The sequence below is a fragment of the Poecile atricapillus genome, chromosome 10 (genome assembly GCF_030490865.1).
Source record: "Poecile atricapillus isolate bPoeAtr1 chromosome 10, bPoeAtr1.hap1, whole genome shotgun sequence".
NCBI classification, from domain to species: Eukaryota; Metazoa; Chordata; class Aves; order Passeriformes; family Paridae; genus Poecile; species Poecile atricapillus.
Genome location: NC_081258.1, coordinates 1292636 through 1364724, shown reverse-complemented (window position 1 = coordinate 1364724; position 72089 = coordinate 1292636).

Genomic DNA, 72089 nt, shown 5'->3' with positions numbered 1-72089 from the left:
GCTTCAGTTCAGACTTTAATTAGTTCTACGATTAAGGGTAGAGATCAAAGATGTTTTCAGTTTTGTTTTTGCCGCCGTTTTCTGTGTTGTTTGGTTGTTTTTTGGTTTGATTTTTTGTTCGTTGGTTGTTTTTTTCCAAAGTTTCTGTGTCTTCCACTGGAGTTTCTTTGCTCCCTCAACTGGCTTTAGATGAGCCAGAGGCTGGCACAGAATTCCATGTGTTGGAGTCTGAGACACAGAGTGTGTGCCCTTGTCTCTGATGCCTGGCTCTGAGATCCAGGAGAACACTGAATTTCACATAACATGAAATTTATGGGCATGTTTTCATTGTCTTACATGAAAACAACTGTTAAAGTTAGAAAAGCCAAAAGTGTGAGTGTGTAGATCAGAAAGTTTTCTTAAGTCACTGGGTGAAAAAGTTAGTTTAGAGTATAAACTAGTTTAGAGAGCAGAAGACAAGATGGAGGATTTAGAGTGTTGTTTCTTTTCCTTCTTTCTTCTTCACGTTCTTCTTCTAGAGGTTTTTGGGTAATAGTGAGTGATTGGATAGAAAATGCTGCAGTGCAGCACACAGGTGATGGGTCATTGGGTCATTAAGAAAAATACCATACATCTCTATTGTTAATTGGATAAGAATAAGTATAAAGATAAAAAGGCTGCACAGTTCGGGGCTGTTTTGTGCCATCAGAGCCAAAATGTGCCAGGTTGTAATGAATTAAACTTGTGCAGAAAGTCTGGAGAGACCTGCCAAGCTTTGTGATAACATCCAAATAAACACAAGAAACAAGATCCTAACGAGCTTCTGAGTTTTCTTCCTGACCCAGAGAACTGAGATGAACAGAACTCCCCGTGAAGGAGCATTCCAAAGGAGCCCAGCTCAGAGGAGACTGGGAAATCCACGTGTGAGAAGAAATACAGCAGGATCAAGAGAGAAAAAACAGAAGGAAAAGTTACAGCATGCAGTCACATAGGAGCAGAGCTCTGTTTTGGAGCTGGAGCTGGCTGAGGCTGCTCCTCACAGCCAGGGATTCCCAGGGATTCCCAGGGATTCCTCATCCAGCAGAGCCCTGGAGCACAGACTGCAGGGGCTTGGCTTTGGCAGGGGCTGCCTGCCTGTGCTCGGCAATAGTTCACTGTGCACCCAAACCCTGAAAGAGCCTTGTCTGTTGTAGCCCTGAAGGCTGAAATTCCCTTCAATTAATGAAAATCAGTCCTTTTGAGGGCACATCAGTGAGGGAGAGCAAGTTTATGTTTTGGGTTTTAGGAAAAAAAACGGAAAGACAAAATATTGTGGCACTGCTAAATGGGCGCTCTGAAAATATTGACATTGTTTTCATTTTCTCTTTGGCAACACAAGTTGATGCCATTGTAGAAAAAAAGGTTGTGTCAGAGGAGTTCTTCACTCATGGAATTCATAAACTGTTCATGGGTTAAAGTGTTGTTGTACTGGTTTTCACTTTTGAATGCTTTTCTTTCTGCTTTAAAATATAGAAAGCTTCAAAGACCATGAGCTTTTTTTTTTCTTTGAGGAAATAAAATAAAGGAAAAAAGCTCCCTGGCAGACACTGTTAATGATGCTAAATGTCTTTGCAAATGTAATCCTCATCTTAGTTTTGTTCTCATTTAATTGAATTAGGAAGGCATAACAAACTAAAAAGGTTACTTTCATGGCCTTAATTTTGCATAATAGCTGAGGTGGGATATGTGTTTCTCTTGTAATATTTTTCTGTGCATGTTAGTTGTACTTTACAAAGGACAATTCTTCTGCTTAGGAATTGCAATTCATATTCATGGGCTTGCTTTGTGTCCTAATTTCAATCAGTGTTAATTAAAATATATTTTCCTCATGCTTCTTTTCTTAATCTTAAGCTACTAATACTCATACAGGCTGTTAAACAATGGAAAGTCCTTTTGAAAAATGTGTTTTGCAGCCCTAGAATGTTTCTGAAAATTGAGATGAAGTTGTTGTTTGTCTTTGCTGCACACCTGGTGAATGGGCAGAGATGCTCAGGGTACCTGAGCTGTGTCAGGCCGAGCTCAGGATTAGAGACAAACAAATATCCTCCTGTCTGAGGCTCATGGCAAGTAGACCAGTTGGAAAGAATATGGCTTAATTAAGGCATAACTTTTACAGTTTAATTCACACAGAACTATCTGGCAGAAGTTCATACAACACAGATCATAATTCCTAAGTAATTTTCATGAAGCAGAGGACCAGTGTTATCCTCACAGTCTGTTCCTGGGACTACTGTGCTTTTGACTTGTGTGAATTTTCAGTCTTGGATCATATGAAATTTCAGTCCTGTTCTATTAATTAATAGAATATCCACATTATTTTCCTCCTTAAAGGGAAATCCTTTCTCAAAACCCTTTTCCCCTGTAGTTGCACAGGGAACAGTGCAGAATGTGTAGCAAAAAGTGTACATATTTGACCCTGCATCTGGACTCTTGCCCTATAGACCAAATCCCAGGAATTAAGTGGGGAACTACTATTTCCAGAACCAATCAATAGCAGAAGAAAAATAATCTTCACTCTGGTGGTTCATGTAACCCAGCAAAGCAGGATAGGATCTCATAGTGTGAGAGGTGACGCTGCTGCTGGAGGGGTGGGTGTAGGGAGTCAGCAATGTGTCATCTTCTGCTGGCTCACAGTACCAGGGCGACTTGAAATTCCTTTGCCAAGCTGTGTATGGGACACTTAAGAAATGTCATTGAGCCTTCTGCCACAAGGCTAAAAATTCTTTTATTAATTCCCTTTCCCCCTTTCTGAGTTAGCTGTTACATTTCTAAGTCTTGGCTGGCTTGGAGCTGTGCTGGGGGTGTGCTGGAGGGCACACCTGGAACTTCACATGCTGGAAGGGAACTGCTCCTGATCCTACACACTGTTTTACCTCACCCTGGGGAAAAAATTCAACATCCTTCTTTTCCAATCAAATTCTGAGGGCTGTCTGGTTAATCCTAAAATTTCAAGGAATAATTACAAATGCGGATCAAATACATTCATAGGAGACTCATCCTTGATCCTAGCAAAACAGAATTCCAAGTCACATTTGAATAGAAATTTGACTATTGAGCACCTTTGTTTACTTTTACATAAAACCACACATACACACAGATATTTAAGAGCAGGAAGGTCTTGGTGATTAATATGTGCTTGCAGGGATTTATACTGGGTAGATTAAATTTGTGTAAAAGGTTCCTTTTTTCACTTTAATATTGATCATTGAATGACAGTTGTGCTGACAGCCAAAAGTCATGGTTTGCTTATATCAATCTAGATAATTTTTAAATTTGTTGCTTTTGTCCCTCTTATTTTTAAACCACATGCATCATACATATACACAGTGATGGTAATGAAACCTTCCTAAAGAATAAAATATTCAAACATGGCCATTGGCATTGCTTTTTACTTTCGTGTTCCCTCAGCCTTTATTTCTTTCACTCTCTCACTGTCTTTACTGTGCAACAGCCTTTTGTGAGAACACTTTGGGTTCTGTACACATTATCACAATCTGAATTCCAAAAGAAAATTTACAGCTCTGCTCTGTGTGTGGGGAAGGAGGAGGAGGAAATTGTTCAGGGTGCTGCTGCTAACGTGAGCTGCAGTTTTGGGGATGTTGGCATCACTGGAGAGTTCTTAGGCTGAACACAGGAAAGCAAAACTGTTCCAAATGAATGGCCCAAGTGGATGCAGAGATGAAACCCTTTTATGTCAGCCTGAGCAAAACTGACTTTCAAAGCAAAGCTGTGTAACAGGGCTTGGGAAAGGTGCAGATCAATTTCCATCACTTTCTGTATATATCAAAACCAGAGAAAAAAATGAGGAATTCAATTTATAGATTTTTGTTTTATTGTAATGGATGATTTTTTCTCTCAATGTAAAATTTTTATCACCTCCCCATATATATATATATATATAATTTTTTTTTTTTTTTTTTGCTTAACTTTGCTGACACTGCCAATCATTGTAGAATTAGGGGTATTCTGAGATTTTCTTAGACAATGACACTAAAATCCCCATGCCTGAATGGAGTTCAGAAACACGATTCATGAACTCTGTAGAGAAGTCTTGGTTTATTTTGTGTCTTTTGGGTATTTTTTTCTTGTTACTGGAACATTTTATTAACTTCTCTAAGGGAATAATTTATTGCTAGTAGTTGTGTGGCCGTTTAGAAATGTGCAGGGAAACAGGAGCACTTTTGGAAAAGACCTACAAATGTTACAAGGGGAATAAAGAACTGGTCTTATTTGAGCAGATAAAAAGGTCTTGACTTATTTAGGTAGCAAAATAAATGTTGAGAGGGGAAATGGCTGCTCTTTCTCAGGCACAGAGCAACATGTGCCTGAAAATCCACAGACAACAAACTTTGGAGAAAGATTACTTTAAATTAAAAATAATAATTCTATGAGATAAGCCAGGTATAAATGAAGCACAAATGCAGTTAGACTGGAAATCAGAATGTGCTTCCATTGATATTAGAAAAATGAAGTTCTGGAATAGCTTTCTATGTTATTTTAAAAGCAGCAATCCAACTTAGTATTCCCCCTGTATTTATACTTCACTTCATTAGAAATTAATATTTTAGCTATTCAGAAATTTTATTACTCATAAATTCTGTGCTTTTCCTGCTCTTGCAGCCAACACAATTCAAATGGCTCCAAACCAAAGAAAGAATCCCGACATTTTAGTTCCTCATCATGGGAGCTTCGTGACAACACCCAGATAGGAATGTAAATTTTAGAAACTGAGGGAAGGGGTTTATGCTTTATTTAACATTAAATAATGAGATATACTTTACTGATTGAATACTCAGATCCAAGCATTAGTTTTCTAATCCAAACTAAAATTTTAAGGGTTTTTTTTAAAACTTTATATTTTTTGCAAGTTTCTCACACTTTTACCAGATTCTCTTATGGTTAGCAATTTTGAAACCAAGACAATGAAGGAAGTTTTTGTGGATATGTGGGTATATTTTTTTGATCTGTTTTCCATATTTTTTTTGCAGAAAGTTGGATTCTAATGTTTATCCTTTACTGAATCTTCTTTCAATAAATGATGAGTTGCTTTATTAGATTGGGGTGATGATGATTTTTCAATATCCTTTGTTGGAAAGCTAGCTGTCAGCACAGCACCTTTGCCATTGGATAAGGAGTTTTAAAATGTTTGTCACTGGTATTTGTTGAGCTTTCAGGTTAAGGTAGTTGAAAATACCTTGGTATTTTGGGAGTTGTGTTTCTCACAAGAAGGGGATTTCAGTGGGATTTGGCTGTGTGACTGCTGGTCCCTCTTTCCCAAAGATGAAATACGTGAGTTAAAGTTGCTAAGAATATTTCTTTGTCCAGTTCCCTGAACCCAGTGATGTTTTTCTGGTTAATCTCTGGTTAAGATGAGAGAATGATCTGATGAGCCTGGACTCTCTGAATGGAACTCATTGCCACTTTAAACTCTTGGCAGCTTGGTAACCACATTAAAAACCTGGATTGGGAGGGTCATAGCTCAGGGAATCAGACTAAAAGGGACTGTCATTGCACTGCCTTTGTCCCATCTGCGTTCAATTCCACTGCTGAAGCACCAAGGAGGAAAAAGTCACAACGACTTTTGTCAGATAAGAGCAGTGAGAAGACAAAAACATTCCTCATTTGAGCTGAAATAGCAGGGAAGGCTTGCAAGTCTCTTGTTTATACTATTAAAAAAAATAAAAAGTTGTGAGAAAATAGTGTTTGTTTTGCTTCTGAAAGCCCCAGGAGCCATTTTCCCAGAGATTTATTCTCCTGAATTATTGTTGTTGTCACCCTTTTTGCAGCTGCACTGAAATGCAGTGACATGCTGTCCTGGGTGTGGATGTCTCTTATCTATCAAGAGACAAGAAATTTGGTTGTAAGTCCCAGCATCTCATATCAGAGCACAGCTCTGATCTAACAATCAGAGTGGGAAGATGAGCAGTGAAAGTTAATAGAAAATAAAACTGCATTTCATCAATTCTCCCTTAATTCCACCCATTCCTGCTGATAAGACCTTACAGCTGTAACTGTCAGGGGGTGGCACACATGGCAGTGCAGCCCCCAGCTGAGCAGCACAGTCACAGGGACAAGCAGGACAAGGTGCCACTGCCACCTCTGGAAGTGGATTTAGTGCTGCTGTTGCCAGTAGATGCAGAGATAAAACGTTGGTGAGAGTGAAATAAATTCCAATGTTCACAAGTACTGGAAAGCACAGGCTCTTGAATCCCTGGGACATTCCAGCTGTCCCCAAATCTGCTGGATAATAGGCTTGGGTGCAGCAGGAGAATTTCATAAGGCAGGTAAATGCTGAGCTGAGAACAGAAGATGTTCTGCTCAATCTCCTCCTCAAAAACAAGGAAAAACTGGCCAAAGACATCAAGGGCACAGCAATCCTTCCCTGCAGGAGCCACAGGATTGAAGCTTTAAATCCTGTCAGACAAACTCAGAAAAAGATCACGAGCTTGGATTTTAGGATAGCGAATTTTGGCTTTTTCAGGGATCTTCTTGGCAGGCTGTGCTGGAGAGCCAGAGGGACACAGGACAGCTGCTTGGTGTTCAGAGAGCCTCCTCTGAGCACAGACACACAGAACTGCAGGGCTTAGAGGGACAAGCAAGCATGGAAGGAAACCAGCAGCTAAGTGAGGAGCTCAGCCTCAAGGAGGAGGCACAGGGAAAGTGGAAGCACTGATGAGTTACCCTGGAGTAACACACAGACATTGCCTTGGAATAAAGGGAGAGAATGTGGAAATTCAAAGCTCAGCTGGAGCTGAAAGAAAAGAGGGCTGCGAAGGCAACCATGACTTTTCACAGAAGTGCAGTGACAGCAAAGAGGAAGGATGAAAAATGTGGATTAGTTGCTGTAGCTGGACTTTCAACTGCTCCAGAGCTGGACCAGGTGATCCCTACACGATTTGGGGTGAGGGTTTAGCCAGCACCTCCTGCTGGGGAGTCCTTGTGGAAGGAGAACAGCACTGTGACAGAAAGGGGCATCACTGGATGCTTTTCACTTTTTCACAGAAATCTGAAGCCAGCTCTTGCAGCAAGCCCAGCAAATGAGGGGATGTAGGTCTAAATATGTGTGGTGTGTATAGAAAAAGTGATTTATCCAGGTTAAATCTCTTGGTGTAGAGATCCTGTTCTCAAGGTCACGCACCAGAAAAGGGGAGTTCAGTGCTTTTTGAGCCAGAAAAAGGAGGTTTGTCCTAAAATGTGACAGCTGCAATCCAGCAGCACAAAGGGACAGCTTCTGGATTTTCCCCAGAGCTCTTCACCTTCAGCAGCCCAAAGGAAGTCTCATTGAACAACTATCTGCATGGTGCCACTAGATTAACCTTTTAAATTGTTATTTATGCCATAAAATAATACATTAAGGTCTTCATTTTAGCTCTTTCTTTCCCCTGCCTTTTACTGTAATTTGCACCTGTGCAAACTAGGATGATTTCTTTTTATAGTTACAAAAATCTCAGCTCCTCTACCAAAGATCACAGAAGTCAAAAGAAATCTTTAATGAGCTCCAGTGGAGTAGGCCCTAAATGACTGTCTGATGTACAGAGCAGACAATTTTATTTGGCTTTGTAAAATTAATTTATTCATTTCAGATGACTGTCTTTGCAGTTTCTTAGGATTTCCTTGTTGTTGATTTTTGGGTCTTGTCAATATTTTGTCCTGGTTGAACCTTTCTAAAAAATGGCTCCATACCACTGGCTTTCCCTGGAAAGCATTGTTATTTTTCTTTGACTCAGAAAAAAAGCAGTGTGTCTGTAGCAAATACCAGCATGGCTTTCTTTCTCATCTGTCAGTTCTGTCTCATTACTCCTGGGATAATGTATTAGTCAGGAGCAAGTTGTCTCCCTGTTCTGCTATTCAACATTTATAAAATCAGAACATTAAATGACTGTGGTGTTATCCCAAAGCCTTGTTTGCTTTGGATTTCTCAGTTTCACAGGCTTTTGTGTTTGTTGTGCACTTATTTACACAAGCCAGCATAGAGTCAATTCTAGATTTTTGATGGCTGCTCATGTTTGGGAATTTCATTTGGCCAGACCTGGAATTGCAGTAGATGCCTGCACACTTAAGTTCTATGTTATTATATTTTATAAGTAATTACCAGTGAAACAAAATAAAGTCACACATCATTTTGGACATGAAGGGAAAATAATACCAAGATTCCCTGCTAGACAAAATAATTGGTCTCAGCTAAATTAAATGAGCATTTCTGTGTGCTGTTGGCATCTGTAAAACAACAGGGTCAGGCATCTTGTCTGTGAAAACAAACCCTTTTCAATGGACTTTGGAGATGGCAACATCTGTCAGGTGATTCTGTTGAAGGCAGATTATTTTCCCGAGAATTGAAACATGGTAATTACCAAGGTATTTTTTAATTTTATTTTTAAATGATGCTGTTGGGAATTTCTGAAGGCGTTTATCCATTTAAAGTGGGGGGTTCATAATTGCAATTAGATGTGCAGCAGTGGGAATTCTGCACAGGTCTCTCACTGTGGGGCTGTTGCACTTCATCTCTCCTGAAAAGAAAATGCTTTGAAGACACTCTTAGAACTTCTGCCCCAGTGTCTCACTAAATATTTTCCTGGAAATATCCCAGTAAAAACAGACAAAATGAAGTTTTCCACTTGCCCAAAGAGTTCCAGAATGTACTATTGGTACCTCCTGTTATACTTCTGTTCCCTTGCTGGGGATGGAAGGTATCTGTGCCATCTATGTGATTCCCCTGAAGATCTTGTAAATTTGTAGTCCCTTAAATCAGAGACAATTGTCCTGTCTGTTTGAACAACCCTCAAACCAGTCATAAATGGAAGCAGAAGTTGATATTATTTCTGTTTATTTATTTTATTTGGGGGCTTTTTTGGTAGAACACAGAAAGAAACAGTTCTACACAATGATCTAAAATAATGTTGGTACGAAATTCTAAAGTCTACTTCTGAAAAATGTGTAACTGCTTAATGATAAAGTCTCATCTGCTCTGCTGAAAAAGCATAATATTTGTACTAGCTGCCATTAAAACTAATATTGCATAAAAGACCTTTGAAAGTATTATCCACCTAGAATGTTTATTATAATTTGTCTTCCTAATCTATTTACCAGTTGCCCAATCCTTCAAGATTTTTCAACTCTTGTGCTCCTGATGGACCCTAATTCTTGGCTGATTGTGTATGAATCCCTACTGATCAGACCTGTCTGCCTTTCCAGATGTTTCCAAAACCTAATTGTGAATCTGGGCCTTCATTTTGTTCTGAGAGAATTTGTTTGCTGTCTCTGATTCTCGGTTGCCTTGCACAGTTCTTTATGCCCCAGTGGGATTTAAAGTACATAGGGTAGAAATCAAACATTTCTAAAGCATAATATAGTGTGTTCTTTTTGTGTGAGAGCTGATGGAAGGAGCCTCTTTCAGACTCATGGATACAGATATTTCTATGGAGAGATTTTTGCTGGAGTGCCATATTCTGGAACAAAACTATTGGGGGGAACCTGCTGGAGCAGCCCTGCAGGGAAGGACCTGGGTGTGCTGGGGGACACGGAGCTGTCCCTGAGCCAGCAGTGTCCTGGGTGTGCTGGGGACACGGAGCTGTCCCTGAGCCAGCAGTGTCCTGGGTGTGCTGGGGACACGGAGCTGTCCCTGAGCCAGCAGTGTCCTGGGTGTGCTGGGGACACGGAGCTGTCCCTGAGCCAGCAGTGTCCTGGGGCCAAGGGGCCATGGGGAAGAGCCTTGCCAGCAGGTCAGGGAGGGATCCTGGCCCTGTGCCCAGCCCTGGAGGCACCTCTGGAGTGCTGTGTCCAGCTCTGGATCCTCAGCACAGCAGGGACAGGAGCTCCTGGAGCTGAGGAAGGGCCTGGAGCATCTCGGTGCCCAGGGGAGGCTGAGGGAGCTGGGGCTGCTCAGCCTGGAGAGGAGCCCCAGCTGAGAGGGGCCCTCAGCCCTGGCTGTCCCTGGCTGTCCCTGGCTGTCCCTGTGTCTGTCCCTGTGTCTGTCCCTGTGTCTGTCCCTGTGTCTGTCCCTGGCTGTCCCTGTGTCTGTCCCTGGCTGTCCCTGGCTGTCCCTGGCTGTCCCTGGCTGTCTCTGTGTCTGTCCCTGGCTGTCCCTGTCTGTCCCTGTGTCTGTCCCTGGCTGTCCCTGGCTGTCCCTGGCTGTCCCTGGCTGTCTCTGTGTCTGTCCCTGTGTCTGTCCCTGTGTCTGTCCCTGGCTGTCCCTGTGTCTGTCCCTGTGTCTGTCCCTGGCTGTCCCTGGCTGTCCCTGTGTCTGTCCCTGTGTCTGTCCCTGTGTCTGTCCCTGGCTGTCCCTGTGTCTGTCCCTGTGTCTGTCCCTGTGTCTGTCCCTGGCTGTCCCTGTGTCTGTCCCTGTGTCTGTCCGTGCCTGTCCCTGGCTGTCCCTGTGTCTGTCCCTGTGTCTGTCCCTGTCTGTCCCTGTGTCTGTCCCTGTGTCTGTCCCTGTGTCTGTCCCTGCCTGTCCCTGTGTCTGTCCCTGGCTGTCCCTGGCTGTCCCTGTGTCTGTCCCTGTGTCTGTCCCTGTGTCTGTCCCTGGCTGTCCCTGTGTCTGTCCCTGTCTGTCCCTGGGTGCAGGAGGGGCAGAGCAGGCCCAGGCTCTGCTGCAGGCCCAGCAATGGCAGCAGAGCCACGGGCAGGGGCTGAGCCCAAGCCCTGCCCTGCACAGGAGGCAGAACTTGTGTCCTGGGCAGTGCCCAGCCCCGAGCAGATTGTGCAGAGAGGCTGTGCAGTCTCCTCCCTGGGGATATTGCAGAGCCACATGGACACACTGCTGTGCCCTGGGCTCTGCTTTGGCCCTGCTGGAGCAGGGAGGTGGCACCAGAGGAGCCCCTGTGGGCCCCTCCAGCCTCACCCAGCCTGGGCTCTGCTGTGGGGACAGGAGCAGGACAGGAGCCCTGTGACAATGAAAACTCCCACCAATAACAAAACAAATTAAGATTCCAGAAGCTGTCTAAACTATGTCCCAATTCTCTTCATCAAATTTCTCTCTGTAGGCATGGATGACTAAACATTGTGCACAGAATTACATTAGGAACGAAGTTGAAGACTGTAAGTGATTCAGGGTGATTCTGCTGAATCATAATGAAATCATAGATGTTCTGTTGATAAAATCTATAACTATTTAGGCTTCATAAATCATTAGATCGTAATAATGATTTAGATGTTTAGCAAAATTATGTTTAAATTTGAATGCAGTTGGGATTTTTGCTATAGATGCCTTACTTTCCCAGCAAATTTAAGAAGAATATTTAAGAAGTCTGCTTGTGAAAGTGATGAATTTGTCTTGAAAACGTGGAAATGTCTATTTTAGGAGTTATTTTCTTCATACAAGTGATGGTTTTTAATGTGCTCCTTTTTTTGTTTCCCTTGAAGCACATCGTACCTCATATTTGTCCAGCTTAAAAAGGCAGCTCAGCACTATATATATCTATATATATATATATATAAATTTTTCCCCTTTTGAAGCTGCCTAAAGAGAAAGCCTGAAGCAGTAATCAAATGAAAAGATGCATGAATTTTAATCCACTACCAAAGTACACCTTCAAACTTCAAGTGATAATTTATTTTTACTCAGAGGTCCAGCCAAGCATATCAAATGATGCAAGGAAATGGGAAGATAAAGCTTCTGGAAGCTCTTCTCTGGAAATGTGGGCTCATTTCTTTCTTGTGGAGTTATTTCTGGGCCAGTAATGTGGCAAGTAATATGGCTTACAAATAATGGTGAGAAGACTGGCATAAACAAAGGTCTTTTTATGAGATGCAGGAGGAGAAATTGTATTTCATTTATGGTACTACAATGCCTCAGACTGTCTAAACACTGGGATATATATCCAGGCTGTCAGTGTGTCTCCAAAGCCTGAATAAAGTCATGTCCTTAGCAAAACAGGAAGGCCTCTGAGTACCTGACAACATCTTCTTAGTTCAAATTTAGGCTTAGGAGTACAGGCTAAAAATCAGTGTTCAAAGATATTTTAAAGTGAAGGTAACATGTTTCTTTGTGTTTGGTTTTTTTTGGACTGTTTTGTTTGCCTTTCATGTACGTGGAATACTCAAACAGGACATAGAGTTAGCCCAAATTGAGATGTGTATAAAATAATGTGAGGAGTTTGAAAACTCAATAAAAAAAGCTGTGTTTAGTCTTTTTCTGACACCAGGCTGAGGTATTTTCAGATATCCATGGCCAAGGACCCTTCCCAACAAATGAGCAGCCCCTGCCAGTGGCTGCTGTGTTTTGTTGAGGAGGAAAATAGCCCACGGTGCCACATTCCTGCACCCAGCAAATCCAGCTGTGTAAATCCAGCAGGGATTAAAGCACTGCAATCTGCTCACTGCTCTTCAGCCCATGACAGAAGGAATCTCACAATGGAAGATCATCATCTCAGCAATGCCTTGTGAGGTTTGGGAGAACCCAGATCCTCTCTCTGCTGGATTCTGAGGAGTTTCTCTTGGTATAGAAGCTGTGTCCTGTTCTGATTTGCTTTCACAAACACAGAACACTCTTGGGTTTCCATCTTAAGTGCTTTGATACTTATTTTTAAGACCAGTTTTTGTAATTCTTAGAGATGGATTGGATTTTTGGTGGTTAAAATGGGAAGAACCTGATGATTACCAGTATTATTGAGAAACTCTTGTAGAATATAGATCTTCACATGAAATTAGGAGTGCTGGATTTTGACATGGTTTGCCAACCCCAAAACTGTGAGCTGTGAACTTACCAAATAAGTTTGCCATGAAGTTTCTTAAAGGTGCTATAAATAATATTTAAGTGTTATTGACAAATTATAAAGGCTGTAATGAATTTTAATTTTGTAAAAATGGTGGAAATCCAAATGCCTCCTTGGGCATTTTTGCTGGTTGATCCAATCCAGAAGCATGCAGAGCATATCTAAGGTGTAAATGAGGCAAGATGCCTTTGACTTGTTTGATGTGAGAAGATATGATTTTATTTGTATTAGTTGTATTTTAAAAATTTCAAGTTCCTTTAAAACATCTCTAAATAGGGGTTTTTACATTACTGCATTGTTACTAAACCCAGAATTTAGTTTTTCCACTTGAGTCTATTTACACAGTACAATGAATATGTTGAAATTAAGACTCTAAAGATTGATGGATATCTGTGTCAAATTATATGTATTTTTACTAGTTCACTGTAATGCAATAATTAAAATTTTATTGGGTCCATGGGGTTAAGTTACAGTACTAAAACCCGAGAGAATGCACAAGTCCAAAATCAGAACCTGTTTACAATAAACTTCCACTGCTTTTGTTTCTGTTTTGCATCAGGATGGCTGCACATCTCAGAAGAGATTTGCCAGCTACAAATAGGAAAAATATTGTATTTATTTATTCATCAACTGTGAAAAATAAAAGCAGCAGCGCTACAGTTGAAACCTGGGGCTGCACAGGCACTTGTATGAGAACAAAAATCTTTCCTAGAAATCCCTGGATTTTAGTTTCCTTTGATACTAAGAAGAAACATAAATGTTGACAAAGATAAAACAATGTATTATTTAAGTAATCAGAGGGGACAGAGAAACTACAAAACTAGAAAGTTCTACATGAAAAATTAAATAATTCTTCCAATATTTGGGTTAGTCTTTAGTAGATGAAACCTTGGAAGACTTGGGTTGCACATGGATCTTTCTGTGGAAAGCTGAAGTGTTTATTTGTTTGTTTGAATGTTTGATTTTATTTATTTATTTGAATGTGCTTATTTGTGGTGAGGACAGTGTTAGCAATGATAAATATAAACAAAAACAGCAATCAATTCAAAGAAAAGATGGGTTTGCCAGTAGAGCTCTATCTCTTATAGCTTTTTTTCCTTCTGTGGACTTTCATCCTCAGCAGCTCCATGTATTGGAAAGGCTGTGGATGTTGTTTGTGGACTTCAGCAAGGCCTTTGACACCATCTCCCACAGCATTCCCTGGAAAAGCTGCATCCCATGGCTTGGACAGGAGCACTCTTTGCTGGGATCAGAACTGGCTGGGTGGCCAGGCTCAGAGAGTGGTGGTGAACGCTGCTGCATCCAGCTGGGGACCAGTGACCAGTGATGTCCCTCAGGGGTTTGTGATGGGGCCTGTTCTGTTCAATATCTTTATTGATGACATGGATGAGGGGATTGAGTCTTTCATCAATAAATCTGCAGGTGACACTAATCTGGGAGCATGTGTCAGTATATTGGAAGGGAGGAGGGCTCTGCAGAGGGACCTGGAACAGTTGGATGGGTGGGCAGAGTCCAATGGGATGAAGTTTAACAGGTCCAAGTGCCAGGTCCTGCACATTGGCCACAACCACCCCTGCAGCACCACAGGCTGGGGACGGTGTGGCTGGACAGTGCCCAGGCACAAAGGGACCTGGGGGTGCTGGTGACAGCAGCTGAACATGAGCCAGCAGTGCCCTGGTGGCCAAGAAGGCCAATGGCCCCTGGCCTGGATCAGGAATGGTGTGGCCAGCAGGAGCAGGGAGCTCATTCTTCCCCTGTGCTCAGCACTGGTGAGGCCACACCTCAAGGGCTGTGTCCAGTTCTGGTTCCTCAGTTTGGGAAGGACATTGAGACACTTGAACACATCCAGAGGAGACAACGAGGCTGGTGAGGGGCTGGGAACACAAACCCTGTGAGGAAGAGCTGAGGGAGCTGGGGTTGTTCATCCTGGAGAGGAGGAGGCTCAGAGGTGACCTCATCTCTCTCCAATCCCCTGAGAGGTGGCTGCAGCCAGGTGGGGTTGGTCCCTTTCTCCAGGCAGCACTGACAGAACGAGAGGACACAGTCTCAGGCTGTGCCAAGGGAAATACAGGCTGGATGTCTGGAAAAAGATTTTACTGAAAGACTGATAAAGTCCCTGGTCTGCCCAGGGTGGTGGAGTCACCATCCCTGGATGTGTTTAAAAAAAGACTGGATGTGGCACTGGATGTGCCATGGCTTAGTTGAGGTGTTAGGGCTGGGTTGGACTCGATCATCTTGAAGGTCTCTTCCACCCCTGTGATTCTGTGATTTTGTGATTCTGTGATTGTCACAGTTTTCTCATCTGTGACAAGGTAATAAGATTTTGAGGGTCCCCCTGCAACATTTCTCACTGACCATGTAATGATAGAGCCAAATTTTGGGGGTTCATAGCTCCTCACCCTCCACGATTCCTCCTGGGAGCTGGAAGACAGGTCCTAAGTTTTAAAGTGGCTTTTGGCCAGGGAAGAATATTTAGTTTACTGGTGCGGGGGTATGAGATCTTAAATGTTGCCTGGGTGTAAAAATGTAAAGGTTTTATGCTGCTCTATAGTCTGCTTTCAAAAGCAATCTGGTGGAGATGGTTGTTAAAACATTTTTATTAATATTCAGTGCCATGAGGTACACACAGAGTGTGTTCCCTGCCAAATCATTACGTTTGGTCTTTTTGCTTAGGGCTGGGTGCAATAACCTTCTCTAGCTGAGTACTTGTTAAATTCTCTGGTCAGTATTTTGCCAGGTGAGGAATCCACAACTCTTAGCATTGGAATCTTCAGTGAAATATAAACTTTGCTGTTGGAGCTTCATCGGTGATGAAGATTTTTAATTAGATTTAACTAAGTTTGTAGGTGGCATCTTGCATTTTGAGGGCTTTTTAGTTTGAGGAGAAGGGTTAGAAGTGCAGTAAAACTAATCAGTTTAACATCTTGTGCCAGAAACCTCTTTTAACTGAAAGCAGAAAGTATTTAAGTTGGTTTTGGTCCAGAATGAATCATGGTCTCTACAGGAAATCACAGCAGATGAATTTTATTACAGAGTTTCCATGAGTGCCACTTGAGTTATATGTATTAACAGGTATTTGTCTGTAATAATTGAGATTACTGACACAAAACACAAGGCCTGGACAATTAGGGGTTCCCAAACTTTTCAATTAATTCATTATCACTTTCTACTTTCAAAGATCCAAATAAGCAAATATATTTGCTAATACTGGAGATTTTGGGAGTGTGTGGAATTCTGACATGATTTTTCATCCTTTCACAATTTTGTGCATTTTATGGGAACATGAAGCCAATATTTCTGTAATTTATAGACAATATGAATAGAATTACTATTTCTGAAAATGTTGCTGATTTTATGCTAAAGTGTTTGGGTTTTGTTGGGGGAAGGCCCATTTTTGAAACCATTTAAGATGCTGAGCAATATTCTGAATAAAAAAGTCCCTACTAAATCCTGTATAAATATGGAAAGAAAGCAGAGGTCTAGTTACCCATTTTATTTACTGATCAGAGATTCCAAGTATTTTAGAATCTCTACAGAGTTAGAACATATTAGGCTTTATTTAGACATGTCCCTTTGAAGCAAATTAAGTCCATACTTTATAGTTCTGGTATTGGGATTTTTTCTGACCTTTTTCCACATATAGAAATTCTTAATGTCATTTCTGCCTTGCTGAGCATCTCTGTGTATTTATTGTTATCAGCCCTACCCTGGCCATTAACAGTCAGGGTAAAAGAAAATCTGTGCTCATTTATGGAGCTACAAACACACACCAAGATGCATCTTTCTTAAAATACCTATTTTAAGGCACCTTGTCCATGGAAGCTGTTCAGCTAAGGAAAAAAATAAATGAGAGAATGCTGTATTCTGAAAAATATTCTCTCTGTTTTTTTTCTTATGGAGGTACAAGAACTAATGCCATGTGACAGTAAAACTTGGGGTTTGAAACCCTTTGGCCCTCTGCCTGCTTTTGATTTTTAACTGAGGTGAGAATAGGAATGAGCAGGGGACAGACTCATGTGAAAAATATTTATAGCATGAAATTTATGTTGGTGAACCTTGATACAACTTTAAAAATTTTTATTCTAATGAAAGCAGGATTTCTTTGCCTTCCCCCACTGCTGCATCTCCTAAACAGGGAGGTGAAAGAAAACTGTTAAGTAATCATTCATAGCCTGAGTGTGTAATGTCTAGAACAGGGACACTCCACTGCCGTGCTTAGAGCAGATTGGAAAATCGCTGCTCAAAGGGAATGAAGGAGTTTGGGGTGAAATTCTGTTTAAAAAGCAAGCTCTGCCCTGCCCTGCTCCCCTCAGGAGGGGAGGCACCTCAGGGTCAGCACAGCCTTTGGCTGTAGCATCATTTGTAAAGATACATGAGGTAGGGTTAGGAGGAAGGCTATGGGTTTTATTGCAAGGCATTTAAATGTCTTAAATTTCAGTTCCTTCCTGAGAAGGAAAGCTCAGGAGTTGTGCAGAGCTCGCTGGTTTCTCTGAAAGGGCCCTGCAATCCAGGGTTGTCCACAGCTGTAAATCCACGGTGTCCAAGGTGGGCTGTGCATCCCGGGAAATGGGATGTGTGGCTTGTTAGGAACCACCCTGTGGTCTTCAGGCTTAAAAATCCAGGAGAGGGCTTTCGTGTCTGAATTGCAGCCTCATGCCACCGTGTGTTTAGAGAACTCTCCTCCCATGCCCGAGGGGTGAGTGATGATCAACACCAACCTTTGGCAAGGCTGCTTCCGACCCACGCTGAGGTTTTTCTCTTGAGTCACAAACAGAAGCCAGCATTATGTGCTACTACAGCTATGAAACCTTTAACAACACTTGAATCCCAAAAACCCACCCCCTCAATATCACTATTGTCTGGCAAACAGTGAGACAATGCCCTCCATAGCTGTAAGTAAGTTCTCAGAAGTTCATCCTGTTCCTGTCTCAATTAACCACCTTTTTCCTCAATTTAGGTGTGGCCACCTGTGTTTTTTTCTTTTTTACTTTTTCAAACTAAGTATCTTAAACCTGTGGGTCTCTCCATGACATTCATGTGTTTAATACTGAGAAGTGATGGGCTGTAAAAATTCTGGCATAATTTTGGGCTCCTTGATATGTCTTTTGATATGTGATCAGCTGTGTCTGATGCTCAGGAGAGAAAGCTGTGCTTTAGGGACAGGTTCAAAAGTGAGAATATGGAACAGGAGACTTTCCACTTAAATGGAAGATTGACTCCTCATTTCTGTTATTTAATGGTGGCTTAAATCCTAAAACATTGGGTTTTACTCCTTTCCCAATTTAATTTTTCCCTTCTTGTTAGCTAGACAGATAGATAATAAAAACCTAGGACATAGAAAGGACTAAAAGTGACCACTGGCTTTGTGGAGACCCTGCAGCTATGAATAGATGCCTCATTCAAAGCAGTCCCACTGCTGTGAATTGTACATCCTACCAGGAGCAAAACAATCTGATGAAATACCAGCAGCAATAATGGAAGAGTTATTATGGGCTCTGGGGCTGTAATCCTCTGGAAAGTTTCATCACTTTGCAATGAAGCAGAGGTTTGGAGTGTGATTTTCTTTTCTAGTTGGGTTGGTTGGCTAAAAGGGTGAAAGAAATCCTGGCTGCCTACCTGTGATCTGTGTCAGGGAGAGGTAGGGGAAGTGCTGAGTGCTCCAAAGGGGCTGGAGCTGGGGTGGGTGTGGAATTCTGACACCCATGGATGGGCAGCAGCAGGAAAAAGTCAGGAAAACCCTCCCCATCCCCATATGCTGGAGTTCTAAAACACAGAGTTTGTATTTGCAAACAGCTTTGGCCTTATATAGTATTTCCTAAGGGCTGTGTGAGGGTCTCAAAAAAGATGGACCCAAGATAAAGAGAAGGAGACAAATAGCTAAAATTAGAAACCTTTTGGTCTCAGAATACTAAGCATAGAGTTGGAGCCTATCAGTGGCACTGATGTCAAGGGAAGGACTATAAAACATGGTAAAATAACTTAGATTTAACAGTTTTAGCTAAATTTGTTTTAAATAAATCAATCATTTAAACATCAATTTTATTGAAACTGTTTTAGATAATATATGGTTGTAAATAGCTGAAATTCTTGGGCTTATGGCTATTGACATATAACAGGAAAGGCTGACTGTGTCAGCTTTGGTCTGACCCATTTGCAAGTGGCTTGTGTTATGCAAAAGCTTGTGGATCAGTCAGAAATGTGATACAAAAAGGATATTTCCATCAGTAAAACAGCAGAATATTCAACATCAAAACCTGAGAACTACTCACACAGAGTCCAGTGCATTCTGCCTAGAGCTGGTCTTGTTGGAAGCTGAGATGAATATTCTGCACTCTGCCCTTATCCTGAGTTATTAATAAAAAAGAATCAATACTTTCATTATTATTACTGGTACTTGGCAAATACAGTCTGGCAAACTTCTGAGTCCTTTTTTAAGCTTTTTGTTTTTTTTAAGCTCTGTTGCATCACCAATAAATTATTTAGCTTCTGGATGGGCAGGGGATTTTAAGAGGCATCTCAGCATCTTCTGTTGATGTTCTTTGTTGATTCCCATGGCAGCCCATTTCCTCTAAAGCAGCTAATACTCCTACTTATGAGATGTTTAATTATGAATTCCCCTGCCTTATAAAACACCCAGAATGTTCTGCTTAGTCCTCAGCACTAGGGAGTACTATTTTTTTTTCTGGTTCTAATTCTCTTATAACATGAGCTGCTCCAAATCTCAGGATCTGCCTGTGCATCAAACTCCACCCAGACATGCAGGAGCTGTGGGTTTGGTGTTCAGATGAAACAAATCACATTTTCTTTTGTTCTCCTGTAGTATTTTTCTCCCATTAAAATGTTCAACCCTCAGGCTGGTCTGAAGCCATAGTAGAATTCCTGTGATTTCAGGGGAGATTTCTGCATGTAGACTCACAGAGGATATTTTAAAGAATCTGTATCTGTAGTGTTGTCTCAATAAAATGTTGCTCGAAGAACCAGAGTTTGAAAAGCTCAGGTTTCCCCCTTGTATGGCTGATTTGTAGGATTGATCCTTTTGATCAGACAGGAGGAGGAGAAAACTCCTAATACTTCTAATACTGTGGGTCTGGGTGTTTGTGATGGAGCCTGGGAATATCAGTTAAGGTTTTAATTTGTTCATGACTCCAGTTATGTGGTGCAAGGCTGAGTGAGGATCACTGGAGAAATGCTGGTAAATTTACAGTTTGGGGTTTTTTTGTGCTACAAAATCAAGAGTTCCATAGATATACATGTGATTTGGGAAGTTCTGTACTTCTCCTTTCCCAACCAGGTACACAAAGCATTATATTATATTATATCATATTATATTATATTATATTATATTATATTATATTATATTATATTATATTATATTATATTATATTATATTATATTATATTATATTATATTATATTATATTATATTATATTATATTATATTATATTATATTATATTATATTATATTATATCATATCATTTCATATCATTTCATATCATATCATATCATATCATATCATATTCATGATTATAAAAATGTCTCAGCAAAACTAATAAAAATATCAAAGAAAAGACCAAAGCAATGAGAGTTTAAAATATACACAATACTGAAGATAGATCTTATAGGTTCAATTCTAGAGAAGATTTTTAGCAGAATAAAGACTGCCTATTCCACTAAGGCTTGTAGATGCAGTTTTTGGGTTTCTGTCCTGGCATTTGCCATTCTTCATGGCTGAAAATCTGCTGAAACTTTAAACCAGTGCTTCTCATTCCTTACCAAGCCATGGGGGAACCTTTTCTCTTCAATATTGGTTAAATCCAGGACTTCCATTTATAGAGAAGCAGAGAATCCTTACTACAGGAAGGGTATGAAGAATTTGGTATGAAATGATGCAATTAGGCAGTTGTGGAAATGAGGATGTTGGAGCATAAGAGAACAGGGGTTTGCAAGGCAGTGCCTTCTACTATTTCTAATAGGATTTCTTAGGATTTATGGACCAGTAAAAAATGAAAACTGACTGTAAGGATGCTTCTGTATTAAAAGCTGAACAATTCTGCAGATCCTGCTCTTGGAAATATTGCTGGTCTGGAACTGGAAGTGTCTCACATGCTTCCCACAGCAGAACACTAAGCAGCTCCCAAAAAGAGAATGTAGTAGATTTTTTCACTTTCACAGACAAGGATGAGATGAATGCAAGGAGATGATTTTTGAAGTTGAAGGTGAATCCTTGCTAAACCACAATTATGCTGCTAAGTTTACTAAGGGTGCAGTGATAACATTTAGGTTGTCCCTGAGATGAGGCTTGGGCTGGGTTTGCCCAAATTCAGGTTCTTTGGTGCAAGGAGCTGAGTGTCTCAGCCAATGGCAAAAGGAGAGTGGAAATGCTCAGGCTGGATATGAAGTGGAAGTATGAAATGATGTGGAAATAGCATGTTTGCAATTAAGAAAAAGAGATTTTTTTTGTTGTGTTTTTAAGAAGAGAGACACAAGAAGGGTGGAACACCAGTGAGGGACAAAGAAGCAGTGAGAGCAGAGCATGAGGGAAGAAAGAAGCAACACAGCAGAGCAGGACAGTGTGGAAGGGCAGGGAAGATAAAGGATTATCTAACAGGATAATATTTAATAATCTTCCTCCTGTTTGGGGCTTCATACCCTGGAACAAAGGCCCTGCTCTGTGTGGATGTGATGTCCCGTCACATGGGACATGGAATCATCACTTAAACTCTGATCAAAGCACCTTTTGTTTTAGTAATAAATGCATATTTAATGTTCTTGTTTTAGTCCTGAATTAATCACACAAACATGCTGAAGTGGAGATTTCCCTGTCTGTGATGGGGATGTGTCCCTTTCCCTGAGTCCCAGCTAAAGAGGAGAGCAGGGCTGTGCCCACAGCCCAGTCCCAGTTTCTTGGACAAATCACCTCTGGGCTCAGCACAGGATTCTGCAAAGCAGAACTTTCTCCTGGGTTAAATCAACACTGCTTTCATTCTTTTCAAGCTTTCCAGGGTTATTGCTTATGTAAGAAGGTTTAGACATTGTATTACTGCTCCAAAATGGCTGCAAATTTCCTTAAAAATTGTAGCAGTTCTGAACAGCATGTCAGCCTGAGAACCTGCACCAAGGAGAAACCAGCAGCAGCTGAGTTTCTTACTTAGACTGGGCTGTAACTCTAAGAAACATATTTTTCAATTATTTTTTAAAAAATGCTTTATAAAGAAATGAATAGTACTTTAAAGGTATAAACTGAAATATAACATAATACAATAAAAGTAGTCCAGCTACGAAAATGACTGGTTTGGTATAAATGGGTGCATCTTTGAAATCTGAAAGGCCAAAATTCATTGTGACATTAAAATATTTTAAATTTCATATTAGCTAGTGAGACACTGACCTGGCCTTGGCTGGCTTTAAAAAGTGCAACATAAGAAATTGATGGAAGAAGGAAAGGAATAGGAAAATTAAATTTCAGGAACTGCCACTGTAGAAAGGAGTTTAAACAATTTGTAGATAAAAGTGTGTCCCTCTCTCCCATGGTTCAGAACCATGTGACTAAAAGTACATTGTAATTGTCTGCTAAAACCCTGCTGCTGGAGACCACTGGAATTTCCAAATTTTCAGGCAATTCAGATGATGCCACCACCCCAAATTTCTCAGGGTTTTGTGCCTTACCATTTTTTTAAAATCAAATTAATCCAGGACACCTGCAAATAATACTTAGTCCTGATTATGAATGTATAGTCTCCTATGCTATAACTATTTTAAAACTATAACTAGGATGCAAGTTTCATTTTTTATCATTGGGAATGGCAGAATGCTTTTCCCTGGAAGAAAAATCTGCAGTGCCTATGGTGGCAGGTATCAATTGCCTCTGTATTTCAAACTAATGAAATAAATTACATTTGGTTTATGATAAATAACCTTGTATTGCATTAAACCTTCCAATATTATACTGTTATTAATCTAAATACCATCAAAGCTATATACTACACAGAATCTCCATAGGAACTTGATTTATGCTAAGCTGCATTGTGAAAAGAAAAAAAAAGAAAAACAAACACAAAACCATGTTAAACCACATGAGAAATCCTGTTAAAAATTAAAAAAAAGAAAGAAAACAAACTCCAAACACCATTTAGGAGAGGTTGGTGTTGTCCAGGTTTCATGTGTGGCTGAAAAGAGCCATTGAGAGCAAACGTGATTGGATTGAATTGGTCAAATCCCACTGGATTTTGGGGTGTGGGGAACTGGGCTGGTGCCAAGGCCTGGCTGTGGGGGAGCAGCAGAACTGGAACATGAGTAATTCCCCCTTCTCCTCCTTGCTCATGTTAGGCAAAACATTCCCCATTATAATTTATGAGTAATAATGTTAATTGCCAGCTCTGTGTAATTGGTGTGCTTCAAATATGGGCTGTTAATTGTCATTTGTATCAGAGCCTTGACTTTTCTGAACAGCCATAGAATGGGAGTTTTAATTACCAAGTTCCTTGCTGCCATAAATGTCCACAAGTGATTTAGGAAACACAGGATGCCAGAACAGGTTTTGACAGGGGTTTTTTTTTTGCCTTGCAAACCCTTCAGCTTGCTGGGGAAAATAACTCTAGTAAAACCAAAGCAGCACCATCAAAACATGACAAACAGAGTCACAGCTCTGCTGCAGCTCCTGTAAAAGGGAGTTCTTTATTTGGCCAAAACTTGCTGTAAGGATGGGGTAGTGATGGGAAAATGAATTAGGAAATACATGTTTCTTGACTTCTAACTTGTTTCTGTGTCACAAAAAAATGGGTAGGCTTGAAAATTCATAATTTTCATAAGTGAAATAATTACTGGAGGGGTGGGGTTGAGTTTTTTGTTTGTTTGGCTTGGTTGTTGTTTGTTTTCTTTTCTTTTCTTACATTTTTAATTTTTTTTTAAATTTTTTTTAGTTTTAATTAAATTTAACTGAATCTGTATTCAGCAGAGACAAGAGCTGGTTGTCAGTAGCAGATTTGGGGTCACTGATGGCAAAGCTGACTGCAGCTTGCAATTTGAAGGGTACATAAAGCACTGGCTGTGTTCCACACTATGCATTGGTAAACTGCAGACTGCAGTAAAACCTCCCTGTTGCAACATAAATATGGCATGAAAGTTGATTAACCAGGTTTATGTTGTTAGCCAAGCCTGCAATCCATCTGGACTAAAAGGGTAAGAATGAAAACAAAATTGTTCAACAGAAAGATAGTGAGGCCAGATTAGAAAAGGCAGAGGTTTGGACATTTGAGTTCCCAGCAAGCTGAGCAGTTATTTATTCTATCTGGTGCCTTGCTTAATTTTTTTTTTTCTTATTTTTTGTGAAATAAGTGTGAGTTGAGGTCATTATCATTAAAGGAAGAGCTGTGAGTGTGTCTGAGTGGACCCTCAGGAGGTGTGGTAGAGTCTTCCTCTGTTCTGGGCTTGTTCTGTGTGTGCTCATTGGGAACATTCACTTTGGAACAATCCAGCATCTCTGAGACCTTCATTCTGCTGTTTGGAGTGTCCTCAAAACCATGCCCTGCCCACCAGTCTAGCTTGGAATAAACTCTTTAACATGTGCTGATATGTCTGAAATTGAACCTTGGTATTGCAGGGACTTTATGGATCAACATGATGACAATTAAATATTGCAGATGTTGGTGGAATCGTTTTTTAGGAAAAACACTGTGTGAAGGGAAATTTATCACCTCAGATTCTGGTATGGGAAAGGTGTGCTGAGGCAGCAGCTCTGCCCCACAAATCTGATGTGTTTATTCATTATATGACCATGAAATCAAGGCATTGTCTGGCTGACACGGGCCCTCGTTAGTGGCAAAATGAGCTCAGTAGGAATCTTTCCACTGGATCAGAAGCAGCCCTGCTGGTGTGATTTATGTTTGCTGAATTCTGCTGGCTGTCCTTGCAAAGTTTTATCCCTGATCAATATGGGCAGAGCCCTGGCAGTGGAGCAGCTCAGGAAATGCAGGAGTTTTATGTGGATCTGCAGAAATCCAGGGGGTGTGGTAGATAAAGGGGAGCACTTCTCATGTCCTGAGCTCTGCAGGCTCCATGGCTTTTCCTCCCAATGAAGGATTCCTGTTTATTTACTGACTCCTGCAGAGCTCCCCCAACCGGCTTGAATCTGCAGCACAAAATCAATCTGTTTCTAAAGGAATATGATTTTCTGTTCCCAAATGGATGCTGTCTAACTACTTTTGTGCTTATCACCTGCTCCTTCCCTCTTGTTCCCCTCCTTTTTATCACATTTGAATAGCAAGGCTCTTCTTTAGCCACTCAAATGTGATTAAACCTAAATTCAGGGAGAACTCTGCTCGATTTTTTGTAGCAGGTCCACTCCATATTGATGTTTGGCATAAAAAAAAACCAAGGGAAATTGCCTATTTTGAGTGAATATCCTTTTTTTTTTTTTTTTTTTTTTTATGGAATTGTCAGAATCCTAAATCAGTAACCAGAATCTGAGCTTATTTCCATTTATTGCTGAACAGTGTGGTAAATAATGTGCTCTTGCTTGCTTTTGAGACTCTGAAATTAAGCCTATTTATTTAAGATTTAAACTAATTATAGGTGCATAATTCTGCAATGTATTGAAACAGAATCTCTCCTAAAGAGCTGATGGGGAAATAGAAGTTCAATTTAAGCCCACATGAGCTATTATTGGAATTTCAGTAGAATAGAGACTGGTCTGAAAGTACAGAAATGGTTTGGATTATCCCTGTCTCTTAAAGTAATATTATGAATATGAATACCTTTATTTAATCAAGCCAGCTGTATCCTGGGAAGGTGAAACACTGGGTAATTTAAAGACAAATACAAAAGCTCACATTCTTCTGGGGATGGTGGTTCTGACATTGCAGGGCCAAGGTCAGGAGCTCTGCAAGCTGAGACAATAACTTGTCAAAATTTACTGGTATTAATTAGGGCTTGTAAACAAAAAATTATAATGTGCACATAATTCCTTCATTTTAGTTCTGCTAATTCACTGCTTTTAATAAGCATGCTAAAAATAATACTGTTTTTCAGGTCAATGGAAAATCAAACCTTTTATTTATTGAGAAGAACCCGGGAATTTTGTTCCTCTCTGTTTATGGAATTTATGTTGCTTTCCTGTTTGGAAGGAGGGCTGGTGTAAGAGAAATTCTCACAAAACAAACAGGAGTGGAGGATGTTTTTAGATTTTCTTGTAATTTTTGGGAGGAGTGAGAGGTAAAATTATCCACCCTAGAGAGAAGACATTTCAGCAAGGAAATTCTGGTTTGAGCCTTAACTGGGAGGCAGCTGAGAGCAGCTTTTGCAGGCAGAGTAATGCCACGTGACTGTGGTGATACAAATTTTATTTCAGGAGCACTTAAGAAGCATATGCTAATGTTTTGTAAGGGAGGATGGCTTTGGAATGTCCTTTGGAATGAGAATCTCTGCCATTGTTTAAATAGAACGTGTGTTTGCAGCGTGTCTTAATTTATGTCTCATCAAGGGCAGATGAGACAATTCTTGTCTGTAGAGATGAGATACAGATGGCTGGAAAGAAATCCAAAGAAAGCAAGCACTAATGCTTTAGGTGTGGCTCTGGTGGCATCTTTCCCCTGCCTCTTCCCTCCCTGCCCCTTGGTGCTCAGAACATTTCCCCAGTGGCTCTCACACAGCCAGTGTGAGTTCCTGTGCAGAACAAACCCAAACAGCTCCATCCTCACAGCACACCCAGCACACAACTGTCCTGCTGCTCCTTGTGCACGAGGAGTTTGTGGGAATTAATGCTTCCACACCCTGCTTCTTCAAGAGGCAGAATTGAAAGAGCAGGACAGCCTCTGCTGGCTCAGCCCCTTTCCTCACAGACCTTTGGTGCTGCTATTCACAATTAAATTGCCAGCTTTGGAGGGTGGGCTCTTCTATAAATGAAATTGTAGCTCAAGACATCAAGAATGTACGTGGGAGGGGAGTGGCAGAGCTGAGGGAAGTATTTCTGTCGTTGAAGGGTATGAGGAAGCACCTTTAGGCTGTTCTGGAGTGGGATTTCTCTTCAGAGAATGCCTTGAAAAAGCGAGGAGCTGAGTTTGAGCAGGAGCTGTGTGTGTGAGCATCGGTGTAACACCAGGAGGGGGAAACGCTCACAGTGGATGTCCTGGGCCATACAGTGAAGAAAAATATTTACTGGGGTGGCAGAAAAAGAACCCACCCTTATGATCCAGGCTTTCTGATGGTACCTGTGGGTCAGCTGTCCATACAGATACACAGGGAATCCCTGTTCCTTAAAATACAACACTTCTTCTTTTGCTACTGCCTCAGTTCATAACCTGTATGTGTAGCTGGAAAACTAAAACCAAGTCCCCAAAGCCCCAAAATCTGCCAACACTTCACACAGTATGGTGGACAAGAATTTGAAGTGAAATAAAGCCCCTGGGTTACCTTTCTTTAGAATTCCTTGGTTTTTGTGGTTTTCTTCTGAAGGTGCAATCTTGGATGCAGACAGGTTCAAGACTTCAAATTTCTAATAGAACATCTGCAAAAATCTAAGATGAGTATCGAAATAACCTGATTTCTTTTCCTAGTGATGGTACTGTTGGCACCTGGCACAGGTTTTAGTATTGTAGAATTATTTTCAAATGGCCTTTTCTTGAGGGCTTTGTAAACAGGAGGATTAAACCACTTGTAAACCAGAATTTACCAGTGAAATCATATGGATTTCAGGGTGAGTATTCCACAGGGGAGGAGATTAGAGCCTGATGTCTGTGAGGACACTGAACAGCAAATGTAACACGGGACAGAGGCTGAGGAGGGAGGGTGAGAGAGGGAAAAGGACAAAATTGTTTTGTACTTTTCAGCTGCCCTTTTTATTCAGCAGCAGTTGATATTTGTGTGCAATTATAGGGTAAAACCAGTCTCTATTTTAATGAAACATTAAAAATAAAAGCTCAAGTTTAAATGGCCAAATGGACATTTGCCCATGAAGCTGAACCAGCCAAAGCTGTGTGATGCTTTAAACACTCTTTGGTGTTTATGCTGGACCCCAAAATTGCTGTATTATTTGTATTTGCAGCCTCATCAGATTGACAGCAAAACTTCCAATGATCTTCCCTCTTCAGCTGTGGATAATACCTTAATTGCAGGGATGAGGCCATGTTGGGTATTATTAAATAAGCCTAATTTTTATTCATCATTTTACACTTTCATAAAGCAATTATTTTCCTTCCCCCTTCAGCTTCCCACATTTATACAGATCACAGGAAAGATATCCTTATGAAATTGTATTTAACAATTGAGCTCTTAACACATTTCTGTCAAGGTTCCAAGCATATTGATGGTGACCCCCTTATTTAACAGTGATTATAATTGATTCCTCACAACTCTCACTGCCAGGCAATGATTAGAGAATGAGCTATGGCCAGCTCTCTTGTGGTGGGATTTTTTTATCAGGCAGTGTAAGATTTGAGTAGAACTGGAAGGGTTTTTTATGCTATGAGAGCCTTTATGAGTATTAAAAAAAAAAAAAAAAAAGTAAAATGTGATCATTTTAAATGAGTCTACTGACAAAACATTTAGAAATGAATGCTGCTGTTTGTGTTATTGTATTATCTCTAAATGCCAAGCCAGACTAACAGTACAGAACTTGCAGTCTGGCTCCTTTTGGCACTGGTTATTTCATATAACTTTCTATTTTCCTTACCCTTAAAGAGGCCACTCTCATCCCTGATCAGATGCTCTCTTCTCCAAAGGGAAAGAGGAATGGAAATGACAGAAAAATTGGATTCAAGTATGCTGGGACTTCTCCTGGAGGGTTCCACAGGAATCCTGTCAGGATTACACACTGATGTGTGTGCATGTTTACATCCTGACATTTGTACATATTTACATCCTGACATTCCCACTGCTGGGGTGGGGAGACTGGTGAGGTATCATGATCTTCCTCACTGAGCAGCAGGAAAAACACAGAATTGTGACCTCTTGTCGCATCACCCTCTACCTTCCTCAGTCCATCTTACCAGTATTTCTTAACTTTTTGTTGTCTTTCTCTTTTTTATTATTTTTCTGCATCCCCCAGCTTGGCTAAATCTACTTTTACCTCATTCCAGCTCTGCCCTGTGCAGTCTGTTGCTGATTGCCATTTCTTCCAGTTAGTTCTCAATATTCAGATCCCACCTATCCACGGCAAGATATACTTGACATGGTTATTTACAGCACACTTGCACTTGTAAACACACAAAATTTAATTGCTTTTCTTGCTTTCTGTGCTGCCTGTGCCGTTTACCTTTTAAGCCTAATGCCATACTACATCTGACAACATAAATGAGAAGGAAGAGGATAAAATCTGAGGGTTCTGTTCAAAATATCCTATGGATTTGTGAAACTTTGATGTGAGTTTTCTTCAATGACTTAAAGTCTTAAGAAATAGTAATATAATTGTGTTTTCCAGCTTTTTAAAGCTTTTTAAAGGGAGGTGAGTGTGGGGAGAGCACTGTGGCACAAACTCAGCATTTAGCCATTAAGAATTCCCTGGCAGCACGGTAAGGAATCACAAAGTTGGGTTTTTTCATGTTCACTCCCCCACTTTCCTTTTCTGGCAGGAGTGAGGAAAGCTGTGCTCCCTGAACTGCTGATATTGGTATTGATATTAATATTGATATTTATATTGGTAATTGATATTGGTATTGGTATTGATATTGGTATTGGTATTGGTATTTGTATTGATATTGGTATTGGTATTGATATTGGTATTGATATTGATATTGGTATTGGTATTGATATTGGTATTGGTATTGGTATTGCTATTGATACTGGTATTGGTATTGGTATTGATATTGATATTGGTATTGATATGGATATTGGTATCGATATTGATATTGATATTGATGATATTGGTATTGGTATTGGTATTAGTATTGATATTGATATTGGTTTCAACATTGATATTGATATTGATATTGATATTGGTATTGATTTTGATTTTGATTTTGATTTTGATACTGATATTTTTTCCTCCAGAGCTGGTTTGGTTTTGGTGTCCAAGGTGTCCCCCTGGGGCGGTGCCAATGCCACTGTGCCACCCCAGGGTGGGGAGGGGACACAGGGGACAGGGGCTGCCTGGATGGGTTTAACCCAGCAGATGGAACATTCTGGGAGCCCTACTGGAATCCCATCCCAAATTAGCACATCAAGGAGCTCTTGCTGGGTCAGAGGTCCTGCAGTCTGGCTGCTGCAATCCAGCCCTGCCCAAAGATCTCAAACTGTTCCTGCTCAAAGAACACTGATCCTCTTTAACCACTCATTTGTTCCTCAGTGTGCTCAGATTTTAAATATATGAATATGCACAGCTATGGAGGAAAACATCCCATCACTATCAGTGGTGCCTCCCACATCTACAGCACAAATACAGGTTTCATCACAAAAGCATCACTTTCTCCTGCTCTGATTGTTTCCTACATGATATTTTTTCTGTCTCAGTTTTAGAGATGATGATGAGGTAGATCTCTGGGCAATGCCAGCAGGGTCTGGGCAGGGCACTTCTCTGCCCCAGCCCTTGAGGTTTCCATTGCTGAGCTCTCAGCAGGAGTGGAAGATCTAATTGGGTCCTCTGCAGAAAGCAGCAATGTTAAACAAGATCTTATGGAGAGTGATAAAAATTTCATTCCCAGGCACTTCAAGGCTATACCAGAATTTGGGTATCACACATCTGTGTTTTACTTGGGAACTTTTGTGATTTTTATTTTTATTTTATTTTTAAATCACTGTGGAAGTGCTGCTACAATAAAGGGTTTGGGGAACTCATCTCTGTTTATAACTTCACGTAGCAGGAGGTACTAAAAGAGCCAGTCTGGAGAAAGCTTTGAATAATCAGGGCCTCAGTTGCCTCTCCTTTTCTAAGAAGTCCTGAACTTGCAGGCTCCCAACAGGAAAATGTGCTTTACAGGATGCTGTCATTTGCTGCAATGATGATCAAACCAGGGGCCAGCGGGGGAGGAAAATTTTAAAAGCTTCTCCTCTGTCTACATTTAGCTTTGTTTGTTTCTTGGATATGTCAAAAGAAAAGAAAATAGGCTAAAAGGGTTTTGGCTCTCTCTGTTCATATTTATGAGCACCTTGAAATGACAGTGTTTGAGGGATTACATGTTATGGGAGCTGTGGGACAAAATTAGAACCTTTATGAACAGGTCTTCATTTTTCCCTTCCTTTGAAACTTGTTTGTACTAAACAAGTATTATTTGAAAAGAAACTCCAAGAGTAAAATATTTAAGTACAAATGCTAATTTGAAGTGTTCAAGATTGAAGAATTACCTTTCCTAAAAGTAGAAAATAGTGCATATTGCTCTCTTTCCTTGGCTTCTTTATTTTCCTTTATCCAATGATAAAACTGGAGAATGAATACACTTGTTCAACAGTGGATGAGAACAGAAAGATTTGTCCACCAGTGTTGTTAAATCAGAAAGCTATTTTAGTTCTGCTGTTACTGAGAAATTGAATGGTTTTTTGCCAATTATTTGAAGTAATTAAATATTTAGGATGTGGTAAATCTATATTATATATCTATTATATATTAATCTGTATGTATCTAATGCATTCAGAGAAATGCAATCCACAGCTGAACTTTCTGGCCCATTAAAGAGCCTTTCAAGTGTTCATTCCCAAATTAAAATTGACTTTGTCATCACAAGTAAAAGTAACTGGAGAACATTTCTCTGTTGTGGATTTGTTTGGTTCTGATTTTTAAATGTTATCCTAGTCACACCAAGATAGTAATCTAGTTTGGAAATTCAAGTTTTGAAGGCCCAGTTACAAGAAAGAAATCATCATTTGATGGGTTTGAAATCAGTTATGAGCACATGAACATCAAGGTCAACAGCAGGATGCTGAAGAAATGAAGTAAATCAGCAGAGCACTGTGAAGCCTCCTGGAATTTGCAGCAAGGCTCGGGGGCAAGGTGATTATTAGGATGAATTTATGGCATCCTGAAGATGTTCAAGGCAGAGCACAATCTGAAAGCAGAGCAGAATTTAGTCTGGGTCTTGCTCACAGTTCTGCCTTTGAGCTGTTGTTTCTCTGAAGCTGCAGATGGGAACAGCTGCAGGAGGGAGGACAAAGCTTCATCACAGCTCCCTTAATTTGGACATGTCTGCACCTGAGACTGTGATGGGGTAGGAGTTGTTTCTCCTCCTTGAGGAAAGCAGGATATTTTCTAATATACCAAAGGAGATTAAAACAAAGAGAGCACAGTGCTGCCTTGCTGAAAAATGGCTTCTAGATAAGGTCTGCTGCTCCTAGTCCTGGTGACTTATTGGGATCACATTTTCATTTGCAGTGAGTGGAGAGGATGCCATGGAGACAATGGGGGGCTGCTTGGGCACAGGGAGATCAGGCCTGATATGAAAAGATGGGACAAATTCAAGCAGGAGGGTGTTCTTGAATGTCTATGAGGCTTGCAGAGCCAGGCTCTTTATTTGAGCTTCATCTCAATTATGGTGGCCCCTGTTTAAATAAAGGACACAGTAATATTATTTTGATGGTTTGTTCAGTGTTTATTAAAATCTGTTTCTATTCTATTAGAATTGTGTCTGTTACAGACTGAAAATGGAATTATCTTTATGAATTAGCTTTTTCTTTTCATTCTCACTAATAACTCTGTCTGTGGCACTTTGTTTCTATGGTAATGTTTGTGATGCAGCTTCTCCTTTTATTTTAAGTAGAATTCTGGAATGCTTGTAGGGACAAACACTCTTGGAATCCCATATGAGATTCTTCTGCAGGAAGATCACAAGATTTGACTCCAGAGGATGAAATAATCAGAAGAGCAAAACCATTGTCAGATGAAAATATTGTTTGACAAAATTAACAGGAAGGTCATATAAATTTACTCAGGGTGCTTGGAGAATAAATTGATCAAAGGATGGCTTAAAGGATGACTTTTTTTCCTTCTGAATATAAACTCCTTAGAAATGCATATCCATTCCTGATTCCACAGCAGGGTTTTCTCTCTGGGAGGTATGAACTGAATCACCAGCTTGACACAGGGTGCAGATTAGGCAGAGAGTAGCCAGGAAACTGGAAATTTTTGAAGCTAAAATTGGTTTGGAGGACAATATTGCTTCTGCTATTTCGAGCCTGTCCAAAGGCACTGAGGATGAGTCCCAGGGAATGTGGGGGGACACATCTGCAGCCAGAGCTGGGTGCTCCCACACACACAGGAGATTATTTCTTGTGTACTTTCAATTTCCAGCTACTGCTCAACGGAGCAGGCATTGCTTGAAAGAGAATTGAGAAAACAGAAAAACCCTCAAAACAGTCAAGGTAAGCAGCTTTCCCCACTGCTGTGAATTTGGGGGAAGTTGACTCCTTACCCTTCACAGCCCACTTTGTTCAGCCCTGGACAATTCTCCACATTGATGTTTCAATATTAGAAATTCTTTTCCTTGCAGCTCCAGGTGTACCTGAGGAGGGCTGGAGTTGTACAGAAGGATCTGTACAGACACATAAGGCTTTTCAGGCCATGTATATTATTTATTTTATGTAGATAAGGAACCTTTTAGTAGGGATTTTCACCCCTTTCTTTGCTTTTTCTGTTTTTTCTAAGAATGCCAGGAAGGTTTTCATCCCAACTGTGCTGTGGGATGTGACACTTCAGAGAAACAGATTCCCTTTCAGAGGGAGCTGCGGCAGAGGAGGCAACCACTCAAAAAACGGGGTTTGCCCTTAGAAATGCAGCTTCAGTGTTAAATTATGGAACAAATAGCACTCCTTGATAATAAATACATCTTAGCAGCTGTGCTTCTGGGGGTTTTGCAAATGCTGAGAGTTGGTTTCGTGCTTGAACACAAACAAGAGACTTATGAGTTTCCTCTGCCTCATTTTCATTAGCGCGGAGCGTTTGCGTTGCACAGGAAATTCACAGGCTGGGGCTGCCAGCTGAAATATGGGACATTAGCAACAGCCCCATTTGCATTTGCTCTCCACAAACACTCTAAAGATCAGCTTAATGCTCTTATAAATTGTGGGCTGCTCTTGAGAAGCCCTTTAATGTTGCCAGGAATCTTTATATGACTTGTTACTAATATTGGGAGGGTGATGATGTTGGATAAAGGAAAGAAACTCCTCAGTTCAGCCCAGGGCATGGATTTGATTTTGGAAATGGCCCTTATGAACAAGAACTGCACATCTGCACAGGTGTTCATCAACATTGCTGCCACTGCTTTTCTAAGTAAGGAAGATTTAATTACTTTTTCCAGGGAGGATTTGAGGATGTGTATGCAGATTAAACATGTATACATAGGGAGCTTGGATTTTTAATTTTTTATTATTTTGTTTCAGTTTTTTGGCTTATGACATTATTTTTGTAGAAAGAGTTAACTAAAAAAGTATAAAGATGATAAGTAATACTCACACCATCCTGTCAGCATCTAATTCAGAGAATACTTGATGGCTGAAACCCAAGATTTCTGATAAGCCCTAAATTGTTTTTATTCTACATCAAGATAAAATAAGCCTTTAATTTCATTTATCTGTCAGTGAAAAGGCAGATAATAAAAGCCACAGAAAGTCAATAAACCCACTGATTGAAGCTTCAAATGTTAGAATGCTGCTTCTAATTCCTGCCAGGAAGCGTGGTCATGTCCTTACCTATCTGCTGGGCTGTTCCTTGTTCTGAGCTTAACTTCTGCTTGGAAGTTTTCTTGAACCTGAAGAATTTTACAGAGAAAAGTGATGTCCACAAATGCACTTCTAAGTTATCTTTTTTCAAATCTGATTTTTAAAAATAGGGTGAGGTTGTTTTTTTTTCCACCATGGAAAATGGATTCTCAGAAAGTTCCTGAGTTATTCCTTTTAATGGGACTTCTAAAAATCATGGACTGGAGAGGGAAGGGGGAAAAAAAGAATTTTGGGTGGGGAAAAAAAAAGGAAAGTTTTTTCCTCCAGTTATCTGGGAACTAATTGGCCAGCTGTCTCTGTCACTGTATGTTATACAGCAATAAAATCCAGTCTAAAATGCCAAAGATGCATTTTAGGTGATGTGTAAATAAAATAATTCTATGTGAGTTTGAGAATTTGTGTGTTAAAAGTGTGAGTTGTGAACATTGAGGGTTCTTCAGATACAATGTGCCATACTTCATGTTAACCCAAGCACTTTAAATGCCAGAAACAAGACCAGTTTAATGATATTTAGTCCTAACCATAACTGGGCTTGGGTTGTTTTTGTTTTTTAAACCAAAACAAACCAAATAACAACAAAATCCCTCCATGGAAAAACCACCATTCAAAAATGCTGTTAATGGTACAGTGAGGCTTGTTCAGGGCAACAGGGAAGAAGAAAATCTGCCTTTAAGGATTTTAGGGTTACAGGTATTTTAAAGAAGGTGTTTTGTATTAGGACAGGGGGATAAGGCAGCTGTGATCACAAAAATACTCTTTGCCAGGCAGGCTGAGGGATTCCTATGGAGCCTGCAAAGGGGCACAGGACACAGGGGATGGCTCCCAGGGCCAGAGGGCAGGGTCAGATGGGATCTTGGGCAGGAATTGTTCCCTGGCAGGGTGGGCAGGCCCTGGCACAGGGTGCCCAGAGCAGCTGGGGCTGCCCCTGGATCCCTGGCAGTGCCCAAGGCCAGGCTGGACACTGGGGCTGGAGCACCTGGGACAGTGGGAGGTGTCCCTGCCATGGCAGGGGTGGCACTGGATGGGCTTTAAGGTCCTTCTCAATCCAAAGCATTCCATGATTCTGTGATTCCATGATTCCAAGATTCCAGGTGAGGTTTGATTAGAGGCTGATTTTAAAAGGTGATGATGACTCCAGCAATTCAGGGGAACCCCCTCGAGTCCCCCATGTGCTCCTTGGTTCCTACAGAAAGGAATTCAGGTAAGAGCCCTGAACCTGTGGGTTAAAGAAAATGCTTCCTCAGTGATAAGCAAAGTGTAGAGGCTCTGGTGATCTCACACAGCTGATGGAAAACTTGAATATTTACTCTTGTTTATGCATTCTCTGAGTTTACTTGAGAGTCTGACATCTAACCAATATTGTATTTTTCTCCATGAACATTCAATAAATTTTTAAAGACAAATCTTTCCTAATTGGCAGTAATGAGCCAGTAAAACTTATATTTGATTAAGAGCAGACAGAGACCCACAAGAGCTCCCTGAGCAGTTTAAACAGTAAAATTCTAGAAGAAGTTGATTGTCTCAGTTGTGAAAGCTGGCACTGCCCTGTGGGCTGCCCTGGGTGCTAAATCTGATCAGTTTTGTTTCCTTCATGTCATTCCCAGCATTTAAAGACTCTGTAATTCAACTAACAGTGTGTAGGGGCAGAAATCCCACATTTTAAAGCTGCAGGGGAGAGAATCTCCAGGTAACTCAGCCAATGGAGTTACCATGAACTCTTCTCACTACAGGTCATTGTCAAACTCTACTTATGACTGGAAATTGTTTTGCAAAGCACAGAATTTTAAACTTCTGGAGCATTGTTAGACACCTTGATCTAACCAATTTTCCAATTAATTCCTGAGTTTTCCAGGACAAGATTTAAAGCTGGGTAAGTTTTGTGGCAGACCTGAACTTGTTGGCAAGTTCAGAATCCTATTTGTTTGTATGGACTGTGGTGATTTAGATTAGCTCAGGTTATGTTTGTATGGACTGTGGTGGTTTAGATGAAATGAGGATCTGCTGCAGGTGGCTGGAAATCCTTCAGTGAAAAAAGATTCTGGGGGATGGAGTGGGGAGGAGGAAAAGCTCAGAAGTTTTTTAAGTGGCTGCCTTTAGGTAAATTCTGCTTTCTTTAGTCCAGAAATCTCAAATGTCATCTCTTCCCTCACATGGGTGTAGGAAAAGGAGCATTTGGCCTTCTAGTGCTTTGGAGAAATCCTGTTTCTGCCTGAGCAAAAGTCCCCACCACTGAGAAGTCACCTCTGTCACGTCTTTTTGTGTCCTGCAGTGGTGAAACCCAAAGCAAAACCTCACAGGAGAGGTTGAGACCTCACCCTTAATTGTGGTTCAGCTTCAGTCACAAAGCAGACATTGGCCATGTGCTCCACTGAAGGTCTGCAGAACAACTTTGGTGTGGCAGCAGCCTCAGGGAGACAAAGAGTTACATTGTCCCACCCCAAACCCCTTGTGAAGGGCGGCCCAGGTGCTCTGATTGAGTTTGAGTCCCTGGGGGGTTCTCCCTTGGTGTGTTTCTAATGGTCCCTGACCCTGAACTCCACCCTCAAAGGTGTAAACCCTCGGTTCTGTCCCTCAAAAACCCCTGCTGTGCCTCTGTTCAGAGCTCTCTGTTCTGGATCTGAGTTTGTTCTCACGTTGAATAAATGGTTTCATGAACGGGAGCCCGTCTCGTTGGTGTTTCATGCTGGTCCCCAGAATCCTGCTGCTTCCCTGGATGAGATCCTGAGGTTGCAGACTGCAACACTTTGCTTTTGTTTTTCTGCCCAGGAACTCGTTCTCTGTCTGCCCAGGTGGAGCCCAGGAGCTCCTCTGCTGGGTGACACAAGCTGGGAACAAGGTGGGGACCCTGGGGGGCCCTGTCCTGCTGTCCTGAATGAAACCTGGGAGCTGAGATTGAGCCTTTGCATCCGTGGAAGCTGTTGGGGAGTGCCCAGTGAAGCTGCACATCGGCTCATGCTGGGAAATGAAGGATAACTAAGTGCTGGAAACCCAGCACAAACTGGGTTTTATGGAATCTTTTGGTGCTTGAAATGCTCACAACATTTCTTCTTCAGGTTTTGAAAGCCTGGCTGTGATTAACTCCAGAGCTGGCTTTATTTTATAGAAACAATACAGTTGTGATTGGAAGCTCGAATCAATATTGACTCAAAGGAAGGTGACACTAAGAGGGAATAGAATATTTACCTTTTTACCTGCAGGCTTAAATACCTAATTTAGAAGTCCTTTCTCTTGTAATTTTTTTGGCTCTAAATTGAGCTGTGTGAATATTCCCTGTGTCAATCACCAACACCACTCCTTGCAACGGGAGCTCTGTCAAGTAGATGTTTTATTTCTGTTATTTCTGATCTTTTTAATATTTCTCATACAGCAGAGCCATGGTATCAGCAGTGCATTTTGGATTTTCCATGGTAATTGGGTAGTGCAGGAGTAGAATTTATTTCAGTTTATATGTGAAAATAACACATAGACAAAGAAATTTCAGGTTTGTCCTTCCCTCGTGGGTCAGGCAATATTGGCAAGGGTTTATTGGGTTTTTTGGTCTATAAATACTCCCTAATCTATATGTCCTGCTGGCGTCACTGTGCTTGTGTCACCTTTCCATCCCCACATGAGCTCATGGCTGCTAAATTTAGTGTTTGCAATACAGGGAGCTGCGTGGGGCAAGGGAAATGTTATTTTTAGATGCTCTGAACACAAAGAGTGACTTCTGGAGATCATGGAAACCAGGGGTTTTCAGGACAGAAAAAGCCCCAAACAAACAGATGTTCACCAGTTCTAAGTCAGCTCTTAGTTCCTCAAACCCAGGTTTCTACTGCTGCTGCTGAATGTTTGTGGAGATGTTCATAATGCTGCTGTAAAAGGCATTTTATTTCTGGTAGAAACAATTCACCAGTGGTGTAAAATATCTTGGGTAGCAAATCTGTGAATTTTCTGTGTTCTGTTCTGTGTGCTTATGACTGTGGCCTGTACAGAACAATAAAGCTGAAATACATCTCATGTGGTAGAATGTCCAGATCCTGTATGTGGCTCCAGTGCAAAAACAAAACAAAACCAAAACAAAAAAACCTCCAAACCACCAGAACCTTCATGCCAAACTTGAAATACATTTCAAACCACACTGCACTGATCTATTGTGTTTTCTGCTTAGAAATGTTGACAAATTTGCTAATAAAAAGCATTATAATGCATAATGTGCCTGATCTGTGAGAGGAGGTGGGCAGCTCTGGGCTGGAGCCCCTGGGCAGGCAGCCTTCCTCCCTCTCCCAGCCAAGCTGCCAGCCCTCCAGCCAGCCTGCCTGCTTGTCACAAGGTTTAGTGGAATAAACATTCCCAGAGAATGTTTTTGATCCAGAAAATCAGCAGTTTTTGATGGCAAATTGTTCATCTGAAGAGTTTTAGCCTGCTCTATTAAGAACATAAGTCTCTGAAATTGTTAATCTTGAATAGAAGTGTTGCCAAACAATTGAAGGTAATAGCCTTCCCTGCCTGGAAGGCTCGCTCACTTTGTCTCTGTAATAGCTCTTGGTTTTCTTTTAACACCCCCTGGAAAGGAGTAAAAGTTAATTAAAGTGGGTATTTTTCTATGTTTGCAGGCTGGTGCCATTGAAACAAGCGTGGACAGGGTTCAACCAAATGGAGCTGAGAGTCAGCTGAACTTGGAGGTGTCAGGAAAACAGCTGCACTTTGCAGCGTGGGTTATCAGCCTAATTAGTTTGGAGGAGGAAAAAAACTTGTACATTTCTTAAAAATAAAATGATGGAATACATTTCATTGATAGTCCTAACATTTTCACTTGTCATTTATTTATAAAGCCATTGAACTAATTAAAATTTTATCCAGATCTGGGTGCAGCTCCCTCTGTTAGAACCCTTTTCTGTCTGCCTGAGTGCAGAAGAGAGGGACAGTGGGAGTCAGGAAGTGTCGCTCTTTTAGGAACGGCGAGATGAACGACACAGACTCTCTTGCAGTCGATCAGGAGAATTTCTCTCAGTTTATTACTTCAGGTCTTTTTTATAGACTGATACATGGAAAGAACAGAAAAGAAACTCTTATTGGTCAGTAAACTAACACATCATCATCATTGGTCAGTGGGGCTCACCACCCCCCGACCTTCTCCTGCAAAGAAAACAAGGGACAGACAAACAGCACCTGCAAGGCTGTTTTCTGTCTCTGAGGATTGTTTTAATTCCTCCCCATGAATTCTCAGGCCACTTTCTCAGGCAAGACTGAGGAGCTATGTGGCCTGTAACTTCTACAGCTCTCTGTTTCAGAGTTAGCATCCACAAGGAAGCATCACTTTTTAGGATACACCCAGACACGTTTGCCAGATGATCCAAACCCAGCTTTGAAGAGCAGGGGCCTCTGGCAGTGTGGGCTGTGGTGTCCTGGGGGCTGCAGACCCTGAGCATCCCTGGGTGCCCCTGGGTGCCCAGCCCTGGGGCAGGGCTGGAGGAGAGGAGGGTGAGGGATGTGCTGGGAGCAGCTCAGGGTGTGTGAGGTGTGTGGGGGAGCACCTGGAAACTGCTCCTGTGCAGTCCCAGCCCCAGGGCTGTGCTGCAGCACAAATTCCCTGCTTTTCCATGCCTTGGCCTCAAACACCAAGCTCTGTTTGCCAAGGGCTTCTGCCTCTCTTCAAATCACCAGTTTTCCACCCAAATCTCTTTTGCTTTCTTGTTTTCCTTTCTTCTCCATTCCCATCCATGCCATTGTGGTGCCATCTGTTTTCTAGGTGGGGAAGATCCATTTCAGGCCACTTACACTGACAGCAGTGCCAGATTTACAGTCATTGAAAACTCTTTCATCCAGAGGCAATTTGCATAAGAATACTTGAAACCAAATTTTTGTCTAATCAACAGCAGTGAGGACTGGACTCACAGCAGTGTGCTGGGTTCTGATGAATTTTTCTGTTGTGACTTTTCCTGTTATGAATCCCACTCAAAGAACAGAAATGCAGCAATAACAGTAAATATATCTGCCTGTGTGGTCTCTGTGTTGTGCCACTGCAGACATTCATGTTTAAATGCCATTCTGTAATTTTGATCAGGACATCAGCCATGTAAGATCTCATTCTTAAAACCATCTGACAGATTTTGATGTAGAAAAAGACTTAAGAGACTTTTATACTCTATTAAATAATAAACCCTCTTTCCCCTCCTTATGTATTCATCTCCTTCACAAACTTTGATGTGTGACTTTGATTAGGTATCAAAAATGATACAGGGTACTCCATTTTGGCATATTTTGAAAAATCTCATCAGTTTCCAGGGAACAAAATGCCCTTAATCTGCTCAGAATGTCTGAGACTGGAGAAGACTTCAATCAGAACTGGTTTTCATTGCAAAAAACTTTCACTGCCTTTCCTTCAGGACATCCTCTGACTCATCAGCACCTGGGAGGTTTGGCTCCAGGAGAAAAGGGTGAGAAACAGCAATTGAGAAACTCTCCAGCAGCAGCACACAGAACTTTGGGTCAGTTAGGTAAAGAGGAGGAGCTGGGTAGGATGAAGGACAATGTGATTTACCATAAAAATCTTCACCATTCAGCAGGGTGTAGAAGGACACTGACAGGAGAGCAGGCACCTTGGTGGATGGGATTAAATTTCTCTTTCTTGCTCTCTCAGATTTGCTGTGGAAAATTCCATCCCAGAATTTTTCTTCATCTCTGGGTCTCTGACAGAAAACAATCACCATTCCAGTTCCATAACCAGTAATATTCCACAGTGTCCAAGGGGCTCTGAAGGAGAATGTGCTCGATGAAAATGAGAAGATGCATCATGAAATAGCCAGAGACAGCAGACTCTGAAAGCTCCTCTTTCTTTCCACAATGTCAGCTCCTGAATTGCTCATGAAAAATACCATTTTGTAACTGAAAACTCTTTGTAAGGAAAGATTTCGGGATAATGAGGAGCCTGCTCACAACAATAGAGGTGATGGACCTGGCACTTCATCATTTCTTATTATGCTGTTGGAGCAGCTTCATGACAGAGTTATCTTTGCCTTGTTTGTTCCCCCTTTCTTAGGCTGCCATAGATTCAAAATGAAAAAGGGAAGAAAAGTCAGGAGAAAGGGCTCTAAGGTAGTGTGTGTGTTTTAAAGAGATTGTATTTACATGAGTGAGTGAGTGGGAAATAGGGTTTTTTTTCTTTGCATGTGGTTTTATTTCATATTGGAGAAACAATTGAGTGGGAATGGCAAGAACTGCTTTGCTCCACTGTTCAAACCATGAGGCAGGAGCACGATGCTGGAGTCTGGAATACAGAGTGTGTGCCCTTGTTTCTGATACTTTGTTATAAGATCTAGAAAAACACTGAATTTCATATAATATGAAATTCATGAGCATGTTTTCATGGTGATACATGAAAACAAATGTTAAAGTTAGATGAAAAAAGCTAAAAGTGTAAGTGTGTAAATTAGAAAGTTTTTTTTAAATCACTGGGTGAAAAAGTTTAGAGAACAGGAGACAAGATGGAGAATTTAGGGTGTTGTCTCTTGTCCCTTCTTCTTTCTTCTTCATGTTCTTCTCCTAGAGGTTTTTGGGTAATAGTAAGTGATTGGACAGAAAATGCCACAGTGCTGCACAGAGGTGATGGGTCATTAGGTCATTAAGAAAAATAATATATGTGTCTATTGTTAATTGGGTAAAAATAGGTATAAAGATAAAAGAACTGTGTATTTTGGGGCCATTTTGTGTATCAGACATGAAGTGAGCCACAAGGCCTTGTTTGTACCATCAGAAGAAAGAAATGTACCAGATTGCAAAGATTAACCTTGTAACCAGCCTGGAGAGACCTGGTAAGTTTTGTAAAGATCCTTCAATAAACACGAGAAACAAGATTCTAACCAGCTTGGGAGTTTTCTTCGAATCATAAGAACTGGGATAAGCAGGGCTCCCCATGAGGGAGGATCCCAAAAGAATTGAGTCCAAAGGAGGCTGAGAAATCCAAGAATAAAAATAAAAATACAGAAGAGATGCAGCAGAAACAGAGAAACAGAAAAAGGACTTCTTATAGAAAAGTTACACACGAGGTGGGAATTCCATGTCCTTCCTACAGGAAGCCAGATGCTGCTTTCAGGAGTAGAAACTTTCTCCAGGAAGATGTATTAACATTTCAATTATTACCCAGCTATACTCTCCTAATGCACCAAACAGCAGATATTATTTATAAACCTTTTAATGGAAATAACTGCAGCCACTTCATTATTTCAATGAGCTCTTAAAATGTTGATGAGTAGTGTGATGTTTTTACATAATAATACCATTAAAAATTACTGCTTTTGTGTATGCTTTTGTGAGGATGCATTTATTTGGCATTGTTAAAACCATTTAACATTTTTCAGAAGTTCAGTGTCAGAACACCAGATAATGGGAAAGTTTTAAGCTTTATTGACATAAGAACAAAGCCTTTAAAAAGTCATAAATATAACAAACCCAAACCTACTTTGTTCAGGTGCCATTCAAAGGAAATAAAATTCTTATGAAAATAATTAAAATTTCTATTATTCTATCAAAATAATAAAGATTCCTAAGATATGAAGGATTCCACTGAAAGATCTATTTCCAAAGGAATATTGAGTGAATCAACCCTGAGGCATCCTGAAGAGCATCTCAGGCTGGAAGTATTTATGTGTCAATAGGTAACATTTGATAAGGAGAGCAAGAAATGGCTCAGTATTTTAATGACATGGGCTTGAGAAAGATATTGATTAATCTCTGCTCATGTGCAGATTTCAGATCACTTGGAAAAGGCCAAAGGGGTTTTTTCTACAGTCATTTCAGAGGTCTGGGGTCACTGAGGTGAGATGAGCAAGTGACAACAGGACTCAGGAGTTGCATCTTTGAGCCCAGCACAGCAGAGTGGAAGAAGTTAAAAATCCAAATTTATAGCCAAATGAGATGCTTGAATATTCCTGGAACTTTTGAGCTGAGGATCAGCATTTGTTGTTTTTTTATTTGTGTGATTATCTATGTCCTTATCAGCTGGTCCAAGCTTTTGTAGGGCCTAACTTAATTTCAGATTTTTAGCAGAGCTAAGACTCTCCTGAACCAGCCAGCATCAGTTTAAGGAACAAATGTCCCCTGGTACTTTGTGTGATATAAATATTTGGCCCTTATATTTGTAGTCAGGGTTAGAAAGACTTGAAAATAAAGAAATGATGCAGTTTAAGATATTTTTTCAGGAGACAGTTGGGTTTTGTTGTGTTTGATTTGGAGGTACAATAAGCAGTTCTATTCCACAAGTACTGGCACATTATTTCCTTGTTAATGGCTGCTCTGTTTTTGTTAAAGTGGAGTAACAGTGCATTAATTCACCTGTGAAACCAGTCTGTGCTGCACTGGAAAAAGGGGATAAGGAAGGATAACACTCCCAATCCTTTCCCCCCATGCTAGAATAAGGTTTTCCACAAAGCACAGAGGAAAAATCCTGGAGTTTTCCACATTTCTAACAAATGTGTTGGAAGTCCATTATATTCTGCAGGACACAGTCCTTGAAAAAGCTCAGTGAGGATCCAGTGGCATCAAATAAAACATTTTTGGTCTTTTGGGCTGTAATTGAGGATTAGCAAAATTAAAAATCCCATGTCTAGGTTGCTGTTGCTCCTTTGTAGAGCATTTAATGCCTGACTATTAGGAGCACAGAGAAATACAAGGTGAGAGGAGTGGAAAATAAGGCTGGCTTATGTTTGATTCCCAAAGAATGCTAAAGAGCTTCTCTAGAAAAGTGAATTTCAGTCAAACCCCCTGAGATAATCCCCAGGGCTACAGTTCTGCTCCAATTTGAGCTACATGATATTGTAAATTTGGAACAGATCCCAAAGAAAGGATTATCCACTGATATCCTGTCCTGGTGAGATGCACCCACAGTGCTGAGGCTCCACATAGAGGATGGGATGTTTCCAGAACATCCTCCCTCACCAAAACTTCATCACTGATTTTCCCCTGGATTTAAGATTCCTTATTCCTGAGTGTCTGAATTTACCACAACACTGTGACAGAGGAGAAAATAAAGAGAGAAAGCAAAGAATTGTACCTGTGATGCTCTTCTGCTTCAAGATTAGGTGACGAAAATGGAATTGACATCTCATCCTAAGAATATTTAAAAAATTCTCAGGAACTGATAAAATATCAGTTCTTGTTATTTATTTTGTTAAATGATCCATGTCTTAAATAAGCATAGTCTTCAGTGGAGTTTATTCAAGTTAGAAATGGATAAAAACCTCAGGATAAATAAAAGCAGAATGCTGGCCTGGTAATCCATCACTGAGTAGACTAGAATTAATTCAGGTTTACCTGGTTAGTATGAAAATGAGAATTAAAATTCAGCTCAGTATTAAGAACAGTATTTAGCAATGTTCAGGTACTGTGAAGCTTCCATCTGTTCCCAGAGCTGTCTGAAGTTTCTCAGCTGTACCAAGTTATCCCCATGTAAGTGCTTATTAAAAATAAAGGCAGTTGGATATTTGCATGGCTACAGCTTTCACAGAGGAAGAAAAGAGCCACAGGAATAAATTCCTCTTTGTTCCAACATTTTCCTTCAAAAGTAAAATTTGTTTTAGATATACTTGTGCAGAGTTGTACAGAATTTGGTGTATTGTGAGAGCCAGCCAATATGCAGTTCCTGAAATGCACTTTAATGTCTTTAATATCTTTAACAAGGACTTTTGTACAGCATGCAGGGCTTGTGTTCAGGACTAAATTCTTGCACTCACCCAGAGCAGTGAATAGGTTGTTATTTTTAAAATTATTATCCTTATTATTCTGCTTTAATCACATGAACCTGTCAGATCTGCTGTAGTTTCCAGTGTGAAAGCGTGACCTTAAAATGCATAAACTGCTGCTGTTCACTCATTATAGAACTGCACACAAATAGACTTTGCTGCTTTAATCCCTGTTTGGAGGTGGCTTTGGTGAAATCCCTGTTATGCCAGGTATTAGTCTGAAAAAAATCCCTAAATAAAGTATCTACTCACTATCTAGGTATTATTGCTCTTTTTTTTGGTGCTTGTTACTCATGATGTGGAATAATGTCACCTCTCAAAGTACCACTGAGCTTCACCCAGCCCTGTGCAAGCACTGAGATCATTATTGCTGCTCTGCAGCTCAGGTTTGGAACTTGCAGCCCCTTGCTTCTCTTTCCAGCTGATGTTTGGTGCAATTCCTACCAAATGGGACTTTGAATAACAAATTCAGAGGACAAAACATGTTAGGCACTATAAATTACTCAGAGAAGGAAATTAAAAGAATGTGAGATATTTTTTTTTCCAAGGCAGAGCTGGAATTGTTTGTGCTAAAGGTTCCACCCTGCTCTCAATTTAAATGAAAATGTTTTGCTAAAATTTAGATTTTGGTTTATGTAAGACACAGCATCCTTCACCCAGTGGAGCTATTGTGAGCACATTTCCTCTTCAGTGATCCCTTGCATTATTTCTTCCCCTGTGGGTTTCTTCTGTTCACAACTTTTACCTTTTCCTTCTTCTCAGTTGCATTTCCCATTTGATGACTGAATTGGCCACAGCAGGCTTTAGCAAATCCCACCCCAACACCCAAACTCTGCTTGACTCGTCAGAGAAGGAGGAAAATTTGTGAGGAATAAAAGATTGAGGCTGCCTGGCTGGTGGAACTTTACTTAATTAACCTAATTGAAATTACAAGTGTTGCAAATGAGACAAAAATAGGCCAACAAATAAATTATTTCCATTACATGTCATTTGAAAATAATTAGCAGAAGATAAACATTTAGTTCAGTGACCAGATTTGGCCTCTGGTTCTCTGTGCTGCTCTTTAGCACGGGGGACTTTGTGATGTGTAAATGAAATTAGAAACTGCAGCTCTGTAGCAATGCAGTGTGGCCTTCTATAAATCCCTGCTAAGCTCTGACAGCAATATCCAGGTTAGTACCCAGACCTTGAATGAAAGGGAGGGATTTGCACTACAGCCACAGGAGGGTAAGAATTTATTGAGCACTACCTGAAAAAAGGGATGTTTATCAAAAATGAGGATGAATATGTACATTGTTTCACAAATACTGCTTTGATCTCTGTAGCAAAAGAACTTCTATAGCTGCATGGGTGCTAATTTGCCTCTTCTAAAGAAATGAAATAGAAATAGTTCGAAATTAATGGGTTCCAAAAGCATCAGGTGAGAACATCTGTAGCAGAACAGGGGCTCTGTGTTTGGAGCTCACAGTCAGGTTTCTGTCCCATTAAATCAAGGCTGTTTAGAGGGGAAGGTTTCCAGCTGACACCCTGGAGTTAGAGCCATGAGGAAAGTTCTGCACAGAAGATTAGGATGAAAAATGACTGCAGGATTCAGCTGGAGTTTCTTTGGTTAATTTTGTAGCAGAGGGGGAGTTTAGTCCCTGGATGGTAGAAGGCCTTGCCAGGAGAACTAACAAAAATATGTATTTTTATATTTTATTTGAAATTTTCTATGTAGAACATGAGCTCTTCAGGCAAATGAACTTTACATGTACCTAAACTCTATCAAAAACCACTTTTAACACTTTAAACCCCACCAAATTAATGTATTTTGTTACAGTGCAACGTTTGTCATATTTGTCACCAAATCTGAATTTTTCTACTAGACAGCAAAGAACATTCCTTCCTAATTTATCTTTTCTAATGGTAGTCTCCATTTTTGGCTATCAGATTTAAGCCATTCTGTTTATTTTGAAGAATCAGCTTTAAATCTTACAGTGGGAGGGGATAAAACCCCCTAAAACCAACCCAGCTTCCTCCAGAGCTCCTGTGGCCTCAGGGGACTGAGCCACAATTTTCTGGCTGGAATTTGACTGAAGTTTCATCTTACTCCAAAGAACTTCTTGTCTTCCTGGGGAATTTAGGTTATCCCAGGTCTGTGGACAGACTAATTTAATAGTGACAGAAATAATTCATTTCCTTTTGTTGTCTATTTTGCTTCTTTGCTACTTTGGGATTGGAGGGATGGTGATGGTGGCCACAAGCACAGCTCTCTGATGCCTTTGCATCCTTTGAGAGCTCAGGATTCTGATAAGAGATTCCTGTACCTCCCTACCTGGAAACTTGGTGCCCCTGTGCTGGACAGCAGCCTTTAGAGCTTCCAGCTGAGGGCATCATTTGCTCAATCTATATTTGCAATCTATGCATTTCTTCAGAGATATTTATTTCCTGGGAAAGGAAACTCTCCTGTGATCCTCAGACACAGGCAGGGTTTGCTGTTCACGCAGTGTGTCCTGGAGAAATTCCTGGGACTGCTCCTGACAGAGCTGCTGAGCTGCTCCTGTGTTGTGGGACTCAGCAAAAGTCCCAGAAATTCTGTAGGGATGGGCTTTGTCCACTGAAATCCCCCTGGTGCTGGGAACCCCAGGGAAATCTGGAAATCTGGCAGGAAAGTCCTGTCTGTCAGGAATCAGGGATCATGGGCTCTCAGAGGGAAGGGAGCCAGGAACTCTTCACATTTGCCAAACAAAATCACCATCACAACAGAAATCAAAACTTCTCCTTTCTGACTATGGCCTGATGGTTCTGCTCCAGACAAAACCCAACACCTTCCTTGGACCACTTTGCCAATGAGTTCATGACTTACTAGGATGTAAAGCAATACTTTATTCAAAACAATTGAGCTCTCCCTTTGCATAAAACTTTTGTGTTATTTGTCATCAGTAAAACTGGTAAAAATTTAAATATTTTCTGCAAGTGGTTTTCCAAGATGTCTCTCATTTGTGTAGCCCAGATTTATCCAGACTCAATCATGTTCTGACTGATGTCCCATGGGATGTTCTGGGCTGGCTGCTGGGAAGTCAGGGCTGATTTTCTGCCCAGCCTGAGCTGCTTTGCTCCCCCCAGAGAAGGGGAGTCACAGAAATAATCAGCTGGCTTTTACTCTTGTCCCAAGTTGTGCTTGCAAACTGCTTCACTGCCACATTCCTCTGACCACCAATTTATGGAGACCTTTGCAGGATCCAGACCTATTAGATAAACAAGCCTTTCAAAGCTAATAGGTCAATAAATAGGCAGTGAATTCTTTATTTATTCCAAGGTTGAATGCTTGTCTTAGTGGGTCTCTGAGGAAAGCAGAGCCTCTTCAAACAAAAAAAAAAAAAAAAAAGTAAAAAAATCATTCATAGAAGGACAGATAATCATCCTGCTGGGCCATGGGGAAATTCAGGCTTGTTTGTGTGTGGGATGGAGCTGAGGTGCTGGATGGGAAGATAAGATTGGGACCAGGGAATTGTGCAGGGGAGGATGGAGCAGGACCCAGCCCCAGAGCAGCCCTGGAACTCTCCCTCCCCCTCAACAAGCACAGAGAGAATTGAGTGACTGAATGTTAACAAAACAAAGCCCTCGAAAATAATTGCATTTTTTCATATTGTGATTCATTTCAATTTCACGAGTCTCAAAACACCACTTCTCAAGTGATTAATGTTTTCTCCATTGATTGCAACTGCGCTTGAGTGAAGGTCTTTCTTCATAGTTTTAAACAAAGAAATGTTTTAAGGGTCACAAGATTAATGGCCTGACATTGAGGAGCCTTTCCACAGCTATACAGGAGAGCAGGTGGGTTGTAAAAGCAAACTCAATCCTTAGGTGATGTGAAATCCAAAATTATAATCCACCTTTGGATATAAAATTTACCTCATGTGATATTTTAGGTAATTTTTTCCACTCTTCCTGCGTTGCAATCTTTTTTATGCTGTTTTATCTCCTAGAGTTTTCCTCCTTCTTTTGTACTCTTGTGATTTTTTTAATTTTTTTTTGCCTCATCACTGTATTTGAGTAAATAAAGGAAAAATAAAGATGTCAGCTTCAAAAATTGTGAATGTCTTCCCTCACTAACACTGGTGAGTTAGCAACAGAATTTGGTTTGTATTGTCTAAAGGTCAGGAAATTATGTAGTTTAGAACCTAAAAAAGCCCCCACTCCTCCCAAAAAAATTACCATAGGTGAAGGGTTCCTAGGTTAATTAACAGCCCTGTACAAGTTCATTTACTGGATTGTTTTTAGCTGTAATTTCATTATGTCCACTGGAGGTGGAAGTTGGGGTCAGTGTGTGCAGAGGTTTGGCTGCCTTGGTCTCCAGGGACAGAGGGAACAATTTCACCCTTTGGAACTTGAGAGACCCCACCCTCAGGCAGAGCTTTCCATCCTGACCCACCCCAAACCCCTCTAGGCATCCTGTGCCTCAGTTTACCCATTTGTACTGACTCAGGATATCTTTGTGAGATGATTTAAGAGTTCCTCACCTGGGCTCTGGTGAGCTGTTGAGAAATTTACATTTCATAAGTATATTAAAATGCTATTTGCTGTGTAGTTTGCAGTCTGTTCACCTCTATTTTGATTTAAAAATGGACAGAGTCCATTTAAGGGACTGCAGCTCTCTGAGGTGAGGTTTTGTGAGAATTGTTCTGAGCTGGGAGCTTTGGGGAGCCGGGCAGGGACCCAGGCCTTGCTCACCTGTGGCAGGTGTTGTGGATATATTTTTAGGCCTCAACTTTGTCACTTTTTTCCTTGATTGTCTGATAAAAGACAAAATTCCAAGCTGCCTCACTTGTACCTGTAGCTCATGACAGAATTTAGTTGTGCTGCCATGGAAATGTTATTTTTTGGCTTTAGTAAGATATTTGAATTAAGTTGGCTGCTTCTCTTCTGGGCTCCAGACTTGAGCAGGGAGGGTTCCATCAGAACTTGTGCTTTCACAACAATAATCTTCCTTCCTAGGATGACATTGGGTGTGGAGCTGTTTCATCACCGTGCCCTGCTGATGTTTATGAACTGAAGGATGGGCTTGGACAGGCTCAGCAGAACCTCAGAGAGGGACACAACAACCCTGAAGTGCTCATGGTCCAGAGCTGCTTCTGCCCTGGGTGAAATGTAGGCTGAGAAGGAACTGGAGTCTGTAGAGGGTATATATATATATATATATATATATATATATATATATATATATATATATATATTTCACAGGTACTTGGAATTTTTAATAACAAGAGAAAATAAATGGTTTGTGATGCTCTCTGGCACAAATCTGTGAAAGGTGCAGTAGGCAGCTATTAAAAGGCTTTTAACAAAGAAAAGTATGTTCTGGAATATTCTTCATCATCAATTAATTAGCAGTAGGATGCTCATTAATTCTGGGTTTACAGTGGATTAGATTTTTAAGCCTATTATTTGTAGATAAAATTCATTCAGGTACTCAACTTTGAAATATTGCTTTGTGCATTCTCTTTATTCTCTATACATTTTATGGAAGAGTATTTAAGATATTGGCTATTGAAGTATTTCACTTTCAAGAGAAAAAATAAATGAGTTTGAAGCATGCAGGATAAACATAACCAAGAATAACAAATCTTTACATTTCCAGAATTAAAAATAAAAAAAAAATTAAAAAAATTAATCTGAGGTGTTGTGCTAGTGTTTGAATCTGGGTTTTTTGCAGTGGCTTTCTGCTTTGGGCTGCAGCACTCTCTGGGATCTCTGACTGTGTCTGAAATCCAGCACACGAATTCAAAGCTTTTGGAAACTATTGTTTCACTGCAATTAAGAACCATGCTCAGCTGAGATGGCAACATGCTGAAAAATTAATTGAGAATTTAACCTTCAAATGGAAAATGCATAGGACACACTTTATTATAATCAGCTTACACAGCCATCGATGCCTTCAGAGATAATTTGAGGTTTTTTACTGTTCTACTTCTGGCCAATTAAAACAAAAAGGCATTTTTGCCAAGCAGCATTGATTCAGTGTCTGTGATCCTGTGTGAGGAGCAGAGTTCTGAGGCTCCCTGATTCTTTTTGCTAGGGGATGAGTATCGAGATTAACAGCAAAATCTCCCTGCGGCTTTTAGAACAAAAGCTAATCAGCACTCCCATAAAAGTTTAAAATTGTTATATTCCTTAATTTTGCATATTGTTAGCTGCAAGCTGATCCTTATTGTTTGGTTTATTTTCATCTGTCAGAAGCAATGCCAAAATGTATTCTGTCTGCCTTGAGTGAGTGCAATTAATCCTGAGCTGGAACAATCTCTGAGGTTTGTGTTTGATTGAATGATCTGGGCTGGTGGGGCACATTCCACAACCATTGCCCACCAAAACCCATCAGATTGTATCCAGGTATTGCAATAACTCTCTTCAAGTAAAATCCTCTGGCATGATTTTATAAATGAGTGTGGAATGGATGAATGAATAATAGAATATTTAAACATGGCAATATAAGTCCTAGTGTACTTTGGGGTGTTTTCATACCTTTTTTCACATATTTGTGGACTTAAACTTTTTTTAAAAAATCAAAACAAAGAAACCCCCAAAGATCTATCAAGACCCCCAAATTACAATTGTTTTAAAAGAATTTTATGATATTTTATATTAATGAGTCATTAGTAATCAAATATATTGAATTACATTACAAAAAACTGACACACATTGATATTTCTTGAACACTGAAACAGGATGTTATCAGAATCCTTGACACAGCACTAAAAAGCCTCATAGAAACTGTGATAATTTCAGTGCTCCTTTTCATGGAAATAGAACTGTTTTTAAGGGATAAACAGCATCTAGAGAATTTTCCCCAGATTTATAAGGTCTTCACACCTTGTATTTTTCTCACACCTGTGAAATTTGCATTCTTCATTAGGGTCCACTTTTGATCTGAAATCTTTTGGTGCTTATAAGCTGTAAGAAAAATCACATTAAACAAAGGTTAGTCTGCCCCTACGTTTTTTTACAAATATGAGGAGGCATTTTACAAAGGCTGAAATTTTCTGTCAAAGCTGGCTGCAAACCAGAATTTCCACCCATGCTGATTCCAGTCCTAATATTTTTGGAACACACACTGAAGCTTCAAGGCAGGCTCTAGGTAGAGTCCTGGTGAGGGACAAAGGACTGAAAAGCACAACTTCAGTCCCTGGGGGGGTGGAGGGGGTCCAGCTAAAGAATAAAATCACTGAGCACAGGAATAAATGTGGTCTGTTAGGATAAGGTTTGCTTTTGTTGAGGGAAATTCTCCTCTATGGCTGCTGGAGTTGAATGAAGTAACGTGTACGCATCCTCAGTGAAGGATGAGAATAAAAAGGATTCAGTGGGTGTGTCATATATTTGCATTTTTAAAAGGTTGTGAGTTTATGCACCAAAGGGTGAATAAAAGTCAAAAAATCAGTTGGCCCCAGCTCAGATGAAACCACAACTGCAATGGTCACTGCTTGGTTTGGCAAGAGTCCATGTCCTGCTGCAGAGATTCTCTTCTGCAAGATGAGGATCAAAAAAGGGTTTGGGTTGGGAGGAACCTCAAAGCAGCCCCACCCCAGCCATGGCAGGGACACCTCCCACTGTCCCAGGTGCTCCAGCCCCAATGTCCAGCCTGGCCTTGGGCACTGCCAGGGATCCAGGGGCAGCCCCAGCTGCTCTGGGCACCCTGTGCCAGGGCCTGCCCACCCTGCCAGGGAACAATTCCTGCCCAAGATCCCATCCATCCCTGCCCTCTGGCACGTTGAAAACATAGCTTTGCTTTTTTTCCCTGATGATCTGGAAACTGAAGTGGACACTGAAACCTCCAACTTTGTAGGTGGCCCAAAACTCCTTTGAGCCATCAAATACTTTATAAATGACAAGAAATCCCAGAGGAGCTCATGGAAGTGAGCAGCAATACGGGAGCAGACGAGCTGCAGCAAACACGAGTTTGGGTAATTCAGTGAGATGGGGATAGTCCAGTTTATTTGGAATAATTACAGCTTAGAAACATCTACATTGCAGTCACTGACTGTTTTCCAAAATCTGAGAAGCAGCCAAGGATCCCAGCTGAGTGTTAGGGATCCCCAGGAATGGGAGGGATAGGCCAGGGCTCTCCGTTCTGCCATGGAGCTTTGGTGTGCTCACGTTCTGGGTAAGGTGTGTTCCCCCTTTTCCTGACCCTGCAGTGCCATGGAAATCCCAACATTTAGGATTGCAGAGCCCTCTCTGGAGGTGCTGCCCTGTTCACAGTTTGTCACTATTTGATTCCTTCTGTGGGGCAGTGCCACCCACGTGTTCCTCCCTCCAAATCCCAGTGGATCCCAGTATTCCCACTGTGCCTTTGGTACATTCCAAGCAGCACTTACACAATGTGCCTGGATATTTTTGCAGGCTCTAGAGGTCTTTGGAATATGAGTGCAATCTCTGGTTTATTTGTTTGGGGCTTCTTTTAGAATTAATTTAAATTATTAGGAATTCTGTGCATGATGAATCAGGCAATTGCAGCTTTGTTAATAAACTGTGTTTCAAGGTATTTTGCACAATCTATTTCAGAGTAATGAACAAGTAAATAAAATGTCTCTATAGTGAATAAATCATATATTTTTCTGAATCTCCACTACTAAAATGACTTTTTCAATTAATTTCAAACTCTGCTGTTCTCCAGCCAGGTAACTGGGAGCCCAGGGCTGAATATTCACAATGTCAGGGCACTGGGAGAACCCAGTGCCAACTTGAAATAATGCTGTTGGGTGCAGTGAAGTTGCAAAGATAAAAGTGAGTTCAGAATTTATCCTGCTCCATGGATATTCTTTCTTTTCTCCTGCACAATTCCCCTGCCACAGAAACACTGGCAGTGTTGGTTTGCACTGATTTGATTCACCTCTTTTCAAATGAAACAGGGCTGGTTTTTCATCTTTTGCAGGAGTGATTGTTAACTACAGGGAAATTGTCACAAGCACTAGGTCAATTAATTACTCCATTTTTAAGCTCTCCCTTGTAAAACAGCAATTAATTTACTGCATTTTGGTGGATTTTGTTCTCCAGACTTATCCATTTGAAATCACTGTAATTCTAGGCAGATAACACTGTTTTATTGTATGTGACAGCTTTTCTGAAGTTCATATTTTCTTCTTTAATGAATGCTGGGACTGAGTTTGTTTTTAATTATCTGTGGCACCTTTTTATTATTAGCAGAATGGGAAAGCAGTAAACCTGGAGTTTGTGAAGTGAATGGGAGCTATCAACCTCCTAAAAGAGGATGTTAAATAGAATGGATTGCAACGTCCAGGTTTTATAGGATGACATAAAATGATAAATATTTGCAGTTCAAACATAGTGCAGCTCCAAGGACTTTCACAGTTTTTTTATCACTTTTTCCTTTAAGCTTCCATTTTTTTTCATTTTCATCCCAAATGAGGAAGAGCCGTGGATTGTTTGGTGAAGCCCCTGTGGGTGAGGCCTCCTTGTTAAACAAGACAGAATTTACAGCACTCTGGGAATGTTTTTGGGTATGAAAATAAAAAAAAAAAAATATTGTTGATCTATAACAGTTCAGTGACTTTTGTCCTTAGGTGACTTTATTTCAAATTACAGCTAACAGAGTCGGTGCATGTAGAACTGGACAGTTTAACCAGTTGTAACTTACTAGGTGGTCAATAGGGAGACAAAGATCTTTAAGATGATACTTGTGAATTCTGCCTTTTAAGCAGAGAAGGAGATTCCAGCAGCTCAGTCTCAGATGGATTGGTTCAAATAACTTGCAGGAGATAATTTCCATCCTGAGAGCTGAAGCAGCAAACATCCAAAGTGTTCACTACAGTGCCTGGAAGGTTTGGAGAAAGCATGATGAACAGGGAGATAATTTGAGGAGCGTGTTATATTTGGAGTATTTACTCTTGTAAAAGGCTGTCTGACTCATTAGCATCTCGAATGATCTATCAAAGTGTAGTTCAGACTGAAAAGGGAATAAATACTACATTATCCTTTTGTGTTGCCAAATGTAGGGCACCAAATGTTTGCTTCTGTGGTCTGCTCTGATGAGTGGAGTGGCTCTTTTGACTCCAGTGGAATTATGCTCGGGATGAGCCTGGCCCCATGACCCTAATCAAACTGAATAAGATGAAAGGTTTGGGGGAAAAAAGAGCTCAATCTCCACATAAGATCTTTATAAAGTATTATGGGATTAGGCCCTTAAGAAAGGAGGGGAAAATATATAGTGGCATTTTAATCAGGCACATCATGGCAAAGAAGACAGAGTATTAATTTAATGAAAAGGTTTTTATAGGCACATGATATGGCTAAGAAATGAAATAAATCATGGAAATGTAAAACACAATGTGGTTTCTAGTACAAGAGGATCTGGTTCTTTGACTGTGCATAACAATTTGTGTTTTTCTGTGTTTCCTGTGATTTACATATTTTTAATTGCACTGAAATCTGCGCTGGACCACTGAGAGGCAACTTTGTACTTCAGAGGTCACCCTAAACTCATTAAGTACAGATTGGCTTTGTGTTTATTAGAAGGCCATGTCTGCTAAATCAGCGACTCTGCACCCCCCAGCTGGTTCAGCAGAGCTGCTTTGTTTGCCCCAGATCAGTGATGAGAGCTCCATGTCCATCCCTGCCCCAGATCAGTGATGAGGGTTCCATGTCCATCCCTGCCCCAGATCAGTGATGTGAGCTCCATGTCCATCCCAGTGAGATCAGTGCAGAGGGTTCCATGTCCATCCCAGTGAGATCAGTGATGAGGGTTCCATGTCCATCCCAGTGAGATCAGTGATGAGGGTTCCATGTCCATCCCAGTGAGATCAGTGCAGAGGGTTCCATGTCCATCCCAGTGAGATCAGTGATGTGAGCTCCATGTCCATCCCAGTGAGATCAGTGATGTGAGCTCCATGTCCATCCCAGTGAGATCAGTGATGAGGGTTCCATGTCCATCCCTGCCCCAGATCAGTGATGTGAGCTCCATGTCCATCCCAGTGAGATCAGTGCAGAGTGCCCTGCTCTACCCTTGATGGATTCCCACCAGTTTAATCCCCATGTAGAGGGTGGAGGTATTTTTCTGAATATGGGAGAGTTAGAGGAATAACCAAAGGCCAGGGATTGTTTATTCTCTGGATTTATGTGCCTTCATTTTTCCCTTTGCTTTTAGGAGTTTATTGTTAGTGGTGCCCACAGCAGAGTGTGGTTTCTGTTCCTTCAGCCCCGTGGCTGCCACACCAGACCTTTTCCCTTGGTTTTGTGCATTTTGTGCTGTCTAAAGAAACAGCAATACTGGGAACAAGAGATGATTCCTTTTGGTGAGTCTCACAAAATTAAACCAGGGATTCAATTTTGGTGCTGGCTACCCCTTTCCATGTTGTCATTGTTCTTTTGTGATGATCCTTTTATTCTTATTCACTTGGAAACACCACAAGAAAAATGAATGATTTTCTGATAGCCACAGAAGAACGAAGAGCAAACAGCTTGTGATGTGGCAGGTTGAGTTGTGGCATTAAATGTTTCCCATTGGTTATTTTTGTTAGAAAATTGGTGAAAAGAGAAGACTTATCCATCCCCCTGACCCTGCAGAGGAGGTTATTTCAGGCCACTGTTTCCTGGCTCCAGCTGACAAACCAGGTGCCAACACAGTTCAGCCCTACAGCCATTACAGTGCTGTAATCTCACTACAGTGAGAAGTGACTTCGTGTCCTCAAGCTACTCAGAAATGCCATGAGTCCAATATTGAAGGACTAGAAAGAAGAAAAAGGGACCTTGCATAAGAGAAATGGGATGTGTGGTGGCCAGACTGGTGTTTGTGCTGCTGATTGTCATGGGAAATGTTGCCTGGAGAGGTTTTGATGATAGCAGTGTCCCAAAGCAGAGGTAATGTGCTTCTTGAGGGGTTTTCTTATGCTGTGCAATGGTGGCAGAAGGGAGAAAATCTATTTGCAATGCATATTTGGGTGTACAGCACAGGTGATGGAGAGCTGCTCTGTCCTTCAGCCTCTGACAGCAGCTCCCTTGGCTTGTTCTGTGCTGCCCCAGAGTGCCTGGGAGCTGGGATCAATTACCTCAGCCCAAACTTTTAGGAAGTCAGGATACAGAAAAGAAGGAGCTGGCAGTGCATGCTGGGCTGCTGGAGATCAGGGAGGAAGGGAAGGGAAAGGAGGGAATGGGCACAGCCAAAGGAAAGCTGATGCTGGAGGATGGTTCTCACTCCAGGGAATGGGAGCTGCTTCTGCTTAGGACAGGGAAAGAAGGTTTCTCTTCCCAAGAGCAGGAGCACTGAGGGGTCCCCTCTATTTTATATCCATCATTTGTGTCATTTATTGTCATAATCATCATCTGCTACAAGATTTATTATTAACCATACTAGGGATCAACAAAGTGTTGGGATGGAACCTCCTGTTTTTCTGGTGGAGAACAAAGGGCTCTAGGAGGAGAGTAAAGCAGCTGCTGGAGGTATTTTGTCATTATTTCACTCATTTACAGACACATAAGCACTCAAGGAAGTCTTATATCCTATCCTTTTTCCTAAAGGAAACTGAAGATTTTAATCTGTCCTGGAAGAATTTAGCTGAAAAGACAACAGACAGAGAAAATGATATCACCCCAAAAAGATTCTGCCTTTCATGTCATTGAGAAGAGCTAAAAACCACTTCAGGTGGTCTTTAGGAAATCAAGGTTTGATGAGAGTCTCCAAACGATAGCAACATTTTTATTAAGGCAAAAGCATGAATGAAAGAGATAAGAGGGGGAAATAAATATAAATCAAGCACTCCAGGTTGCTAATTAGGCCACAGCTGGGAATGACTGGCAGGAAATGTGGGGAGTGGGCCAGAATGAGGGAATGAATGGGAAGTTCTCCATTAAGCTGAACACTTGGATGTCACTCAGTGCAGTTTTAGTAAATAATTAAGTGGATAAATTTGCTATTATATCAGCTGCCCATGCACTTTGGGTCCAGAACACGGTGTTGTGACTAGAGAAGGGTTACTAAAGCACAGATTGTGAGTTTCCTGATCCCAGATCTCCCTGTTTTATTGACTCTGCTATCACTACAAACATCCTTATCTTCCTGGGCCTGGAAGAAAGTCCTTTCCAGTGGCACTGCACAGTGTGTGCTGTGGGGGAGGAAACAGCAAGGGGAGGCCCTTTGGTTCCCTTCATCTCCATCCCCCAGCAGCAGCCCTGAACATCCAGCAGCGCTGTGGGGCTGGAGCTGCAGGGGCTCAGCTCCTCTGGGTGGCCCTGCATGGCTGAAAAGAAAGGAAATCAAAGCCAGGGCACTGAGCTGTGAGAGACAGGAGTGGGGTGTGTGACACAGGGAGGGTGTGTGACATGGGGAGGGGATGTGACACAGGGATGGGGTGTGTGTGACACAGGGATGGGGTGTGTGTGACACAGGGATGTGTGTGACACAGGGATGGGGTGTGTGTGACACAGGGATGGGGTGTGTGTGACACATGGATGGGGTGTGTGACACAGGGAGGGTGTGTGTGACACAGGGATGGGGTGTGTGTGACACAGGGATGGGGTGTGTGACACAGGGATGGGGTGTGTGACACAGGGATGGGGTGTGTGTGACACAGGGATGGGGTGTGTGTGACACAGGGATGGTGTGTGTGACACAGGGATGGGGTGTGTGACACAGGGATGGGGTGTGTGTGACACAGGGATGGGGTGTGTGACACAGGGATGGGGGGTGTGACACAGGGAGGGTGTGTGACACAGGGATGGTGTGTGTGTGACACAGGGAGGGTGTGTGTGACACAGGGATTGGGTGTGTGTGACACAGGGATGGGGTGTGTGACACAGGGATGGGGTGTGTGTGACACAGGGATGGGGTGTGTGACACAGGGATGGGGTGTGTGACACAGGGATGGTGTGTGTGTGTGACACAGGGATGGGGTGTGTGTGACACAGGGATGGGGTGTGTGACACAGGGATGGTGTGTGTGTGTGACACAGGGATGGGGTGTGTGTGACACAGGGATGGGGTGTGTGACACAGGGATGGGGTGTGTGACACAGGGATGGGGTGTGTGTGACACAGGGATGGGGTGTGTGACACAGGGGTGTGTGTGACACAGGGATGGGGTGTGTGTGACACAGGGATGGGGTGTGTGACACAGGGGTGTGTGTGACACAGGGATGGGGTGTGTGTGACACAGGGATGGGGTGTGTGTGACACAGGGATGGGGTGTGTGACACAGGGATGGGGTGTGTGTGACACAGGGATGGGGTGTGTGTGACACAGGGATGGGGTGTGTGTGACACAGGGATGGGGTGTGTGACACAGGGATGGGGTGTGTGTGACACAGGGATGGGGTGTGTGTGACACAGGGAGGGTGTGTGACACAGGGAGGGTGTGTGACACAGGGATGGGGTGTGTGTGACACAGGGATGGGGTGTGTGTGACACAGGGAGGGTGTGTGACACAGGGAGGGTGTGTGACACAGGGATGGGGTGTGTGTGACACAGGGAGGGTGTGTGACACAGGGATGGGGTGTGTGACACAGGGGGCTGTGTGACACAGGGATGGGGGGTGTGACAGCCAGCACTCAGGGGTGCTTTGGGGCTGTGCCCAAAGGTGAAAGGTGAAGGTTTTGGGAGCAGAGCCCGGCTGCAGCACTCAGTGGGACAGTGGGTGTCCCCAGGGTGGCCATGGATGTCCCCAGGGGGATATTGGGTGTCCCCTGGGTTCGCAGTGGATGTCCCCAGGGGGATATTGGATGTCCCCAGGGGGATATTGGGTGTCCCCTGGGTTCGCAGTGGATGTCCCCAGGGGGATATTGGATGTCCCCAGGGGGATATTGGGTGTCCCCAGGGTGGCAGTGGATGTCCCCAGGGGGATATTGGGTGTCCCCAGGGTGGCAGTGAGTGTGCCAGAGCTCTGGGATGAGCCATGGCGTGGGCACTCTGCAGGGTCCCAGCTGTTCCAGTGTCCCTCTGCTGTGGTTATGGTGGCACTGGGGCCGTGTGGCACCAGACCTGGCGGTCCCTGGGGAGCTGGGGGGGTCTGGGCTCAGGGCTGTCACCCCGGGTGTCACCTCCCTGCTGGCAGGGTGTGCACAGGCACCGGGGGGTTCGGGCTCCTGCAGGGGCTGCTGGGGCTCCCCAAGGCTGGAGAGCACTGGGAGCCCTCCCAGCAGGACAGACAGACAGACAGACAGACAGACAGACAGTGCCCAGCAAGACAGACAGACAGTGCCCAGCAGGACAGACAGACAGCATTCCTAGCAGGACAGACAGACAGACAGTGCCCAGCAGGACAGACAGACAGTGCACAGCAGGACAGACAGCATTCCCAGCAGGACAGACAGTGCCCAGCAGGACAGACAGAGAGTGGCCAGCAGGACAGACAGACAGACAGACAGTGGCCAGCAGGACAGACAGACAGACAGACAGACAGCATTCCCAGCAGGACAGACAGACAGTGCCCAGCAGGACAGACAGACAGTGCCCAGCAGGACAGACAGACAGCATTCCTAGCAGGACAGACAGACAGACAGACAGACAGACAGACAGACAGACAGCATTCCCAGCAGGACAGACAGACAGTGCCCAGCAGGACAGACAGACAGACAGACAGACAGACAGTGCCCAGCAGGACAGACAGACAGTGCCCAGCAGGACAGACAGACAGCATTCCTAGCAGGACAGACAGACAGACAGACAGACAGACAGACAGACAGACAGACAGTGCCCAGCGGAGCTGAGTGTTTCCCGCACTGTCCCCTCGCTGCCGGCCCCGGCTCCTCAGGCTTGGCTTACTGAAAATACCCAAATGCTTCCTCGCCCTCGGGCATATGGGCGTTCCAATTGCTGCCCTGTAGCTGTGAGAAATTGTAAGTGGATTTTATTTAGCAATGAACAAGAGATGAAATGGAAATATTTTCACGCCGTTTATATTGAAATATTTTATTTAAATGTATACCTGAATTTAATTTTGATTAAATATTAGTTTCAGGGAGCTGCAAAACTTTATTTTTTTTAAACTTTTTTCTATTTTTGACCAGTGAACTGAGACATTTTCTTATATCAATTTTTTCTCCCCAAGCTGGTTTTATTGAAAAAACTTCATCTACTCTGCCAACACTCATAATACTTAGAGGCTATTCATTCATAGTAGTAAGTTCTTATCTGTAGAATTACCAAGCAGTATTTCACCATTTTATAAGGTAATAGAGATGCTGGTTTTATTTCAGTCCTCAGCTTAGTAAACAGCGTGGCAGGGCTGTGTTTGAGGAGAGGGAGGAGAGAGCTCCGACGTGGGATCCTTGCAAAGAGAAAAGCTCCTCAGGGATGGTGGCTTTTGAATCCTATTCCCAGTTAAGCACAAGTGTTGAAAGGCAGCCATGTGTTCAGATATCTTATATGAATTGTTCTTAAGGCTAGTAATTTTTCCATGGGTAAGGCTTCCCAGATTTCTTCTGAGCCATCTGTCGAGGAAAGAGAGCATTAGATTGTCAGACATTGTTTTCAAAGCTCACTAAAATATTATCTGTTTAACCCTTGCATTGCTTCATTTGAGGGAGGGCTTTAAGTGAGGGTTGTTTGTTTCACTGTTTTATTTTATTTTTTCTACAAATGGAGAAACAGAGAGAAAATTTGGTAGCTCGCTTTGGAGTCAAGTTAAGGCTGGGATATGGCAGTTCTGGTCTTGTGACTGGAAATTCTTTTTCCATGTAGAGGTAACATGCTGCTGTGATGGTCTTGGATAAAATAAAATTTAGATGATCATTCAAAACCATCCTTTCTTCCTCAAGCCAGGGAAGGCAGTGAACAGAAAGAATTGTTGCTTCACCTGGTGAGGCTGAGGGGTGACCTGGAGCTCCTGGGGCAGCTGAGACTGCCACTACCAAATTTGTTTGCTGGAAACCCACCACTATTGAGGTCCTGTGATGAACTCAGTTCCCAAAGCACAGGCTTGTCACCGGCTTTATAAACTACATTAAGTTATTTGGAACAATTTTATGGTGTGTGTCTAAAATTAAATCCTTTTAAACTCCTTAAGGAGTTTAAATGTTGACTCTTCTTTACCAGGTTGGAAATAGCTGCTTAGAGAAGAGAGTGGAGACTGAAGACATTGGGATTTGCACAGCCTATAATAATTTGTAATTGTAATAAATTAATATAATGTAACATAATATAATAATATAATATAATATAATATAATATAATATAATATAATATAATATAATATAATATAATATAATATAATATAATATAATATAATATAATATAATATAATATAATATAATATAATATAATATAATATAATATAATATAATATAATATAGTATAATATGATATAATATAATATAATATAATATAATATAATATAATATAATATAATATAATATAATATAATATAATATAATATAATATAATATAATATAATATAATATAATATAATATAATATAGTATAATATGATATAATATAATATAATATAATATAATATAATATAATATAATATAATATAATATAATATAATATAATATAATATAATATAATATAATATAATATAATATAATATAATATAATATAATATAATATAATATAATATAATATAATATAATATAATATAAGAAGTGTGTGTAGTGGACAGGGGCTGAAAATGGTTTGCCTAAGGCAGGAGTGATCATTCCTGCAGATGTGACCCTGCCAAGCAGCCCTGATCCCCTGGGATTGCTCAGGAAGCAGGAGGAACTCCCTGCAGCTCCCTCCTTTGCCATTATGTGCAGCCAGATTCTCAAAAACCTTGGACAAATGGCAGAGTTTTGCTCCCCTTGCCCAGTTACACAGCATGGAAAGAGGAGCACACTCAGTGTCTGGGTGGATCAGCCTCTCTTGCTCCTGGCAGCTGGGAAAAGTGCCTGGAAAGTGTGGTTAATGTCTGCACAGCCCTGGAGGCAACGCCATGCAAGGATGGAAAGAGTTTATTCCCCTGCTCATAAATAAGGTGAGGGTGCTCACTTGTGATAGTTTGGGTCTAATAAAACCTGACTTATATCTGTCCACTGGTCCCTCACAAAAACGATTTCTGCAGGAGAAGAGCAGGCCCTTCATTCTCAGGTCAGGAAAGACATCCAGCTTGCAGACAGGTGTAGGGATTTTACATCCCCCTGTGGCACGGGTGGGAGAATATGGGATTGTTCCTGCTCCTGACATCTCCCTTTTCCTGGACTGAGTGGTGAATTGGGATTTGCCAGCAGCAGCATGAGGGGGATCTCAGGAAAATCTCACACTGCAGCTCCAGCCCAGTTTGAGTCCTTGTGTCGGTCCTCAGGGGGAGCAGGAGGGAAATCCTTCACTTGTGCAAAGCCTGCCAGCTCCCTGGGGCTGTGAGGAGCAGGGAAAAGGAATAACCACGGATATTAAAGCCCATCCTCGCCTGCCAGGGATGGCTCCCACAGCCACAGGGGTACTGTGAGGGCTGGATTCCCTTTCTGGAGGGCCTGCAGCATTTTTTATGGGCTGTGGTACAGGAGCAGCATGCCTTGGGTGCCCTTGGCCGTCACCAGCCATTGCAGAACGCTATAAATCATCCTTATTTTACTTTATGAATTGTAAAAACTATCATACATTTCACAGGTATCTCAGGACAAGATAGTAAATTTCAAGTTTTTTTCCATGAATTTATGGCCAAGCCTCAAAAACAGTTTCTTATACAGCTGGAAAAAAAACAGCTGTAGATCAGAGGTGTCCTCAGTTTGGGCACACAACTCCCTCCGACATCAAGGGCAATAGCTGGCACACAGGGTAATTATTTAGTGCAAAATGAAGGGAAATATGAATTCAGGTGTACTAAGAGAAGCTGGATCTTGGAAGGGCCATGAATAACATTATTTTCCAGTGGCATTTTGTTCTTGGCTCACTGTTTCCAGGAACACAGCAAATCACAGCTCCCATCTTCTCTCCTGGATAAACCATCTCCTGTTTTGCTGGTGGTTTCTTTCATATGTTTCAGAACACTGGTGCATCACTGTCCATTTTCAAGGAGAATTTCTTATTTGCCACATGCAAAGAAGAAATTTCCAAAGAAAACTTTGTGTGTTAAAGGGATTTTTTAACCCTTTATCTTGCTCAGAAACAGCTGCCAAATTATTCTGGGGACATTTTTGCTGTGCATCTAAAGAGCAAATAGTGTCAGTGTGGAGAAGCTGAACTCAGTGCCCAAGTTCATTCAGATATTTCCCACACCCCTGAGGATGAAATTTGGCCACAAGTGTGGAAGAAAGTAGTGAGATGTTACACTGTGAGCATGTCAGAGCACTGAAAATCTGTTCCTTGCCTTCCATTCCCATTCAGATCCACCATAATTGATAAAATTCCTGGCCACGGTTCTGTGGAACTGTTATTTCTGTATAGAGCCAGATGCAATGTTAACTGCTCAACATTAACACGTTCTCATCCCTGAAATGAAAATGAACCCTGTTTTTGGCCCTCTTCACATGATCTCTTTCAATTTCCTGTTCTTAGGTTTATCAAATGAAAACGCTTTTCTAGAAATCAACTGCTATTTCTGAGAGGTTGGGCAAATAGAAATATCTGCAAAGACTAAATAAAATTCTGCATTCTACCTTGCAGAGAGGGAGCACAAGGATCAAGGAAACCAAATGTTAGCCTTATTTCTTGTGGCAACCCAAATCATTTTGGTATTTATTTTTTTCTCACCTTTTGTCTCTTATAGGAGCCATGAGCTTTACATTTCATGCACAGTCATGGAATGTAATAGGATGATTTTCATGCAAGGACATAGTGTTGCCAGCTGAAAGTAGTTAGCAGTTTGTATTACAAATATATCTCCTAATTTTCTTTCCTGTAGTTATAAAGCATTCTGTGATGACATTGAATTAAAATATCTGCATTCTATGAGTAGTCACTTACAAAAAAAGGGAAGTTTTGCTACGTGGTTCTCAGGAGCAATCCACAAGTCTGTGAATATAGAGGACAAAGATCCCTAAACTGCTTCTGAGGTTTTAAAAACACCACTGCACAAAATTCCTCAATTTGGAAGGGTGCTTCAATATGAAAATACCATTTAAGAAAAATATACATATCCATAAATGCATAGCTTTAAAAGTTTTTTGTATGGCCACTACCTTCTGCTTATTAGATAACTGTATTCAGCAGCTGAAGGCTGTAAGTGAACAAGTCAGTTAAAAATAAAACTAAGGAGAGTTTGTGCTAGGAATAGGAGAATTTTCAGACCTTTTTAGATGGCTTTTCTTCAGGTTGCATTTCATCTACCTGGCCTGCTTATTTAGCAGTGGACACTCTAATGGCTTTAATCTTATGATCTTTTTGCAACCTTGTCTTTTCTTGCACCTACAGACAGAAAAGGCAACACAGCCAGAGGTGGGCAGCTCCTTCTTTGTGAATGGAGGCTGTGTTCAAACTTACAGCTCAATTAGGGAGGATTAATCTGTGAAAACAATGAGATCAGCAGATGTTTGTGGAGGAGAACCCAGAACCACTTAGTCTGCCGAGGCTTCTGAGACCATGCTGTGCATTTCCAAAATGGGGGGAGGAAATGGTGAGGAGGGAAGGAAGGATTCAGTAAAAAATACTTTAAATCCTTTAAAGTGCCCAAGCACTAACATAATTATAGAAGGAAACAATGAGATTCTTAATATTCAGTGGCAACATAGAAGGAAAAATGCAGAAGAAAACAACAGCTGAGAGAGTCTTTAATCAGGGTCTCTTACAAAGTCCCAGAAAAAGACACAAGAGGTCTAATGAGACACAGCTGCTCTAATCCTTGTATTAAAAAACAAGTCCAACATTCAGGAAAAAGGGATATTTTAATGAGAGATTGATAATGCAAGACACAGTTGGCTGGAGAAGATTAATGCATTGAAGCAGTCACCATAACAAAGGGCCCAGCAAGGGACCTGCAGCCACATCCTGCCATGGGTTTACACACGGCATCACCTGAGCCCTCAGTCCCAGCAGGAGCTGGGCTGTGAGCATGGGGACGTGCCTGGAGCTGGCCTGGCTGTGGGGACAGCGACACTCATCCTCCTCCTGGGATGGAGCTGCTTCTCTGGGACTTGTCTTCATGGAAAGACCAGTGTGCAGCAGGAAAGCACTTTTGATAGAAAAGGAAAACAAGCCATTATGTTCTTCTGAAACATTTTGACTAGAGCAACCCAAAAGAATTCCTTTTCTGAGGAATGCTCAACCAGCTTTACCCTGGACATGATGCTTTGGGTCATGTGCAATCCCCACCAAGCAGCTGCAGTATTAAAGAAGAAATTCCTCCTCACACAGAAGTTTTATGGGTTGTTTTAGAAGTTTTTTTCTTTCCTATGCTGAGCAGTGCAGGGAGACCTGTGGCACATCACATCACAACACACACAAGCTGAACTGTCCTGCCGTTATGTCTTGCTGTAGGATGACTTTGATGGGCTCCCAGCTGGGAGTGTGAGCAACACCATCGCGGCTCGGGGCACCCACAGGTTCTGTTTCCCTGTGCTCCCAGGGCTGGCTCCGTGCCCAGGCCATGCCAGGGGCTCTTACTGGGCCACAGCAGAGGTGCAGCCCCAGGAGGCGGATCCCTGGGGTGGGTTCAGCAGTCTGAAGGGATGGATGGATGGATGGATGGATGGATGGATGGATGGATGGATGGATGGATGGATGGATGATGGATGATGGATGATGGATGATGGATGGATGGATGATGGATGGATGGATGGATGGATGGATGGATGGATGGATGGATGGATGACGGATGGATGGATGGATGGATGGATGATGGATGGATGATGGATGGATGGATGGATGGATGGATGGATGGATGATGGATGGATGATGGATGATGGATGGATGGATGGATGGATGATGGATGGATGGATGATGGATGATGGATGGATGGATGGATGGATGGATGGATGGATGGATGATGGATGGATGGATGGATGGATGATGGATGGATGGATGGATGATGGATGATGGATGGATGATGGATGATGGATGGATGGATGGATGGATGGATGGATGGATGATTGGATGGATGGATGATGGATGGATGGATGATGGATGGATGATGGATGGATGGATGGATGATGGATGGATGGATGGATGGATGATGGATGATGGATGGATGGATGGATGATGGATGGATGGATGATGGATGGATGGATGGATGATGGATGGATGGATGGATGATGGATGGATGGATGGATGGGATTGGATGATGGATGGATGATGGATGATGGATGATGGATGGATGGATGATGGATGGATGATGGATGGATGATGGATGATGGATGGATGATGGATGATGGATGATGGATGGATGGATGATGGATGGATGGATGATGGATGGATGGATGGATGATGGATGGATGGATGGATGATGGATGGATGGATGAATGGATGATGGATGGATGGATGGATGATGGATGGATGGATGGATGGATGGATGGATGATGGATGGATGGATGGATGGATGGATGGATGATGGATGGATGGATGGATGGATGGATGGATGGATGGATGGATGGATGGATGATGGATGATGGATGGATGATGGATGGATGGATGGATGATGGATGGATGGATGGATGGATGGATGGATGGATGGATGGATGGATGAATGGATGATGGATGGATGGATGGATGATGGATGGATGGATGGATGGATGGATGGATGATGGATGGATGGATGATGGATGATGGATGGATGATGGATGATGGATGGATGGATGGATGGATGGATGGATGGATGATGGATGGATGGATGGATGATGGATGGATGGATGATGGATGGATGATGGATGGATGGATGGATGATGGATGGATGGATGGATGGATGATGGATGATGGATGGATGGATGGATGATGGATGGATGGATGATGGATGGATGGATGGATGATGGATGGATGGATGGATGATGGATGGATGGATGGATGGGATTGGATGATGGATGGATGATGGATGATGGATGATGGATGATGGATGGATGGATGATGGATGGATGATGGATGGATGATGGATGATGGATGGATGATGGATGATGGATGATGGATGATGGATGGATGGATGATGGATGGATGATGGATGGATGGATGATGGATGGATGATGGATGATGGATGATGGATGGATGATGGATGGATGGATGGATGGATGGATGGATGGATGGATGATGGATGGATGGATGGATGATGGATGGATGGATGGATGATGGATGATGGATGGATGGATGGATGATGGATGGATGGATGATGGATGATGGATGGATGGATGGATGATGGATGATGGATGGATGGATGGATGAATGGATGATGGATGGATGGATGGATGATGGATGGATGGATGGATGGATGGATGGATGGATGGATGGATGGATGGATGATGGATGGATGGATGATGGATGATGGATGGATGATGGATGGATGATGGATGGATGATGGATGGATGATGGATGGATGGATGATGGATGATGGATGGATGGATGGATGGATGGATGGATGGATGGATGGATGGATGGCACTGCAGTGTTTCCTCGCAGGGAGCATTGGGACCTTGTGCTCCCCTTCCTCCTCCTCATCACACTCCTCTTCAGGAGACCTGGGAGCAGGCTGGGGCCCCTCTGCAAACCTGGGGAAGCCTGGAACCCAACCAAAGCAATGCAAACTTTGACTTCTTTCAGTGACATATCAATACAGGCTGAACAAGTGCTCCTTTCAGCATGGCTGACCACCTTGTTTTTGCTCTGATTTGCAGTTTCATTTGCCTTTGACACCTTCCTTTTCCAGCAGCATGTTTTTGTTCATGAATAGCCACTACCTTCTGGCAGCATTCCACTGGATCCCTGAATTAGTGTTGTTTCCTCTGTTGTTTCATCATTTGAAGGACACAAATCACAGGCAATTGCTAAGAGTTGGATCCTCTTTTAAGGAAAACTCAGTCACTGAGTTCCTATCTGTCTAGTTTTCTAAATAAAACTGACTTCTGAAATTCCCATGTACTTCATGGGACGTTTTCCATATTCATCACAAACTAGCTTAATGGAGAAAAGAGGGGAGTTTTGGGCACTGGGATTGCTACAGCCATAACTGACCTAAGGCTTCCTGGCAAACATCAGGTGGTGACATTTGTTCCAAGCACGCAGCAGGGAAGATGTGATATTGGCACTGGGTGCATTTTTAACACTCTTCACATTTCCAGAGCAGTTGGAAGTTGTCTGGAGAATTTCTGGCAAACTTTCCTTGAAAACTACGCATGTGGAGCAGCACTTTCCTAATTGGCTATAATAACTCCCTCTGATTAACTTCTCAGGTATACACATAAGGAGGAATTCCAGAGTATCTTGCATCATGACTGGCAGGATTTTGCCTGGCGTGCATTAACCCTTCCTCACAATCTTTTAAAATTTACTGTCTAACCAAGAAACACTTAGAACTCTTTGTACCTCTTCCAAATCAGTGTTTGTAAATATAGTTATTTGTGTTGCTCTCCTAAGCAATGAATTTATTTGGGAAAACATGCTTTTAAATTCATGTTGACCTGGACATCAGAATGTTTAATTACGTTGTCTGTTGAATGCTTTAATTTATCTTAAAAAAAGTTTTAAGTATTGTCATTCTAAGTATTTGAAACTCTGCAGCAATAAATTCCATTCATGCTGCTGTCAATTCCCAATCTCCAACATTAAGAATTAATTTTAACTCAGCTTGCTTCTAACCTAGTGAAAGTAATTTCCAAACTTCAGTGAGAGAGAGCATTGCTTCTGCCAAGAATGTCTTTGCTATCTCTGGTGTATTTATGCCTGTAGACATGCATTGAAATCACAGTCAGCCCTGCAAAGTTGACCGCCCCAAGAAATGTTTTTACAAGATTTTTTTTGGAACACACTCAAGGCATTGACTCGGGTGGATTTTCTTAATTCCGTGCTTTCTTCTCTTCCTGCTCTGTGCCGAGCTGGCTCTGCTGTTTGCCTTTCTGCACTGCTTCATTTGTGCCTGTTGGAAAACAATGAAAGACTCAGGATATTCCTGGAGCATCCTCTGAAGCTGGTTTGCATTACTGCACATGTGAAAATCTGTTTTGAGTTGAAGTGGCACTTGATGGCTGCTCTGACTTCAGTGTTGTCACAGCAGGGACCTCTGGAGTGCGCTGGTCCAGCCCCCTGCTTGAAGGGGCCCTGTCACAGCCACTCCATGAGGTCAAGCACAGCTTCATCCAGCTGCAGCTCTCCAACAGCCACCCGTGCATATTCAGTCTCTGAACAACCTGTTCCAGTGCTGTTCATCCACATCCTCCAGGAGAAGTGATCTGGTGTTCATTACACAGCTCATTTCCAGAATGAGGCGCTTGCTCACATCAAAACTCAGGACTTCTAAGAAAAACCTAGGGAATTTCAGAATTTAAGAAGCAAATTACTTGGTTAAGTCTAAATTTCCTTCCTTAGAAGCTGAAGGTGTCATTCCTGAAGTCTTGACTATGAGCAAAGCACTGGAATTTTAGAAGTCTGAGCATTAATAGTTGATCACCAAATGTTATGTGTGAGCATAAACATGTGTTTGTGGGTGCACAATGCATATATTGGTGTGTTGAGGCTGGTTTGCAACATTTCAGGTTTAGTCACAAACTATTACCAGGCTTGTATCTGTATTGAGCTTTAATAAACAGAAATTAATGGAAACTTTATGGGAATTCTTTCAGGGAGACAGATACAAAAACGTGAATCCAAATGAGATTCTTTCTGTGCTCCAATTAATGTTTTGCAATGACAGGAACGCTCAAGGTCAGCCTGCTTGCGTAAGGTGTGGAAACACAAATTTGTTGATCCCCAGTAGTCACCTTAGAACAAGGAGTTCAGGAGAACAGAAAGAGCTGGATTTATGGTGCAACAGCCACGCTTCCAAAAAACCCACACAGGCCTAAACAAAAAGCCCTTCATTCGCTGTTAATGTACACAGCTATGTCTAATGGAGCCATGGTGGACAGCAGTGGTGTTTAAAAAACAATCAGATGAACTAATGCTTTCATTAGAATAATGGTAAGTGCATCAAAGAGCCACAGTGCTGAGCAAAACACCTCCTGCAGTGCACAAACACCAGCACCACAGGAGATGTTTATTGCTTTAAACACGCTCCCTTTGATGCGTTTATCAGTTAAACGCATTAGTTCTGCTCCGCAGCTGTGTGCAGAAATAGCACTGAGGAAGACCCTATTCCACGTGAGCTATACATAGCATCACAACCTCTGAGCACCACCATCAATAAAGAAAATTCAGTCAAAAGAGTTGAACAAATTTAGAGTCAGCAGTGTGGGTGCTGACAACTCATAGCAGCGCTGAAACTCCAGCTGCCTTCATGGGACATTTTTGTTTCAGCTAAAAGGAACACAAATTCCAACAACATCTCATTATACAAAGAAGCTTTTTCTTAGAGGAAATATGGCCTATTATTAGGATGGAATTCATTAGGTCATGTTCCTTAGATGGGAGAATGCTAAGCCCCACTTGGTGCGTGTTGTTGTGTGCGTGTATTTATTTTGTCTAAAAGTTACTATTTCTTCTCCCTGGGTTTTAATCCTGTGATTTAGATAATTACGTGGTGAATTATTGTGCATCAGGTTCAGCTGAGATCAGTTCTCTTGGAGGCTGTTAGTACATAGTGTTCATTTGTCTGCATCCATAATTGCAGATGTTGATGTCTGAATTTATTTCAGCTACTGAGAGAAAAGAACCTTTCTTCCTGAAAAGAGCCATGTTTGTTTATTAAAAAAATTAAATATAATTCCAGCCCACAGACCATCTAACTTGAAACTCTCCTGTTCTGTGGCTGATGCTGCTGCCTTTTCCTGGTACTGTGCAATTTAGATGTGGAGCATGGGAGGCCAGCTGCTGAATTATCACCATGCCTGTGTACCGGCTTTTTGCATCTCTTTTGGGCTTTTATTCCTTTAATTGCAGAACTATGAAGGATAGAGAGTGCTAATTATGTGTGCATGTGTAATTTTGTGTTAATTCATGTAACACAAGCAGATAGATCCAAACAGCCTTGTTTAGGTTAAGGTTTGT